Source organism: Tupaia chinensis, unplaced genomic scaffold, assembly GCF_000334495.1.
Source record: "Tupaia chinensis unplaced genomic scaffold, TupChi_1.0 Scaffold000468_1, whole genome shotgun sequence".
NCBI classification, from domain to species: domain Eukaryota; kingdom Metazoa; phylum Chordata; class Mammalia; order Scandentia; family Tupaiidae; genus Tupaia; species Tupaia belangeri.
In genome coordinates, this window is record NW_006159977.1 from 1,708,550 (window position 1) to 1,768,640 (window position 60,091).

Here is a 60,091-nt window from a genome sequence, read left to right on the forward strand (position 1 = left end):
ACGCTCTTCAGAAGTCTCATTTCCCTGGTTTACTCTCTGAATCCAAAGGCTCTTTGAATCCCCACACCCTGTAGTGCTCCTTTAGCCATGCGATTGTTCCTGAGACTCCTTCCCCGGGCTTTGACTTAATGTACTCCAGTATGACATACTCCCAACAGCTGAGACATTGTTCATTGGTTTCTAGCCTGTAAACTGGGTTTCCAACATCACATTTCCAAAGCTAATGCTGGCCCATGTGGTGCCTCCTTTATAACCAAAATGATGCCCCTCCCCTGGGACAGTGGTACCCCAGCACCAGAGCACAGGGCTAGGTGAGCAAGATGTAGGTTGGATTCCAGCCCCTAAAGCACCCCCAGCTGGAGGCTTGCACAGACACAAGTTGTACAACTCAAGACAGGAGCCCTGTTTCCCTCCCTCTCCTGTGGCCCTCCACCCCTGCAGGGCAGAATCCATTCCCACCTGCAGCCCAGCCTTCATGGCTGCCTGACTCAGCACGCAGTGATGGGCCTGGCGTCTCCAGCTGCCTGGCTGACAACATCCGAGCCTGACCCTACCTCGGTGATCTGCGTCTGACACTTGGGCTACACACCTAGGCCTCTTTTCAGTTCCCTTGCTATTTTTCTTTTTAAGAGAGATTTTTGGTATAGGGTGCATGCACTCACTGGCAAGACAGAGAAACAGAAAAGTGAGAAGTCACCCCCCACAGGGGATAGCCACGCTGCAGTCCTTTCTCCTCCACTCTTCTCTTGGGATTTTGGGCACGCACGCACACGCATTCGGCATGAGTTTTAAGCTGCTGGGTCCAGGACTCAAACTGTGGTGGACTATGTGGGAGTCTAGCAATGTAATCATTACACCAACTGCTGGTCCGATTCCCTTGCTATTTTAACTGTCCTATAGTTTCCACCACCCATGCTAGAGCCTGGGACCCCTCTACCCATGGACAAAGTTCATGGTGACACCAGCCTTCTGCCCCCTGCCCTGGATTCTATGATGCCATGTTACCAACGTGGGAATTCCATCTCCTTCATCTTACAGGTAGACCTCCTGGACTGGAAACCTCTATGGCCATGACCCACTCGTGTGTGCTTTGTCCCCCAGGACAGAATACTTGCTTCTGGGTAATTTGCTTCAGCCCCGTCTGCTGAGCCTACTTCTACCGACCAGCCTGGTCCTCAAGTGCCACCTCGGAATTCTGGACCAGACGGTCCTGCTTAGTAGAGATGTAGATCCGTCTTCCAGGCCCTGTGTGTGCACATGAACAATAGCAGTTGATAATTGGAGGAGCAACTTGAAGCACTACAAATTCCATAACAAAGAAGCAAACCATGTGTTACTTATTAAGGCAGAAAGTAAAACGCTTATGAAGGTATCCGTTTTATATAAATGATCACTAATTTAATTAGGTTCTTGGCAAGAAATTTAGAACACCAATTTGTGAGGATAAACTACATTTGTAAGGGCAAACACGGATCACAGGTAGCCCTGGAGCTGAGGAACAGCTTTGATTTTTGGTAGAAGTTATGAGTCCACAGCTTTCTGATCAACTTTGAGCTCTCTGAAATCCCATATTTCTCCTCTGTGTCGAAGATCTCACCTTCCTGCTGTCTGGGCTTCCGCAGTTTCTTCTTCTTGAAGAAAGGATCGGTAAGGCGCTTTGGGATTTTTACTTTGCTAATATCAATTTTCGTGGAGGTGGCAATGACAAATTTCTTGTGTGTTCTACGCAGTGGAACTAGATTGAGAACCAGCAGTCCAGTTATAAGCAGCAAGTCACTGCTCAGCTGCTTCAGGAAAACCAGTTTCTTGCCTCTGTGACATCAGTGAGGATGATCAGAATGGTCCCAGGAGTGATGCTAGCTCGCAGCTTTCTCACAGGCTGACTGAAGGGTTTTTTTTTTTTTTTTTTTTGCCATGGCTCAACAGCTTTCCAGGCACATCTTCAGTAGAATAACACCTAAGCTTTTTTTTTTTTTTTTTTTTTTTTGGAGAGGTTTTTTTCACTATTGGGGTGTTGGTGTGCACTCGCCAGCCAGCCAGCCAGAGAGAGACATAGCGACAGAAAGTGAGAAATCACCCCCCCAGGGGGGATGGTCACGCCGCAATCCCTTCTCCTCCACTCTCCTCTCGGGATCTTGGGCACGCATGCACATGCACCCGGCATGAGTTTTAAGCCACCGGGTCCGGGACGCGAACCACGGTTGACTACGTGGGAATCCAGTGACATAGCCATTACGCTAACTGCTGGTCCCCACACCTAAGCATTTTGTGCAGCTTAACCACCGGGTATCACCATTCTTGTCCCCACCAGCTGGCTTTGTGACAGTCACAAGAAACTTCTCCTTTTTCTTTTCGATCCTGGATTTAGTGGCTGAGTGTTTCCTCTTGTACATGGCCTTCCTGGAGTACATGGCAGACCGGAAGTATCTGCCGATGCCCCAGACTAGGACCAGGTTTCGGCTGCAATGGGGCTTCCCCTTATTGGGCTTTTTAGCCTTGGGGTCACCCTTTTTAACCTTGCCACTGGCATCAGCCTTCTTGGCTTCAGGTTTCTTCTCCTTAGGATCCTGCTTTGCAGTTTTATCACCTGCCATCTTGTATAGTGGGAAAGAGCTTATGAAGGTATTTGAAAAGCTTATGGGAAAATGGAATTGAAGTGTAAGTTCATTTTGGTGCAAAGAAAAAAATCCTGGACCAGTAGGTGACATAAAGGTTAAGGTGGCTGGGTCTCACATGGCCAACTGCGTGGTTTAAGTCCTGGACCTTGCGGCTTGAAAATTACACCTGGCATGTATGTGCATGTGCCCAAAATTTCAAGAGGGGCACAGAGGAGAAGGGATTGTGGCATGGCCATCCCTCCTGGGGTGATGATTTCTCTCTTTCTCTCCAGCAAGTGCATGCACTCTATAGAAAATTATTTTTTTCAAATCCATGCATAGTTTTCTCATAACATGTATTTTCCATAAACATTTTTTTGGAGTTGTTTTTTTTTTTTTTTTTTTTTTTTTTTTTTTTTTCAGGGGGTGTTTTGCCAGAAAGACAGAGAGAGACAGAGAGACAGAAAGCAAGAAATAACCCCCAGGGGGGATGTCCACACCACAGTCCCTTCTCCTCTATTCTCCTCAGGATCTTGGGCAAGTACGCACACACGCCCGGTGTGAGTTTAAGCCACCAGGTCTAGGACTCAAACCAGGTCTAGTCGACTACATGGGAGTTCAGCGACATAGTCATTACGCTAACTGCTGGTCCCCATAAACATTTTTTTGAGAGAGTTCTGCTGTAAGGTACGTGCACTCCCTGAAGAGACAGAGAGAGACAGAAAGTAAGAAATTCCTCCCTCCCCCCAGGGAGCATGGCTATGCTGCAATCCCTTCTCCCCTATTCTCCTTTCAGGATTTGGGGCATGCATACACATGTGCCTGATGTGAGTTTTGATCCTCTGGGCCCGGGGACTCGAAGTACAGTCAGCCACGGGGTAGTCCAGCACCTTAACCATTATGCCATCTGCTGGCCCCCATAAACATTTTTTAATGCCAGAGGTCACATATTTGTACCAGAGAGAAAGAGGAGAGAAAGAGAAAAGAGAGAGAGAGAGAGAGAGAGAGAGCGCACTCCCCAACAAGGCCTGGTCACACCACCATCCTTTTCCTTCCCTTCCTCCATCCTGTCAGGATCCTGGGCACACATGTCTGCAATGTTGGTTTTCACAAATCCAGCTCCCTCTACACAGTGCTTAACCTCTATGCTCTGGGGCCAGCCCTCCATGAACTTTTTAAAGACCCCTCGTACAGTAGAGAGAATATCAGCCACGAACGTGGAAATAAAAAGATGTGTTTTGGTGAATTTAAGAATCATAATACTAATTCTGTCTAAAGTCCAAGGAGCCAAGGAGTGCGCCTCTTCACATCACCCAGATCAATCCACCCTAAGACCACAATCAGTTCTCAGTAAATACTCACCAAATGAATAAGAAATGATCTGAACTCTAACACAGTGTTCAGTTGAAAAAAGTTTTACTAGTTAATCTCTCTTACCATATGTGTGATAGAACCTTTTTTTAATCATTTAATAGCTTAAAATCTTTAATATATCAGATTAGAAGAAGATAATTAAAATTAACCCAATAAACATAACAAGTGGGTCTTTGGCTAGTGGTTAAGTGAACTGGGACCCATATGGCTGATTATGGTTCGAATCCTGGACCTGGCGGCTTAAAAAACATGCCAGGCGAGTGTGCATGCGTACCCCAAATCCTGAGAGGATGGAGAAAAGGAGGAGAAGGGATCGTAGTGTAACCACGCCCCACTGGGAAGTGTTTTCCCTCTCCCTCTCTGTCTCATTCTGGCAAGTGCACACATCCACTGGCAAATTTAAAAATGAAAATGTAGTAAGACTTAATGACACAAAATGATTAATCTCATAGATCTTCACAGTAAATGGAGTATGTGCCTGTGTTTAGAACACTAGAAGAATAATAATACATGGGTGAAAATATATTCTGCTTTTAGGGAATGTTAAAGGATTTTACAACCAGGATACACATACGACTACAAACTATAATACTTTACATTTGTCAGAATAATTGACAAATTACAAAATACTTGAACATATGGGATCATATTTGATCCATAAAAGAAGATAGAGGAATGTAGTTAACAGAAATTATGTGCATCATTCTTTTATATGAAAATATCTAGAGGCTTATGAAATATAACAGCTTGCAGAAGGATTTCGGGTCTCTCATTAATAATACCAGTTCAACCGATAGTGTAGAAAGAGATTGGAAAGATACACTCTACAGTAAAGAAAAATTGAAAGGAGGCATTTATAATGGCAACTTCCATTTACTGTGATAAAGACAGACATATTATTCAACCCAGGTCAGTTACAGAATACAATTTTAAAACCTAAGTAATGAGATACTGGAAGTGAGTGATGAGAGTCAAGCCTTGCAAGCCGAGTTTCAGCTCACTCAAGAATTATTACCATACTTGCCACTTACAGTGCACTGTATTGATTGGAGTAGTGCATTTCAGAGCAGCTAAGCTCTGGGAAGCCACCGCAGATATTGGGAAGAATTCAAAAGGCCTGACGGCAGCAAACCGGGGGAGGCAAATCCCACGCGTGCTCTCGGGCTGCCTACAGGTTCTGCTTATGACACAATGCTTCTCACTCCTGTTTCCTCACTTCCCAAGACTGTGGTCACTGCTGGAGAGGCTGATGAGTAACCCTGGAAACCTACATAATATTTCTATTTAAATAGAAAAATCCATGTTTTAAATAAGGTGATATATTTTTAATTTTTTATTAGGTTTTTGCCATAGGGTGAATATGTTCACTGGAGAGAGATAGAGAGATACAAAGAGAGGGGAAGTGATAAATCACCCCCAGGAGGGATGGCCATGCCACAATCCCTTCTCTTCCATTCTCCTCTTGGGATTTTTAGGCACACACGCACATGAGCCCGGCATGATTTTTAAGACACTGGGTTTGGGACTCAAGCCATGATCAGCCATGTGGAAATCCAGTGCCTTAACCACCACACCACCTTCTGGTCCCCATTTTTAACATTTATATATTTCCTTCCTTTTGGTCCCCCTTCTCACAAAAGTAATGCTTGTCCTTTGTTGGAAATTTTTCACACATTGTATTGGGTTGTCAGAAAAGTCATGACAGTGTTTTGCATAGAAAAACATAGAAAGATACATCATGACTTTTCCAGCAACCTAGTAGAAATAGGTAAGAATGTAGCATTTTCCTTATAAGGCAGTAAGTAGAAGAAATACAGTTTGAAAACGTGTCCTGTCTTCCCTCAAGGTAACCTCTGTTAATAACTCTGTATAAAGTCCAGTTGTTTCTCTCTGCCATGCACTTAATTAGGCAATAACCTTTACGAATCTATGCACTACATTCTTACTGCTATCTTACATCAAGCAATAGTGAGAATGATTTAACCAACATATGAACCTTATCATATGTAGAAAATAGTCCTGCCCATAGTTTAATCACAGAGACACAGAAGCTCCAAAGACGTGTTTTAAAAATCTGTAGGAGAAAAGCCGATCACTGAAACTAGCTAGAACGAGGGCTACCCAAATGTTGGGAGCTGTAATACTTGGAGGTTTCGAGCTGTCCACTTTTGAAATAGGCTCTACAGGGGCCAAAAAGTTTGAAGTAAGAATGTGGTCGGACACGTGGCTGGTACAGACTTTCGGGCTGACTAAAACAAACACCAAAATAGCAACAGCGTCGTCTCAGTTAAAGTTGCTTTCCCAGCAGTCTGCTTTGCTTGCTAGACTTGCTACTATGTTTTCCTAAAAGGGACTCACTCTTCCCTTGAACTGACAGTCCCGCCAGTATTGCATGAAGCACCAAAGCTCGGCCGCTTTCTAATTTCTGGTTTCCACACTTCGAAATGCTCTGTCTTGCTGTTTTAGAATGAAAGTCCCCGTCTTGCAAAGAGATCACGCTCTGAATGTTTGTGAGTTTCCTGTATGACATGTGCATCACGCCTTCCCATAGAAACAGGGCTGGTGGGATTTGGAAGTTTCTAGAGCAGGCCAGATGACTGGATAGCATCTGTGAAACCTGTGTTCACTGTAGATATATGAGACCTTGGATAATATTGTCTTTAAAAAATGTTTCGTTTTGCATTCTAACTCGGGCTGCCTGGAATGCAGTCGTAATCGCAGGGTCAGGGACACTCTGTCCTTGTGCTTTGCTCACATGCTTCCGAGGCTCTGGCTACCCTATCTCCCAGGAACTGGCACAGAGAGCTGCAAGGTGGGGGCCTGGGCTAGCGAGGAAAGCAATTGCAATCCCCACCGCAAACACACCTTGTCCAAGAAGCTCTCCCTCCTCTTGCTGTTGTGTATCTGGCAAAGATCCCCAAGATGCAAATTGCTCACCTGAAGCTAAAGAGTTTGCTTTGATTACCTTTACACCCTCTGTATATTGGGGAAATGAGTTTGGAAGTAGAAAGATGGAAAACCGTCCTCTACTTTGGGGATTTGGGAAGAAGCTGAGATGTGTGAGCACATCCAGCACACAGAGCAGACGAGGGCCTCAGGGCTTGCAGCTACCGCTGAGATGGAGGCAGGCTCTCGATAAAGGACCTGCCACGTCTAGTCTTAAAGGTTGTCAGCTGCCTTCTGTTTCTCATAGTAAATAGTAACATGGTTCTTAAAATCAAAACTTTCTGTGCTTTTTGGGGGGGAGGGCACAGCAAAAAAGGAAAGAGTAGAGAAGCCTGCATAGACTCTCTCTAAGCAGTCCTGGGAACACACCTCTCAGGTGTTAAAGTGGATGGGATGAATTTCAGGAGGTGCAAGCTGTAAGAATGAGGCGTGGAAAAGCTTGCTCTAGGTAGAATCAGCAGAGCTCCCATCACTTGGAAACTTATTAGACATGCATGTTCTCAGGCTCTGCCTGATCCCAAATTCTCGCCCAGGTAATTCCATCTACGAAGCTGAAGCGAGTAGACCACTGACACAGTAGCCAAGGAAGTACCTGCTTTTAAATCCTAGCTCTGCCACCTAACAGCTGCGTGGGCTTGAGCAAATTACTCTTTCTGAGTTCATGGAGAGGATTAAATGAGACAATGTGTTTGAAGCACTTCGTGCAATGCCAGTCATTCAGAAAGCACTCAATAAATGGTCTCTATTATGTCTAAGGGGAAGGAAAAGGATAAGTCTTTAAGACCTTCCACAAGTTAGTGCAGCATTTGCCAGCTTAAGGGGCCCTTTCAGACAGACTCTGGCACTGTGCTTCCAAGAAATCCAAGGGTCAGATATGTTGCACAGAGAGGAGGTCACATCTACACAGAAATTTGAACAGAGGAGTAGTTCTCTCTCCTGGCTGGTCATGAGAACACCCATGGAGTTTTTCAAATTCTGCTCTGCCCCAGACCAGTAGTTCTTTCTCCTGACTGGTCATGAGAACACCCGTGGAGTTTTTCAAATTCTGCTCTGCCCCAGACATACAGGGCCATAATCTCTGGTAGTAGACCTTAGGAATCTATAATTTTGGAAATCTTTGTAGGCGATGCTGCAAAACAGCTGGTGGAATAATAGGTGATACTAACTAGTGCTAACATTTATTATTTATTTGTGCCAGGCCCTATGCTAACGTCTTTGTACACCTTGTCTCATTAATTCTCACGGTAACCCTATGAGGTAAGCACTATCTACTTCCTTCTTTATTTTAGAAGTTTTTGCCTTAGGGCAAAGCCTTAGAGGGGGAGAAGACAGTGACAGGAAAAGTGAAAAATCACCCCTGGGGGGATGGCCACACCTCAGTCCCTTCTCTTCCATTCTCCTTCTGGCATCTTGGGCATCCAAGCACACATGAGTTTCAAGCCACTGGGTCCAGAACTCCACATAGTTGGCCATGTGGAAGTCCAGTCATGCAACCACTACACCATCTGCTGTTCCCCACCTGCTTTCTTTTACATATGAGAAAATTTGGGTATAGAAAGGCTAAATAACTCCCAGTTCACACAGCTGAGAAGTGTTTTAGGCAGTGAACTCAGGTTTAGACTGTTAACTGCATTTAACTGATGCATTCACATACTGTAAAGTTCGACTATCCTGTCTTACAAAAATAAAGTCTAACCTTTGCCTCTTTCGCTTCTGTACTAAAGCAGATGCTGCTGAAGTTGTGGAACCTAGGGTAATTCGTTAACACCTTGCAGAAAGCCCGGAGCTATTTGCAAACTAGTCTGGCAAGCTAGTTTAGCACCTTACAGGAAGCCTGGACCCTTGTATTGTAAAACTTCCCCCTTCTGCTAACCCCAGAAACCCAGATCAAATGCTCCTGCAAACCTGACCAAATGGCTACAACTGTAGTTTTTTTGTCTTGCCTGAGCAAGCAACTTCAGGGTCGCCATAAAATTACCCTCGATACCTCTTATCTTGCTTCCTCACTCTCTCCTCCCCTCACCCCACGGACTCGTGTCTATATAACCTGAATACTCCTTTGTTCGGGGCTTCACTCTTAGCCATGTCTTGTATGACTGAGAGTGGAGTCCTAGCGCGCTAGCAATAAAGCCTCTTGTATTTCACATCAAAAACCGACTTTTGTGGTTGATTGGGGTCGCCATTGCCGTAACACTCCCTGGACAAGGAGGTTCAGCGAGTTGCCGGCAAAAATCTTTCAGTACTCATTCACCTGACATGCACTTATTGTTCTTGACCAAATAATATGACAGAACTGAGGAATATAAAAATGAATATAGATCTCCATGCCAATTCTCAAGAAGTTCATGTCCTAATACTGTAGGACATGAGTTTTTTCTTAATACAGCTGTTGAGGAAAAAAAGAAAAAAGCAGACAGACTCATTTAAAAGTTGATGTCATGTGTCTCTACCTGAGAGGCCAGAGAGATTTTTTTTAAGTCTATTTCTTTGCCCAGCAAGTGGCATGATGGTTGGGGAGCCAGACTCCTACATGAATGGTGATCTGAATCCTGGACCTGGTGGCTTGCTTTCTCACTTTCCATCTCTCTCTCTCTCTGGTGAATGCCTGTGTCTTATGGCAAAATTTTAAATAATAAAACAAAAGTTTTTTGTCTTTATTTCTCCCAGGGCCAGCAGGTGGCGTGGTGGTTAAGGTGCTGGATTCTCATATAGCCAATTACAATTCAAATCCCAAACCTGGCAGCTTGAAAATCACTGGGTGCATGTGAATGCATGCCCAAAATTGCAAGAGGATAAAGGAGTGTGCTATGGTCACTGGAGGGAGAGATGGGTGGGTGATTTCTCACTTTCCCTCTGTCTCTCTGCAGGGAGCTCATGTACCCTATGGTGTGTGCAGGTGCGAAAACAGGCGCACACTCACCCACACCATTTCTTCCCTGACAGTTTCCCCCAACAGGGTCATCGCCTCAGATCATGCCTCAGATCATGGGCACTGGGGCCCCATGCTCGGGGAGACCTTGAGCTAAAGCCTTTCCATGTGGGCCCAGCTGCACTGTTGCTGCACTTCCTTCTAGCCGGTGAGATCTAAAAGGCTTCTCCTCTCAACAGCCATTTAGACTCCACCACTATGCACCCATCAGCGTCTGAGACTTTGAAGACCAGGCCTGTCAACTGCGAAGCTCAGTATGGCAGGCACCTGAAGGGGACCTCTGCTTGTCCCCTGGGTCGCACATCCACGCGGGACTCCTGTCAGCCATCTACTCGCTCTGTCACCACTGATCACCACCATGGAGCAAAGACAAAGTCTCTGTTAACAATGGTTACGGAATCCCCCAGAAACATGCAGAGGAAAGGTCGAGGCCTGCTTTTAGAATCAGACGATGTCAGCACCGGCCAAACCTTTGGATGTGCTCTAGACCTGACCAAGGAACCGTTCCAGCCTTGAACCCGGTGCACCGAGCTCCTGGCGCAGTCTGCGACCCTTCACTGCCTCCTAGAGTCAGCTCCGGCACGCCTTCAGATAGTCCCGCGACCGTCACCTTGCAGAATGAAAGTGATCCCGCGGCAGGCAGACGCCTTGTTGGACTCCGCCCCGGGATCGGGCTGCTTAAGCTGCGAGCTACCTCCCCTTCCTCCGGACTCGTCTTCAGGTGGCACAGAGTGAGGCAGCAGCGGAACCTTTCTTCGCTGTCTCGCTTTCTCTTCCAGCCGAGACCGCTGCATGACGGACGAAGAAGTGGGGACTCAGACATGGAAGCGGCAGGCCCTGGAAACGGGGAGGCAGCCTCTGGTCTCGAGGCTGCGAGATCCAGCGACGATCGGCTTTTTCTGGTTAAAGGTGTGTTGTAGTGACAAGGTGTGCTGAGGTGTCAGAGCGAGCTCACCGCGCTCCTGGCCTCCGCTGCAGCGGGCTCCCCCACACACTTCGCGCCTTGAGCCGGTAGCTTTTGCAACCCCTGATTTTAGCCTGTGGGGTCGGGTGGCCTGGGGCGAGTAAATCGTGGAGCAGAGTTGAGTTACCTCCCCCAAAACTGGATCGTGCGAGCTCTTCCCCGGGGAATGCGGTATTTCCTGATTCCCTCTGCGGTTTTTCTCGTGTCCAGCCTTTTCCAGTTGTCACTGCCTCTTTTTTCCTCCCCGGGGGAAACTTCATGCCGCTGCCCCGAGGGACAGAGGAAGGGCACTACAATTGTGCCCATTCTCTGCACTTAGGAACCATACCACAAAATGAACCCAGGAACCAGAGGTCGTGAGGTCTTGCAGGTTTCACCTTTGGTGTTTAGCTATGGTTTCTGGGGTTTCAAAAGTGATTCTGAATGTAACTTAAGTAGTATATGGAAATTACTTGTGTACCTCATTTTAACTTTAAGTTTGCTTTTTTGATTCCCTCCTCCACTCTCCACCCCCTACTCCCCAAACTCTTGGCAGGTGGAATTTTCCTTGGTACTGTTGCTGCTGCGGGAATGCTAGCTGGATTTGTTACAACATTGTCACTGGCCAAAAAGAAAAGTCCTGAATGGTTCAATAAGGTTTGTGACACTGAAATTCATTGGTAGCATTGTTATTGTTGACAATAAATATCAGGGTTTTTTTTTTTTTGCACTGGAAAAGGAAATGTTGATGGCCTTTCACTGCTTTAATAAGTAAACATATATGCACCTTGTGGATTCAAGAACTGTGCAAATTAATTGAAAGTCTTTATTGTCATTTAAAATTTTTTTAAATAATTATATGCTTTCTTTAAGCAAAATAAGACCCTGAAAGCTTATCTGGTACATGTCCTGTTTGCAACATGACTTTAAATCTAAAGCTAAGTAATTATGCGAATCAAACTCTGGACACAAGACTGATTGCAAGAGGCGTCTCTGTTTAGGGGAACCAGCAGTTAGCTTAATGGCTATGTCGCTGGACTCCCACGTGGTCGACCACGGTTTGTGTCCTGGACCCGGTGGCTTAAATCTCACGCCGGGCGCGTGTGCGTGCGTGCCCAGGATCCCGAGAGGAGAATGGAGGAGAAGGGATTGCGGCGTTACCATCCCCCCTGGGGGGTGATTTCTCGCTTTCTGTCTCTATGTCTCTGTCTGTCTGGCGAGCGCACGCGCCCTATAGCCTAAAAACCTCTCCAAAAAAAAAAAAAAGAGGCGTCTCTGTTTCAAAGATGCTAAAATGTTAAGATAGTGTGCATCTTAGTAGTGATGAAAAATAGATGTCCAGTCCTTGAACCCAGGGACCATGCATGCTTGTTCACTGCAGTAACACTAATTCCTTAGGAAAGTGCGTACACATGGTAGGTACTCAGTACATTTGGTTGAATGACTGTAACTTAAAGCAGGAAATCCTTACTCTCCAGGCAAGATTGAGCAGTTGCCCTCTGCTGTTGTGTACCTTATTTTCTCAGCAGATGAGAAGTTTTCTTCACGTTTACTTGTAGTTACTTGTTCTTATGTATTGTTCTGTCTGTGTCCTCCTGCCCTGTTTGTCTTATTCAGTACTTCATTTCTTCAACAAATGTTTCCTTGGGATCCGTTATACATGGCACTGAGCTAGCTAGGTGCAGGAAGTACAAAAATGAACAACACATCTGTCCTCCAGGAAGCTTAGCAGCTGGTGTGGCAGACATATTAAATATTCATGCAGAAAACTGTCTAATTACAATTTGATGTGTGCCATGGAGGAAAACTGTTATATAAAGAATCATAAGCTAGTTGAATTCTCTTTACACTAATATCTATCTTTAATAAACATCCTTAAACCTAATGGATACTGTAATGTCAAGGAACCACATTTAAAGTGCATTTGAGTCCCCTCGGAATTCTTAGAGGGCTTATATGGTGCTACTCAAACCCCTACTGTGGACCTTGCCAGTCATTTCTCCCATGTATTATATTAATGGAATATTTTTTCAGAGGAGAAATACATCTTTTGTTAAAATTCGACTTAACCAACCTGACTTTACCAAGTGGTGGTATAACAGTGGGGTTTGGGGTGATTTCTATGCCTAAGTTATGTTATGTTGTGGGTCATGGAACTTTAAGAGGCTGATGAAAGTTAGGGACTCTCAGGAGAAAACAGAAAGCATGTACACATACTCATAACTTTGCATTCAGTGTGTTCTGAGACTTGATCCTCACACGTGTCCTTGATCCAGCCGTGGTTTTCAAACTGTGGTCCACAGAACCCTTGGCGATCCTTGGGACCCTCTTGTGGGTCTGTAAAGCCAGAACCAATTAGTACTAAGATATTTGCACTGATGGCACAGAAACTGGAGAGGAAAACTGCTGGTGCCTTGGTATAATCAAGACAGTGGCACCAGACTATACGAATAGTCATTGTGTTCCTCATTACTGTGCACCTGTGGTTTAAAAAAAAAATTACATAAGAAATGTTCTTGTTGAAGCATTAAAATAATTTCTTTCTTTCTTTCTTTCTTTCTTTTTTTTGAGAAGTTTTTGCTACAGGGCATGTGTGCTTGCCAGAAAAACAGAGAGACAGAAAGTGAAAAATCACCCCCCCCACCCCCAGGGGTAATGGCCACGCTGCAATCCCCTCTTCCATTCTCCTCTTGGGATCTTGGGCACACATACACACACACACACACACACATGTGCCCGGAGTTAGTTTAAGCCACTGGGTCCGGGACTCGAACAGCAGTTGACTACATGGAAGTCCAGAGACATAGCCATTACGCCGACTGCTGGTCCCCTTAAAATCATTATTAAATCAAGTGAAAATTAGAAAATTTTTACCTACAGCTTGCCAACTGCTCAATACTTAACTGCTTTCTTTTTTTATTTAACCTTATTTATTTAATTTGACCAGAGAGGGACAGAGAGAGAGAGAGAGAAAGTGAGAAAGCAAGCCACCAAGTCCAGGAATTGAACCATGGTTGGCCATGTGGGAGTCCAGCACTCTTAATTACGTCCCACTTTATAGCAAAAACCTCTAAAAAAAAACCAAAAAACAAACAAAAAAGGCATCAGCAGTTAGTGTAATGGCTATGTTGGTGGACTCCCACATAGTCAACCGCGGTTCGCGTCCCGGACCTGGTGGCTTAAACTCACACCGGGCGCGTGTGCGTGCGTGCCCAAGATCTCGAGAGGAGAAGGGATTGCAGCGTGGCCATCCCTCCTGGGGGGTGATTTCTCACTTTCTATCTCTCTGTCTCTCTCTCTCTGTCTGGCGAGTGCACATGCCTTATAGCAAAAACCTCTAAGAAAAAACCCCAAAAAAAAAAAAAAAAACTACTGTCCCACCTGCCAGCCCCAATACTTAACTGCTTTCTGACAAGATTTTATAGTGATATTAAAGACATTTTTAAATATTGCTTAATACTATAACTTGGTAAACCAGTGGGATCTTCTGGATGATCGTCGTGCATAGAAATAAAGGTCCATTCAAAGTACAGAATGACTAATGGCCTTTAATATAACAAATTATATTTTTTGGAGAGGTTTTTTTTTTTTGCTATAGGGCGCTATATTTTTTTAATATAGAGGCAGATGTGAAAATCCAGCTTCCGTCAGCCCTGGGTGTGGTAGTTATGGCAGGCAGGTTCCTACATGACCAAATGTGTGGTTTGAGTCCTGGACCCATGCAGCTTGAAAAAGGCGCCAGGTGCATATGCATGTGTGCACGCCCCAAACCCCAAAAAGAACGGGGAGACAGAGGGGAAGTGATTGCAGTGTGACCATGCTTTCTTGCTTTCCATCTCTGTCTCTGGCGAGAACATGCACCCTCTGGCAAATTTTTTAAAAAAGAAAAGAAAATCCAGCTCCTTTTATTAAACTGGACATTTAAAAGATAAACAAATGTTAAACACGGTCTCTGCATTAGTTGTTTTAAGTTATTTTTCATGAAAATAGGTTTATATTCATCTATATTTACTACTTTGAAGTGAATTGATAAGTAAAATTTTAAAATTTCTTAGTTTTAATTTCTAACATTAAATATTGGTGTCACCCACATAACTGAAAATCTTTGGGGTCCAAGTATTAAAAGGATCCTGAAGCCAGAAAGTGTAAGAATCACTGTTCTGGGTGGCTATATATATTATGTGAGGTTCCGCCTTGCCTGGAGATCATTAGATTTAGAGCATTACTACTCATCCAGGTTCTTTTTGAGATAAATGAACTGTAGAACTTAAAGGTTCTAGAACATAGTTAATGAGTTAATGCTGAGGAAGCCCCTGTTTAGGATTATCACTCAGGCAGTGCACTTCAAAGTCACCACCTACAGGTCTTCTCTAACAGTAAAATCTAACATTCGGACCAGTCTGCGGTATGGGGGTTACAGCAATCTGATCCCACATGGCTGACCAAGCTGTTGAAACCCAGACTCAGTGACATAAGATCAGGCAGGGCATGTGTGTTGCATGCTCAAAATCCTGAAAGGAGGAAGCGATGGAAGAGACGGGGATTGTGGCATGACCATGCCCCGTGAAGGGTGCTTTCTCATATAACCCCCTCCCCCCATCTCCAGCAAATGCATGTACCTTGTAGCAAAAATTTTAAAAAAAGAGACCTAACATTGGAGTGTTTCCTATATGCTAGGTACTCTTCTAAGGGCTTTACTTACTTAACGTCATAGCCCTGTGAGGCATCGTTACTGCATGCTGTCCCCATTAAAGCAGGAAGCGAAGTCAGATGGATAAACAACTTGCCCAGTATGGTATTCTCTCCATCACTGATTATGTCTAGGGAATAAATTACACTGTTTTAGCAGTAGAGAGAGACTGAATATTCCTTATCCAGAATACTTGGAACCAGAAGTGTTTGGGTTTTTTTTTTTTTTTTCTTTTTTAGATTTCAAAATATTTACATATACATGGTGAGATATCTTTATGAGAAGGGACCCTTCGAAGTCTAAATACAAAATGCATTTATGTTTCACATATACCTTACACATGTAGTCTGGAGGTAATTTTACACAGTATTTTCATATTGCCCCATTTTGACTGTAGCCTGTCACAAGAATTTTTCAGTTGTGGTATCATGGCAACCCTTGAACATTTTTTGGATTTTGGAGAATTTGGGGCTTTGAATTAGGGATGTTAGGCCTTTATTATTATTTAAATAGACTTCTGTCTACTAGTCTGGGGATCTAGGTACTGTACTAATTATAATACAGATTAAACTTGCAGCCCAGAAAGACTAAAAGGATCAACTTTTCAGTTGGAGGCTGCTTTTATCTTCAGGAAGATAATCATCCTCTTAATGTCTTATTTTCATTGTCTTAGCTGACTCTCATGCTAGAAAACAGTAGAAAATGAGACTAGCAGTTGGCGTAATGGCTATGTCACTGGACTCCCATTTAATTGACGTGGTTCGAGTCCTGGACCTGGTAGCTTAACCTCACACTGGGCGTGCGTGCCCAAGATCCTGAGAGGAGAATGGAGGAGAAGGGATTGCGCCGTGGCCTCTCCCCCGGGGGTGTAATTTCTCGCTTTCTATCTCTCTGTCTCTCTCTCTTTCTGGCGAGCACACACACCCTATAGCAAAAAACCTCTCCAGAAAAAAAAGAAAAGAAAACAATAGAAAGTGCTGATTGAACATTCTTTTCTTTTCTAGAGGAAGGTGCAAAGTCAGGTGGCCTGAAAACCCATTCTTGAGCTGCTCTGACATATTTAAGTAGATGGGAATTTGTTCTTTAAGCTGGTACATTTTGCATTAGTATAACATTGACCTCATAAAATGATAGTGAAATTAAATGAAGTGCTCTGAGTACAGTTATGTGCTTTTAATATGTCCGCTTGGTTTAAACAATTGAAGAAAATACCAAGTCGACGTATACATACATATAAAGCTTATTTATCTAAAATAATTTAGCTTAGCTTAATATTATGGTATGGCAAAAATTCCTTAAATAACTGAGTTGCCTTAAGAGCCATTTATGTAATGAGTAGATTAAAAATACAAGTCATTCATCTTTCTGATAAAACCATAATATAAAAATTATGAAAATAAATTCTCAAAATAAAATTATAAAAATAAATTTTATTTGAAGCTATATTGCAAATGGCCCAGCCGCATGCAGTGGCGGTAGGAAGCCTGTGCAGTCAGGCCTGAACGGACCTGAACACTCCAGGAGTGCCTGTGTCATGCCTGCAGTTCAGGCTGGCTGAAAAGCTCGAGGAGGACTAGATATGATGGGATACTGTTACGTCCCTGTCTGTCTGTCTGTCTCTCAAAATGAACTTTATATATACATACATATATACACCTATACACACACACATATGGTGTAGCTTATAAAGCACAGCTATTTTTGTGATATAAATATATCAAATCATTATATTAGATAAGATTGTTCAATATAGGGACCAGCAGGTGGTGTAACGGTTACATCATCGAACTCCAATGTAGTTGACTGCAGTTCAAGTCCTGGACCTGGCAGCTTAAATTCAAGTCAGGCATGTGTGCATACATGCCCGAGATTCCAAGAGAAGAATGGAGGAGAAGGGATTGCAGTGTGTCCATCCCCCCTGGGGGGTGATTTCTCACTTTCTGACCCTCTGTTCCTCTCTGTCTTTCTGGTGAGCACATACACCCTATAGCAAAAACCTCTCTTTGAAAAAAAAGAAAAAGATTGTTCAATGTGAGAAATAACTAGATTGAACTTTGTTTTTAACTTGCAAAAGGGCACATATACCTGCTGGAGAGGAGGAGAGAGAGAGAAAGTGAGTAAGCATCCCTGATGGGGCATGGTTGCACTACAATCCCTTCTCCATTTCCCTCTCCTGCCAGGATTTTGGGCACGCACACACACATGCCTGGTGTGTTTCTCAAGCCAGCGGGTCCAGGACTCGAACCACATAATTGGCCATGTGAGATCCAACCACTTTAACTACCATGCCACAGACTGGCCCAAACATTTTTTTTTTTAATATGTTTCCTATGAAATTCATCTCAAGATCTATTTAAAATATAAACCTTATTTGTAGGTGTGTGGTTGACCCGACAAACTGAACAGTTTTCTCTTGATAGTTCTTGCATAAGCGAATAAGATTAATTCTTGTCATCTGCTTTCTCAAAGGTTACTGGTAAGTGTTAGCACATAAGGGGCACCATGTCTTCAGCTACAAGGTTTATAAATACAGAGTTTTCATTTAGACAATAATTTTTTGATTTATCTTGGAGATATTAAAGACCATAACTGCAATGCAGTTTGTTATATTCAACTTCCATATATGGGAGCCTTATTTTAAATAAAAAAAATGTGGTAGAGGGGAAATGTGTAACTTTTATTTCACATATATTTATTATATATGTGTGTGTGTGTGTGTGTGTGTGTGTGTGTGTGTGTGTATATATATATATATATATATAGTTAGGCTAACCTGTATGGCTATATCTAAAGTGTTTTTTTGTTTTGTTTTCAGGTTTTGTTTTTTTTTTTTTGAGAGGTCCCTTGCTATAGGGCACGTGCACTCACCAGACAGACAGAGAGAGACATAGAGACAGAAAGCGAGAAATCACCCCCCAGGGGGGATGGTCACACCGCAATCCCTTCTCCTCCATTCTCCTCTCGGGATCTTGGGCACGCACACACACATGCCCGGCATGAGTTTTAAGCCACCGGGTCTGGGACGCGAACCATGGTCGACTACGTGGGAGTCCAGTGACATAGCCATTACGCTAACTGCTGGTTCCTGGGAAGTTAATCTTTTTCAGCAGCAAGTCACAAGCATTCATTTTGGAAATGTTGAACAGGATAGATTATGCATGTCCTTCCCAGCAGAAAAAACTGTGACAGAATGTGAGACTAGACATTTTAAATTTTAATAAGAACAGATCAATTTTTATCTTTCAGTATCCATTAAAATTAATTTTTTGAAATATGTAGATAACTAATAATCATTTAATTTCACAATTAATTTATCAGACTGATAGTATACAAAGCTGACATGTACCTTTTTTTCTTTAAATCTAAAATCAAGGCAAGATTAAGATTTTATTGCAAATATTACTATACCATTATTATTTTCATGTAGTAATTTTTTTACTTGATTTAGTGAAGCTTATATGGACTCTCTCTCTCTCTCTCTCTCTCTCTATATATATATATATATATATATATATATATACATACATATGTATACATACACACACAATCTCCAGGGAAATAATGGATATTTTTTTTAAAAAAAGTTTTGCCATAGGGCATATGCACTTGCCAGAGAGAGACAGAGACAGAGAGAGGGAAAGTGAGAAATCATCCCCTTGACCAGGGGAAATGGCCACACTGCAATTCCTTCTCCTCCATGCTGGCCCAGGAAATAATGAATTTTTAATATATGTTTCTAAAATAAAATTTAGGAAAAGCATTTAAACTGACCCCAGCTTAATAATATTTAGTAAATCTGCTTTTGAATGAGAACTAAGACCAGTTAAAAGTGCATATATATATGGAATCTGTGGTTTCTAGTGAACTTCTCTGATATTATAGCAACATGAGAAAAGGAATAAACTAAGAGAGCATATTGGGATTGTTTTTTGAAACAAGGTCTTGCTACATTGCCCACACAGGCCTTGATCTTCTAATCTTCCTGCCTTCACCTCCCGAGTTTCTGAGATTACAGATGCATGCTATTAGATGCAGCTAGATAACAGTATACTACCTTTATCATAGAAAGTGGCTACAGAAAAATGCCTTGACATCTGGTTGGGTCTAAGATGTCTTAGTCTGTTATTGTGTTGCTTTAAAAAACAGACCCAAGACTGGGTGACTTATAGACATTGGAGGTTTATTTGACTCATGACTCTGGCAGAGGCTAAGATCAGCACAGCATGGCAGACTGAAGCAGAGAGGATGGTGGGTGGCTGCAGAGCAAGAAGGACCTGGGAGCAACCATCTTCCTTTGATAACAACCTGCCCTTGAGAACTAACTTTTTCCTGAGGACTGACGCCTTCTCCTAAGAGCTAGAACTCATTCATCTAGTGTGAGGCAGCATTAATCCGTAGTGGAAGCTGATGCCTCCATGATCTAGTCACTGCCCGCAAGGCCCCCCCTCTTAGAATTCTCACCACCTCCCAACGCCAGCACACGGAACCAAATCCTAGAGCATGGTCCTGGGGGACAAACGGTTATCCAAACCATAGCATAGTTTATCTACCAAAAGTGGAAGTCAGCAAATACTGAGTACCTACAAAGTCTGGTCGTGGGGCCAGTCACGGGGCTATAGACAAGCAAACCCTGCTATGTGTTACGAATAGCATTCACAGTTACACACCATATGTGCGTAAGAAAAACCCAAGAAATAGGTTGAGCAGTACAAAGGATATTCTACAAAAGAAAAGGACTTTAGTAAATGGGAATTTATTTCCAGATGGAAGACAAGATGTTATAAATGTGCTTTCTCTTATCAGATTAGCTAATTAGCTTAATGCCATTCTATTGAAAGTGCCAGTGGATGGGGAATAGGGAATTCTTGAGAGGATGCTCTAGAGTTTTTTTGGAAGAATGAACAGGCACAGTGCCTTGCATACTTCAGTGTTTGTCAGTCAGAAAAGTTGTGGCAACAGTTAGCCAATTATTAATGCTTGTTTTGGACCTTAGGTGGATCTTGGATTGGTCTGGTTTCCCAATATATTGCTTTCATAGAAAGCAATTAATTCCTAATACTCCCAGAATGTCTGTTGTTTCTGAAGAGATTATTTTAACCAGAACTTTCTGTCTCCATTCCAGGGAAGTATGGCCACGGCTGCCTTACCAGAGAGTGGGTCTTCCCTGGCCTTGCGAGCCTTGGGCTGGGGCTCCCTGTATGCGTGGTGCGGGGTTGGCGTGATCAGCTTTGCAGTCTGGAAAGCTTTAGGCGTTCACAGTGTAAGTAACCACAGTCTTGTGATTGGGATCTGGGCCTTTAGACTTTAGAGTAAGTCTAAATCTTCCTGATTTTCAAACTTCATAGTACAGTAACAGTCTAAATCTTCCTGATTTTCAAACTTCATATGGTTTGGTCACTGTGCTCGGGAAGTGACGATAGACTGTTACTAGATTCTTAGCGGTTTACTAGTAATGAGGCAGCTGCTTCTTATGCGTAAATCATAACTAAGTAATTTATATATTGTTGAGGTTGTAAAACTTCAGCTATAATTAAGAAATGACTTCATTTGGGACCAGCAGTTAGCATAATAGCTATGTTGCTGGACTCCCATGTAGTCACCTGCGGTTCGAGTCCCTGACCCAGTGGCTTAAACTCACACCAGGTGCATGTGTATGCGTGCCCAAGATCCTGAGAGGAGAATGGAAGAGAAGGGATTGCAGCATGGCCATCCCCCCTGGGGGGTGATTTCTCACATTCTGTCTGTCTCTGTCTTTCTGGCGAGTGCACGTGCCCTATAGCAAAATCTTTCAAAAAAAAAAAAGAAAAGAAAGAAATGACTAATTCATAGTTAATATTTGTTCATTGTGAATTGATATTAGCAACTTGTTCTATAAAATTATTCATTTGGAACAACTTCCTATGTTATTTGACATATATATTATATATATGACATAGATTTCATTTAAAATTTATTATTTAAATTATTAATGTGTTCTTTATACTATACATGCATGTGTGTATATATGCATATATATGCATCTATGTTGTGTGTATGTATGAGGATTCTTCAGAAAGTTCTTGGGAAATGCACATTATAAAAAAACTACACATAGATTTTGAATTTTTTTGTACCAAAATTGTACTTTAATTCCATTATTCCACAAACTTTTGAAACCCCCTTGTAGAGAAAGTGTGAGGACTGAAAAGCTGTATGATAAGAATGATTGGTGGGCCAGCCAGTGGTAGTAGCTAAGATGTCTGGATACATGGCCAGCAGAGAGGTTTGCGTCCCGAACCTAGCAGCTTGAAAAACACACCAGGCACATGTGCATACATGCATGCCCTAAATCCTGAGAGGAGAAATGAAGGAGAAGAGGTTGTGGCATGACCATCCCCCATGGAGGGTGCTTTCTCATTTTTCCTCTCTCTCTTTCTCTGTGTCTCTCTCCTGTGAGCATATGTGCCCTTTAGCAAAATTTTTAACAAAAAGAATGATTGACTTTTTTTTCCCTTCCAATTTTGCCAGAGGGTGTGTGCACTTGGGAGAGACAAAGAAAAGTGTGGAATGGAGAAAGCACATCCCAAGGGAATGGTCATGTTTCAATCCCTTCTCTGCCATTTTTCAATCCCTTCTCCATTTCTCCTTCCATTCTGGGTTTTGAGCACATACGCACACCTGCCCAGTGTGTTTCTCAGGCTGCCAAGTCTGGGATTTGACCTGCACAGTCAGCCATGTGGGATCCATCTACCTGAACCACCATGCCACAGCCTGGCCTGGCTTTTGTTTGTTTATTTTTCTAACAACTGGTAGGAAGTACTGTAGAATGTGTCTTTGTGACAGGTCAGAACTGATGGCAGTTCAGAATAGGAAAACAAAAGAAAAAGCTGTGGAGCTGATGAAAAAATGTCCTGGATATTTCAGAAGGGTTGTTGTGGATTGGATGTGGGAATGAGAGAGAAAGTAAAGTCAGCCATGTATCCAAGACTGGTAACTGAACACTGGAAGACAGAGCGGCTGATGTGTCAGGGGTGACATCAGGAGCTCCACCGGGGCCTTGGAAGTGGAGATGGAGACTCCAGCAAGCAGTTAAGTGTACGAGTTAAGAATTCAGGAGAGAGGAGCAAGGTGAAGATAGAGAGCCGAGACTCACCGGTATAGGGATAATATTAAAAGCCATGAGACCAGATCAGCTCACTAAGGCAATGAGGATGGAGAGGAAGGAGAAATGGTCTGAGGAAGGTGCTCGGGACCACTCCTAAGACTGGGAGGTTGGAGAACTGGAGATGATAACCAAGGATAATCAGGAGAAACCAGCAAGGTCACTCACAGCAGACAAAGAACACTTTCAAGAGGGGTGACTGTGGATGCTGTGAGAACTGACAAAGGGTAAAGACTATAATGCCCTGAGCTTAGCAATATGGTGGTCAGGGTGGCCTAAGCCAGAGTGAAGTAGATTCCAAAGAGAACAGAGAAGAATTGGAAGCAATAGATTTAGGCAAGTCTTGAGTTTTTCTGTAAAGTGAAAGAAAAAAATGGGGTTATAGCTAGGAGAAAGAGTGAGATGGAAGGAGTTTGCTTGTTTAAGTTGGAAACTAACTGCATGTGTATGCCCGTGGGAGTAATTCCATAGCGCCTCCATGCTCTCACGTTTATTTTCAAAGCAACTTCGCTGGCTAGTCATCATTTGAACAGGGAATTAGGGATTACTCGGAAAAGATGAAAACCCAAAACGGAAGATTTTTGGTCATTTTTGCTCTTATCTCAGTTTCGCCTATGACTAGTAAAAAGCTCTTCTTCCATTTCAGGCATCGTACGAGACATTTAGACTTAGCACATTATTTAATCTTCACAATTACTATAAAGCAGATTACTGTCCCTCATTTTCTAAGTGTGGAAATTGGGCCTCAGAGAAGTTAAGTCGTTTGTTCAAGATGAGCTTGTAGCTGTCTGAGTGAAATCGTGAATCCAGATCTGAGTCCCAACTTTGCCTCCCGTAGATAAGATGGGAGATAAAGGAGTAGGGGGAAGGTTCAGGGTGAGAAAAGGAAGGGTAGTGACTTCAGTTCTGACCGTGCCCTTGTCCACACAGTTCTTGATCACTTGGCAAGTTCTCCTGGGGATCTTCAGTGTGGGCTTCATGTCCCGACATGATTGGGGACGTCAGTCTGGGGCAGGACTGGCTGTTCCCTTCTTGTTCAGAGGAGATGACCTGTTAAGCTGTCACTTTTAGGAGAAAAATGCTTTGGATATGGTGGTAAATGAAACACAGGATTCATGTCTTAATATAATGGAGAGTATTTGAAAACTGGGAGGAAAAATGGTTGAAATACATGAATGAATTATAGGTATATTGGTGAATTTTTCATTTTACCTTCCGATATGTTTCTTAAATATTTATTACTTTAACAGTAGTGGTGCTTTGTAAAATACCTTTACTAGATTTTATTTTTATTGTTTTTTAAAAATAATTACTTATTTAATTTTACTTATTTATTGTTATTCTTTTTTTTTTTTTTTTTAATTGTTATTCTTCAATTTGACCACAGAGAGATAGAGAGGAACAGATTGAGAAAGCAGGTCGCCAGGTCCAGGTCGGCCATGTGGGAGTCCAACACCCTTAGCCACCGCACCACCTGCCAGTCCCAATTTCTAGTAATTTTTACTGAAAATAAAGTACGGCTATGTGGGAGTTCACAGAACTTTCATGAAAACACATCAGATCTCCTTGGGGGATATTCAGATACATAGTAATAAAGTTATTAAGTCTCTAGTTTCTGTAAAAATGAGTCAATTAGCATTTTGCACTGACCATGTGGAGCTGACAGGTGATGTTTAGTAATGCAGATCATAAACCGAGTAAGATATTTGAAAATATGAATCATCTTTGATTTAGAAGTCATAATAATGAATCAATCCTAATTTTCATAGACCAACCAAATTAGGTTATTTAAATTGTATGCTTGAGAGTGTGAGCTTTATAGGCTAAACTGTGCTATTTTAGTTTCTAGAACATGTCTTCTTTGTTTTATGGCACTAATAAGAGGATTGTTGCCTATATAAAATATTTTGGAGAGGAAAAATGTTTTCTGATTGGCACTACTAACTATAAGAATACATAGAATCCTTTTATATTGCATCTTTATGTCTAACTAAAAAAAAAATAATGTAAATGCACTCTCTCCCTGTATGTGGGTCAGTAGGGTTATCCATTTGATCTCCACACCCAAAGTCACAGAACAGTGAACCCACTAAAACCTTCTTTTGAGTTTATTTCTCCCTTGAGTGAGAGAGACAGAGAAACAGGTACCCTAAACATGGTCTCCGCCCCATAGTTCACCCCCAGCCCTGAATCATGGGAGCACATGTGCCCGCACGTTCACACATGTTCAAGGAGGTCTCTAAATGCAAACCCAGTGCTTTCCCATGTGGGTCAGCCCTGCAGAGCGTTTCACTGCTGCTGTGCTACTCTCTGCCTTCTTGAGGGCACGTTTTCAAGGCAGTAGATTTTATGACTTCATTGGTTTGTACCTTTCCAAGTCACTTGCGGGCCTGCCCTGAGCCAGCACTGTGCTCCGACAGGGCTCCCTGGCCGTTACGGGGGCCTCACCTGTTGACTTTCCAAGCAAATTCTTACGTTATGGCTCTGAAGCATGCAAAGGGTGATACACTTGGTTCAGCTCTGCATTTAGAGAGGCTCAGTGATAATCATGGGTTGAACTTTTATCATTTTGTACTGCCTGTTGTTGGGGAATGCCATCTTTCCACACCTGAGAAAAACGGTCTTCGTCAGAAACTGTTGAAGAGGCCCAGGCCAAACAGTTGAGATGATCACTCTAGATTTTGGTTCCAGGCAATCAAAATCAACTCCATTGTCAAATGATTGTTGCTGGCTACCCTGGAGTTATATTAAAAATGTCTATAAATCCAGTTCAAAAGAAGGGTGCCATCTAATGGCTGGCCTCCCTCCAGTAGCTTGACGGAGAGAGCCTCCGTGTCCTGTGGTAATCCACAGCTCCATCTGCTGGCCTAAAGGGGAACATGCTAAAATCACCTCAAGTGAAACTTCTGTTTCTTAAAAATACCTTGGTTTCATTCTGAGTACTCACTGTTAGTTTGGAATTTTATTTCACATAGGGCAAATATAATCTGTTGAATATAAGTATGGATATGCATTTCGTATGATGGCATAGCATTTAATGGGGATTCCAACAAGGAGGGCTAGAGGAAACTCTCTTTAGCAGACCTAAGCAGGTAAGTTTGCCCCGCTTTGAAGATGGGCCCTTCCTGCCTTGGGTAGAAGTTGGTCCAAATTCAGCATCCGTCCTGCAGCCCTAATCAGCCTTCAGGCTAGCAAGCACAGCTTGATTGCCCAGTATAGCTTCATCAGTTACTCTCAGTTATGGTATTTTGTTTATCATTTGATTGTGATTGAGGTAATGTTAATTTTACCACAGTAACTTAATCGTAGGGAAAAAAGATGAACATTTCCTATGGGCTCACAGTCCCTGGACATTGTTGAGGCCAGGTGAGTGCACATCAGCCAATATGAACAGATTATTTATCAGGGCAAGGAGTTTTAAGTTTTGATAATAGTTGAGATAAACACTCTAGAGAGTTCTAGTGGTACTAACTGGTAACTCCCTAATTATTGAAAAAAATAAGTTATATTGTTTATAGTTATTTATATGTTAAGAGCAAAGACTATTTTTTTTTACCTTTATTATAGGTATTGATACTTGAAGGATTTCTAGAGAGATTTGGGTTAGCTTTGTCTAGACTATCTTGTCTTCCCCCAGCCACGCCCTAATAGGAAAATACCAGGTGTGTACACCATTCCCCATTGACAGGGTTGGAACTTTGTAGAAGGGAGCATGGGCATGTCTGGGAGCCCGTGCTTGGCATCTCTCTGTGAGGAGGCTGTCATCTCAAAAGACTAGCAGAGTCACTCCTGCTGCCCTTGAACAGGATGTGTGAATTGCATCCGTGATGCCTGGTGGAATCGAATTTACAGATGATCACAGCTGTTGACCTCCCAGAAGCTCAAACCTCAGTCGCCATGAACCAAAGTGTCTTTAATTATTGTAGGTAACTTGAATTTTAAAAATAGATTTAATTTTTTAAAGAGATATTTGCTATAAGGCATATTCACTTGCCAGAGAGACAGGGAGAGACAGAGAGCCAGAAAGTTAGAAATCACTCCTCCGGGGGGATGGCTGTGCTATCCCTTCTCCTAAATTCTCCTTTCAGGATCTTGAACACACATGCACACGTGCCCTGAATGAGTTTCAAGCCACTGGGTTAGGAACTCGAACCACGGTCGACCATGTGGGAGTCCAGCAACGTTACCATTACACCATCTGCTGGTCCCAGTAGATTTACATTTGAAAAATGATGTATAAATCGAATTTCTTAATTGGTCTGTTTTTACCGTTTACCACAGGATAAGAGGTATTTGCTTTATGTATGTGTGTATAATTATTTTTAAGAAAAATATATTTGGGATCTATTTTAAAAAAAAAGAAAAATGGCTTTGTTTTTTATAAAAGTATATGCTTGTTTTTGTTTTGTTTTATTTTTAAATGAGCATAGGAAGTATAAAAAGAAACAAAAATTAGGCCAGCAGGTGGTATGGCAGGTAAGGCACAGGATTCCACGTGGCTGACTACACGGTTTGAGTCCCAGACCTGGCAGCCTGAAAAATACACTTGGTGCGCATGCATGTGTGTGTGCCCAAAATCAAAACTTACAAAGAAATCTGAGGGGGCCAGCAGGTGGCATGATAAGTAAGGTATTGGACTCCCACATGGCCTACCACAGTTCAAGTCCCAGATCCGGTGGCCTGAAAATCACAGTGGGTACATGTGCATGCATGCCCCAAATCCTGAGAGGAGAATGGAGGAGAAGGGATTATAGTGTGGCCAACCCCGCAGGGGGTTATTTCTCAGTTTCCCTTTCTCTGTCTCTCTAGTGAGTGCACGTGCCCTATGGTAAAAACCAAAAAAGCGATGGGGCCAGCAGGTGGCGTGGTGATTAAGGACACTGGACTTCCATATGGTTGACTGAGGTTCGATCTGGCCATTGTTTTCTCACTTTGTCTCTCTCGTTCTTGCTCTGTCCCTCTCTGGTCAAATTAAAATAAATAAATGAATAAAGTTAAATAAAATAATGATTTTAAAAAAAAGAGGGACAAAACAAAGCAAAAAACCAATCTGAGTCTCTTGGCAAATTGCTTAATGACGACTTCTGTGTGATCTGCAGGGAAGCGTGAAAAGCAGCTGTACCCATCCCTTCTGCCGTCTTGCCTAGTCTTATTTCCGTACTTCTAAAGACCTCTACCAGCCCTCGCAGCAGCGAGCTCAGTTCCGTGTTCCTGTGTCAGCGCATGCTTCCTCTTCCTGGCACTCCACGCTGTCAGGCTGTCCAGGCCTTCAGACAGCTTAGGGTTGAGACGGATTCTCATTCGATCATTTTCAGTGAGTTTGAAGTAGCTGGCACCAGTTAGTGGTTTGAGTTCTCAGGTGGCAAGAATGCTCTGTAGCCCTCGTTTCCCACCCCCTGGCAGCTCTGATTGGCTGAATATTGAGGCGGGAGGGACACTAATGTAATGTAAATGTGAAAGAACAGTTTGGTGACAGGCCAAATCACAAGGGCTTACTCAGTTTAAAATGGGAGGTGATGGGACCAGCAGTTGGCATAATGGCTATGTTGCTGGACTCCCATGTAGTCGACTGCGGTTTGAGTCCCGGACCTGGTGGCTTAAACTCATGCCAGGCACATACTGAGAGGAGACTGGAGGAGAAGGGAGTGCAGCGTGGCCATTCCCCCTGGGGGGTGATTCCTCGCTTTCTGTCTTTCTGGTAAGTGCACGTGCCCTACAGCAAAAACCTCTCAAAAAAAAAAAAAATGAGGTGATAACCAGTGTACACATTTGTTTAGGCTTCAGAGTGGGAAGAGAAACAGCTGTTTTTAGCTTTTCTTTATTTAAGTTTCTTTATAGGGTGTGTGTTCTCACCAGAGAAAGAGACAAAGTGAAACATCATCCCCAGGGGGCATTGCCACGCCATTTTCCTCTAGTCCCCTCTTGGGATTTTGGGCACACGACACACATGCTTGGCATGTTTCTCACACCGCCAGGGCCGAGACCCGAACTGCGCTGTTGGCCACACAGGATCCAGAACTGAGACTACACCCCGCTGGCCTCTCTTCTGGCACATTTTTATAGTACCTGCTTAAGAGCCCGCCCGTTTCCTTTTATGAGTAAAATAGGGGCCCTGCGCATTTTATAAAGTGGGAACTTGTAACCATTACTAGGAAAGGTAAGCTCCACTCTGAAAGGCTTTTGTTCAGTGGCCTGACCCAAATCTGGCTTGGTCTCTCAAGAAGGTTCCCAGCCTTATTCTGCAGGAGGACAAGGACCCTTGATTTCACTTGGGTTTTCTTGTCTTTTCTCTTTTCCTTTTCTTTTTTTTGTCCTTATTTCTTAGACTGGGCTCAGAACACTGGGCTCACATAAGCAGCTCTTGCTAATAGCATGGCGGACTGAAGACCCCATAGCAAATGCATTCCCCTTCAGCTTTATTTTAAATAAATAAATAAATCTGTTACCAGATGAGATGTTACAGACATCTAAAATTCTGAGAAACAATATTATTTGTATGTTGACAGATTTATACATATAATTATTAATTTTCTTGTATGTCAGAAAATGACATGTTCTCTTAAACTGAATTTTCCTACTGAAATATTTTAACTTTTTTTTTTTTTTTTTTTGCTAGAGGGCATGCACACTCACTAGAGAGAGAGACAGAAGGGGAGAGAGAGACGGGAAGTGAGAGGGCTCCCTAGAGAGCATGGTCATGCTGCAATCCCTGCTCCATTTGTCCCTCCTTTTGGGATTTGGGGCACACCTGCACATGCATTCCCTCTGGGTCTAGAACTCAAACTGCTCAGTCGGCCATGTGGGATACAGCTCACTTAACCACCAGGTCACGGGCTGGCTCAATATTTCTAACAATTTTTAAAAGCAATCTCTTTAAAAATATATGTTACATATTTTTCTTATATGTAAATTATACAGACCATAATTTGTAACTTTTTCTTGATGACTCAGATCAGTTATTATTTGCTTCTGTGCTAACAGACTCTAGACTTTCATTAAAACATGCTTATTCTTTCTGCAATATTTCTTGATCCTAGTTTGGCTCTTATTTGTCACTTCTTAAAAATTACTTAATTTTATTATTATTATCATTTAATTTGACCAGAGAGAGACAGAAAGTGAGAAAGCAAGCCATCAGGTCCAGGATTTGAACTGGTTGGCCATGTGGGAGTCCAGTGCCACCCGCCACCCCTATTTGTTACTTTTGACTATCTCGTCTTCCTATAAAGTGCTGCTGCTTCATTCTACACACAGTTATGCTACAGATTCCTTCTTTTGCCCCCAGTTGTGGTTCATCACAGGTCCCAGCCACTTTGGTGGCTTCACCCACGCCCTGAGCTGCAGGCGCAGGGGCCCTCTTGACCAGACACTGATGCCTGGTCGTCCCGCAGGTGTCGTGTCATTTACTCCCAGCCTGCCACCTGCTCCTGAGTCACTTCCGTGAGTGGATGCTGCATGCACGCTGTTGCCTGGAGAGAAAAGCCTGCTCACCATTCATGACCACTCTGGTCTCTAACCAGGCACCAGCTCTCACTTCTCTGCTGCCTCCACGGCCACTGTCAGGGCACCTTTTAGCCCCGAGGAGACAGACAGCATTCTTTGTTCTCCTGCCTCCCACTCTGGCCCTCTGCTGTCCTTCCCTGATGCTGTCGTGGCTCTGGCCTTCCTCCTCCCTGAGCTGCCCCTGCGTCTGTTCCGGGCACAGGTCTTTCCCTCCTTTTGTCTGTGTGAAATGTCCTTGCAGCTACCAAAGACTGCCCTGCCATTTAGGCATGAGGCCCTGCTCCTTATCACCTACCCAGGGGAGGCCCCGCTCCTGTCCTCCTCGAGCCCGTGCTGATGGTCACCTCCTCCCGAGGTGTATGGACACGCTCTAGGTCTCCTGCCTCTGGAAATTCTCTGGTGGTAGTCCTTGTCCTCTTGTGGCTGCCAGCCCATTTATCTGCTCCTGTTGGTGGAAAACACTTCCAGAAGTGTCTGTGGCCGCTGTCTCCACGTCCTCTCCCAGCCTCTCCCCAGTACTGCGCTGGAACCGCTGCTGTCGAGGTCGCTGGTGCCCTCCTTGTTGCCAGGGCCAGTCTAACCTCCGTCCTCTGCTGCCTGGCCCCCCAGCACCATCTGGCCCACCCAGACACCCTCTTCCAGAGATGCTGTCGTGTGGCCACGGAGACACTTCCTCCTCACCACCAGTTTTCCTGTCTGCTCTGCTGGTCCTGCCATGGGCCAGACTCTAATGGCGGAGCGTCCCGTGGCTTCTTGCTTAGACTCTCTGCTCTCCCTCTGCCCTCAGCCCCTGGGTTTTCTCACTGGCCCCTGATTTCTAAAGCAGTGTGGACAGGGTGATACTGTGCAGGTGTATGGCTCGAGCCTCGACCTCAGGCTTGCCTCTCAGCTGCAGCTGTACCTCTTCACGTGTGTCGTTCAGGGGTGTGAGGTGGCCTGTGTCCTAACGGAACCCGGGTTCCTCCCCTCCTGTCCCTCTTGCTTTCTTAGTCTTCCCCCTTTCGGCACCCTCGTTCCCACCCCAGTCCAACCAAAGACGCAGCAGGAACCCTCTTGTTTCCTTCATCCCCTTCGCCGCCTCCATGGGTAGGTCGTGCTGTACGAGGTCTGGCTTCCTTTGTCTCGCCCCACCTCTGCTCCCCTCTGCCTGCCCTGTCGGAGGAGCTTCCTGTCTAGTCTCATCCTGGCCTAGAGTTTGTCTCCACACAGCGGCCAGAGACGTTTTTAATGTTAAGTCAAATCATGTCACTCCTTTATTTTAAACCCTTCAGCAGCTCTCCATTGGAGGAGGTTTACCTGATAGACCACCCCCTGGCCCCAAACTCATCCTGAGCCACCACATCACCCACCCCCTTTCCCCCTGCCCACCACACCCCAGCCCTGCCAGCCTCCTTGTTCCTTCAGCATGCAACGAGGCTGGCTTTTTCCTGCTGAGGGCCTATGTTCTAGCCCTGCCAAGAGACCCCCTCCACAGGACCTTGCCCAGTTGGTGCTTTGTCATCATCAAGGCTTTCTTTCTTTCTTTTTTAATGTTTATTTCTTTTGTGAGCAAGAGACAGAAGAGACAGAGAGATAGACACCCCCAGGGTCTTCACCCCACAGTCTATCCCCAGCCAGTCCCACATCATGGGCCTACATGCCCTGTGTACTCAGGGAGGTGTGCAGACAGAAATCCAGAACCTTCCTGCCTGGTCAACCTGGCAGAATGTCCCACTTACCACTGCACCACTGTGAGACGTCCCCCCAACCCCGTAGCCTGTGACTCATTGGTTCTCCATGGAGGCCGAGGATATGTGGCAGACACCTGAGGTTGTCAAACCAGGCAGGTGGTACTGGCACCTAGTGGGCAGAGGTCAGGGTGCACTCAGCATCTTGTGTAGGGCAGGCACCCACGAAGAACCGACCAGCCCAGGTTGTTGGGGTGCTGGGATCGAGGGCCTGGCTGCGTCTCTCCTGAGCCCTGTGTTGCCCTTAGCTCTGGCCTAGCCGGAAGGCCCGCCTTTCCCAGCCTGAGCCTTCTTGCTAATGCCTGCCAGACAGCCCTTCCTCCCCTCCCACTCCCCACGGTTACCTCTTTGCAGCCTTGGAGCAGGTTAGTTTTGACCGTTACAAAACAGAAGTAATTATTTGGGCGGTTTTGAGTTTATAAACATAAGTTTCTACATCAAATTGGAATTAACTTCCACACACAGACATATAGTTATGTCTTTTCTTGGAAGAACGAGCTGTGTTTTCTGAAGACGACGGCGTGACTTCTGTTCATCCAGTCACGGGGAACAAACGGAGCATATTGATAAAAAGCACCGATGCACTCAGGCTCCATACCCATCACATTCAGCTTTCTCAGTTTTTAGATTGTATTTAGGATTTTACAATACATACTAATGACTTCATTTATTAGTTTTTCACATTTTTTGTCACATTAAAATATTTCCTTTTTTCCTCTTAGTGTTTAATAATACAAGTGGCTCTTTTACATTGAATCAAAAATGATGTACATGATCCTTTAAAAACCATGCAGCTTGGATAATTCATTTAGAAGAGACATAGGGAGAGTGCTTGCCGATTCATTTTGTAATATTTTAATACCATAACTAGGAAGCTGGTCTCTGTTGCTTTTTGAATTGGCATTCTACTTGCATACTCCTCGGAAAACCAAACCCCTGGCCCTGCTTTCGTGTCCTTCCCCGTATTTCAACAAAAGAAGGTATGTCCGTGCTCTAGAATTTGTAAAGACTCCCATGTGAGGATTACAAAGTTATATAAATTGCAGTATCTTTGAGCAATAGGATTACTTTGCTCAAAGCCCGGTAATTTGTTTTAAAACTACAATTTGCATTTTATGATTTTCAAATCACAAAGAAGACTTTTAAAATAATTGTGCTTAAATAATTCTCCCTTGCATGCTGGTGAGTTTATAGCCTACTTCGGATCAGCTTAGAATATTAATTAACACTGCCTTCATCACATCCCCTTTTCCCCTCAAATCAGGGTTTTCGTGTGCTGATTACTTTTTTAAAAAGCTTTACAAAGAGCAAAACATTTTAAATAACTTTTAAGGATAAAAATATTCTCTCTGCCATTGCATATTTGTACCACAGTGCTTCTAGCACTGTAGTTTTCTGTTTCGTTTTTTATTTTTATTTTTATTTTTTGCTCCTGTTTTTGTTTTTGTTTTGTGGTCTATTTTGATTTGGTAAGGTAGGTCTTGACTTTGAACATAGCTAGGAAACCTTTGTAACTTATCCAAGGCTTTCTTTGAAATGTATGCAATCAACCTTGCTAAGAAACCCCAAACAAGCACTAAGCACTTTACTGACCTCTGTTGTCAGAGCTCTACACCAGCCAGTGCTCTGTCCAGCTTCTCCATCTCTTCTAACTTTGAGCCCCGTCTCTGGCCTTACTTGATTCTGCAGTTCCTCGTTCTTTTCTACTACAAACATTTACTGAGTTGCTGTTCCTGTGCCTGCTGTGTTCTGCGGGGCTGGGAGAAATGAAAGGTGGTCTCTCTGCTGCCACAGGGCTGGCTCACATGGGAAGATTCTGGTCTGTGTCCAGAGACCTCCTTGATTTTGCCAGGTGCACATGTGCCCAAGATCCTGGGCTGGCAGAAGCTGGGGGTGGATGGCAGGTGCACACCCTGCTGTGGGTGCCTGTCTCTGTGTCTGTCTCTGCCTCTGGCTTATGGGAGAAATAAACTGTAAGAAAATCAAAATAAAAGGTGATCCTTCCCGGAATGACACAGTCGGAAGTATTTTACTGTGAGCGTGTGTGACAAATCCCATCGTGGAGAGAGGCACAAAGGACAGCGCTGACGTGGGGCTTGGACGCGTCAGTCCTGTGGGGGCTGACGAAGATGCTTGAGCAGATGGAACGTAGAAATAGCCACCCAGCAGGACGAGCAGGGCAGGAGCCAGTGAGAGTCGGGTGGAAGGGACGGAATGACCCAGTTGCCACCAGACTTGGTCCAGAGACTCGCTGGTCATCTTCATTTCCTGCTTCCTCCTTCCTAAGTGCTGTAACTGAAAGTATTAAGGTAAATCCTGCCATCGGTTATAACGCCATACTGCATGTTGATGAGATGGTTTGAGTTAGGTTTTCAGTTCAGAAGGAATAATGAGCCGCCTAAGATAGCAAGCCATTAGGGAGCTGTCTGGCTATATTTGGCTTCCTCGTCTTTGAGAAGACCTCAATCTGCTCTGGAGGTCACGTACATCTCTTCGTGTTTTTTAGTGCTCTCCTTACTGAATAGGAAGCTGCTTCATCTGGGGTATTTTTACTTGGGAGAATTGTTGGTTTGTTTTCACCCTAAAAATTGAATTAGTTGTGTCTAAGGGGGAAAACTGAAGAGGCCTCTGTCACAGAGATTGCTTTTCTGAAGAGGTTCAAACTCTAGAAAATTACTACAGAAAGAAGCCTTCCCCCTAAGAGTCTTTATGTCCTTGGATTTCATGCTCAAGGACACTTAGGTTGGAAGACAACTTGACTGGTCAAAGGACTCTACAGGAAGAGGGTGGGAGCAGGCATTAGGTTAAAACATTGCAATTTAAAACTAGGACGAGAGAAACAACAGCTATGAAAAACTGATCCTAGTAAAACATTTTAAAATGACCACCAGTGTGAAGATCATTCATGTGTCTGGTGCCTTCTGTGTGGCTCTGTCCCATCCAGATGGAGTGTCTGGTCCTTACTTGCATAGAAAGTGAGTCAGCGCGCCAGTAAGCTCCCCCATAAGGAAACGGGAGTGCTGAGAAATCTTCAGATGGCTGCACTTCTGTGAGTAAGTGAGAGAAAGAGCCATTATTTTACCAGAGCTTTTGTAGCTTACTGGATTTATGCACTTCCTCCATGTAAAGTTTACGCCTCCTCAGAAACCTGAAGGGAAGCAAGTTCCTGAGACTGCCGGGAGAAATGCGGTGGGTTAGTGGTACTGAAGCCTGCTCTACTAGCGAACTGTCATTTGATCTCACTACTTTTCAATTGTCTGACTTGTGCATTGGTTAAAACTTGCCATTTTAGGGACACTTAAGCAATATCTTCATTTCGATGAAGGACTGCATCTCATCTTTCTTTTTGAGAGGTCTTTTGTAATCAGGCCTCACAACCACAGGTTTTGCTTTGGCATGAGGAATCAGCACCCTCTCCCGGAGCTTTTAGTGGCAGAGAAGTGACAGTCGGCCCCTAGCTGTGGTCAGGCTGACTCCGGTGCTGGACTGGCTAAAGGCAGTGGAATCCTGGCCTGATAGGCGGCCCTCCAGCAGGACACGCCAGAAAACAGGAGCCCACGTCCTGCGATGCAGGCGGCTACTGGGACACACAGTGTTCCTCCCGGCGGGTTACAGCTCCGAAGGCTTAACCTTATTTTCATCGAGAGAGAAAAAACTTTAATAGAAAGTTTTACTTGGCATACATACTAAAATTAGAAAACTAATTCCAGGGATCTGGGTTGGCCTGTTATAGCTATGAAACATTAAAGAGAAAAGAGAATACATGTTTGTAAAACCAACTCCAGGATTCACTTGCTTGGAAAGAAGCTCTTTTACTGCCTTCGCAGAGGACTCCAAGGCCATTGCAGCCCCATGACTGGGGGCGGGTCTGCGCAGCCGCAGTAGGGGATGCGGGGGCGGGGCCTGGGCCAGGCCACGCAGCCGCAGTAGTGGCCCGTAGGCACGTTAGTCCATGGTCAACGTCCGCTCTCAGGGTCGCTCTCAGACAGTTCGATGGGCTTGCCTGACCCTCTCCATTCTCTTCCTCTTCCTCGTCAGTGAATGGCCATGAGCTGGGCAGTGGGAGTCTTGCGAGCCAGCCAGAGGGTGGGATCAGATTTCTTGCGCCCAAGGATGGCCGTGTGTCCCCATCAGGCGGCACGTACCCCACTCCGAGGGGCCTGGCTCTTCACCCCAGTCTCCAAGATGGCGACTGTGAAGAATGAGCTTATCAAGCATTTCACCTCGGAGGAGCCCGTTCATCACAACAAGATCTCCATTATAGGAGCGGGATCGGTCGGCATGGCCTGTGCTGTGAGCATATTGTTAAAGGGCTTGAGTGATGAACTCGCCTTGGTGGATGTTGACGAAGGCAAACTGAAGGGTGAGACGATGGATCTTCAGCACGGCAGCCCTTTCATGAAAATGCCGAATATTGTTTGCAGCAAAGATTACCTTGTCACTGCAAACTCCAACCTAGTCATTATCACAGCAGGTGCGCGCCAAGAAAAAGGAGAAACGCGCCTTAATTTAGTCCAGCGAAATGTGGCCATCTTTAAGTTAATGATTTCTGGCATTATCCAGTATAGCCCCCGCTGCAAACTGATTGTTGTTTCCAACCCAGTGGATATCTTAACCTATGTAGCCTGGAAGTTGAGTGCTTTCCCCAAAAACCGTGTTATAGGAAGTGGCTGTAATCTGGATACTGCTCGTTTCCGGTTCTTGATTGGGCAGAAGCTTGGTATCCACGCTGAAAGCTGCCATGGGTGGGTCCTTGGAGAGCATGGAGATTCAAGTGTTCCTGTATGGAGTGGGGTTAACATTGCTGGCATCCCTCTGCAGGATCTGAACTCGGACATAGGAACTGATAAAGATCCTGAGCGCTGGAATCATCTCCACAAAGAAGTGATCGCTAGTGCTTATGAGATTATTAAAATGAAAGGTTATACTAACTGGGCCATTGGCCTGTCTGTAGCTGATTTAACAGAAAGCATTCTGAAGGATCTTAGGAGAACACATCCGGTCTCCACCATAATCAAGGGCCTCTATGGGATAAATGAGGAAGTATTCCTCAGTGTTCCTTGTGTCCTGGGAGAGAATGGTATTACAGATCTTATAAAGATAAAGCTGGCTCCTGAAGAGGAGGCTCGTCTGAAAAAGAGTGCAAAAACACTGTGGGAAATTCAGAAGGAGCTCAAGCTTTAAAGTTGTTTATAGGTACCATTCCAAAGTTACTGAAGAGTGGATGTGGGATTGTATATATGAACTTGAATAAGCTGGAATTTTTAAAAGTTGCCAACAGGAAGTGTTCTTGGTGCCGCTGACATACAAGTATTAATACTCGCCTCATACATATGTATATATGCGGTTGCTATTTGGTCTAAAAAGAAGTAGATAGAGGTGTTTATTGTGTTCTAGAAATTCTGATATTTTTTCATTAGATACATGCTAAGTTATTCTGGCTGGCTTTATGTTTGTTTGTTTATATACCATGTTTTTGAAAGTTGTAACTTCCTCTACAACGTAAAAATAAAAATATGTCCCTCAGAAGTCCTTTTTGTACTGGCTTCATCTGGAGGCCGCTTTCATTAGCCTGGAATGGCCTGTCTGCTAGGCCATTATAAAAAGCTGTCATATAGGCCAGCTGGTGGCAAAGGCATCTGCATCCCACATGGCCAACTGTATGATTCAAGTCCCAGACCCAGCGGCTTAAAAAACACACTGGGTGTGTGTACATGCCCAAAATTCCAAAAGGAATGGAGGAGAAGGGATTGCAATGTGGTCATCCCCCGAGGGGGTGCTTTCTCACTTTCTCTTCATCTCTCTCTGGCAAGTCCATGTGCCACATAGTAATGGGGGCTGCAGCCACATGTAAGGTCATCTTGTGCACGCGCACACTATTGAAGCAGGATCGTTAGGTTAAGGTATAAAAATATCAGTGACCAAAGTGGCTGTATGAAATGTTCTTTGCAGCAGAGACTTGTAGACAGAGGTCTGACAGAGCTGTACAGTTAACGTCATTTATTTGACAAGGGAAAGAAGCATTCCTAAATTTGAAGTTACTAAAAGTAAAGCCTGATTGAGCGAAATCACTTCAGAGCTGCCACTGAGAACCTGACCTGTTAGCACATTAAATCACGAAGCCCTGAGACATTGTTCTTACTGGCTAGTCGTAGCAGCAGAATGGGCTGTAAAAGGCTCCCGGGTCATCTGTGGTTCAGTTTACTTCACATTCACATAAAACCTGTGCTTTTGAGTTGTGCCCAATTGTTCATCACTGTCGTAAAAATTGGCCATTTTAATGAGTACGTCAGGGGTTGTATTTCTCAGAAAGTTACGCATTTGCTTTTTACTCCTAATCAGTTGACTTCCCTAAGAATCCTGTCATCCAGTGAGGGTTTAGGAGAGAGTACTGGTGCTTGTCTGACCTCCACCTAAATGATAGTGCTGGTAAACTAGGAAACCGGAAGTGAGGTTTGAATTCACTTCAGCCTCCCTAATGTAACAGACAAATGCAACTGAACGTTCAAATAATATAGTATGTTCACTCTTCGTCCATGCGGATATCAACAGGCCTAGTCAAAGGTGAAAGACAGCAGCATTTGCTCTCTAAACTAAGCCAGTCCTGCTTAGTAGAATTTTATCAACTTAGGACTGTTCTGGTTGTAGGAAGCAGTGTCTCATACTGGGACCAACTGATGTGCTGAGCTCCCTGGAAGTGGGAAAGGTGTTGTTTGCATTGTTGTTGTTGTAAGAGAATTTTAGAGCTCAGCTATACAGAATTCCTGTTCCCTTTTATCTAACCTCTTGAGTTTTTATTCCAATGTGTTTTATCCAGATGTAGTATACTATGGTAGGGCATCGGCGGCGCATACCTTATATCTGTTTTATAATTCTTGTCACTAGGTCAGCCACGATAGCTTATGCTGCAGTAAAAACAATCTCCAAATCTGTGACTTAAATGAACAAGGTTTCTCACCCGTGTAAAGTCCGCTATGGGTTTAAGCAGCTCTCTGTGAAAGGTATCTTCATGTGCTGGCTCAGTATCCCAGGTTGCTTTGCTTGCGAGGCACTACCATGGCAAACGTGTTTCCATGCTTGTTATGGAAAGGAAAGAGAGGCCTAGAGAATTGAACCCCTGCAATTAGGTGCTCAGCCTAGAAGGAACACACATTTCTTTTGCTCACATTTCATTAGCCAGTACTAGTCACTTGGTCGCCTAATTTCAAGGAGGAGCTGAAGTATCTTTCACACCATTCCAAATAAAATGGTCGCCATTGGCCAGCCTTGGTGGTGCATTGGTAACGAAACGCTCCATGATGCCGAAGCCACATGAGAGAGTCCCAGGTTTGTGACCTGAGGTCTCCCTGTGCGTGCAGGGATGGATGTGTACGTGCCTGTAGTTCCGGTGGACCGGGGGTGGGGCGGATCGCAGGATGGAGACAGGGTTGCAGGTGCCATCTGTCTCCCAGTCTTTCTTTCTGTGTCTGTCTCTATAGAAGAAATATTTTAAACTAGTAATGGTCGCCATTGTGAGAGATATTTACTGCATTGTTTTAAAGTCATTTAGTGAAAGCTGGTACAAGTTATAGAGGTACTTTGTCTTTTTAGGTCACAGAACCAGAGTGATTGTGGGTAAAATCCTGGACATCAGGCAAGCGGTTGAACTTACGAGCCATGTCACCAGGGACGAGTTAACCTCTCTCACCTGTGGCTTCTCATAAATAGAGTGGAGGTCATAAGCTCTTCCACAGAGGATGGTGAAGATTAAATAATAGCAATGCTTTGCCTAGTGCCTGACATGTAAGTGATCCCAAGTGGCAGATATTATTCCTGTTCAAGTAACACTTTTACAACCTAACTCTACTTTTTAGCTCTTAGTATCAGTATTACACGTTCTTACCGTATTTTATGAAGAAGCTAAATTACTAGGCTTTTGAAAATTACCAAGATGTTACAACTACTGACATATCCAAAGGCTTTTCCGTTAGTAGATCCTGTAAAGCTTGTGTCATTGTCACTCCAGCACTAAGGGTGGCAACAGTCCTGCACCGACAATGAAGAAGTAGATGCTAAATGAGCTAGTCAGTGGCCAAAGCATTTCAATATTCAGAATTTTTTAATTCCATCAAGTGCCTATGTATTAGAATTGACGCTGTAAAAATTTTCTGAAACTAATTACATGGGGAGGGGGAGGCATAACATAAAACTTTTAAGCTTTTAGCACACTGTCAGAGCAAAGGTGCACCAAGACCTTGCGTACACATCTAGGCAGGGCACAGAGTAAGCACATCGGCTGTGCAACCAGCCCTGGGCTTACCAGCTGTGAAACCGAGTGCATTGCTTCATGTTGCTAAGCTTCTATCACTATCTTTAAAAGGGGGGGTGCCATTGGGACCAGCAGTTAGTGTAATGGCTATGTCGCTGGACTCCCACGTAGCCAACCGCGGTTCGCGTCCCAGACCCGGTGGCTTAAAACTCACACCGAGTGCGTGTGCATGCATGCCCAAGATCCCGAGAGTAGTACGGAGGAAAAGGGATTACGGCGTGGCCCTCTCCCCGGGGGGTGATATCTTGCTTTCTGTCTCTCTGTCTCTGTCTGGTGAGCACATACGCCCTATAGAAAAACCTCTCCAAAAAAAAAAGGGAGGGTCCCATTGTTTTGAGGGTTAAAAGGTAACTATGGCTGACACACAGAACTCTTAAGTGGCACTCCTAGCATACTGGCTAGATGCCCCTTCAGTAAGCTACTGAAATAGGAATTCGAGCACTCTTACTACAGGCATGATCTTGATTCTGTTCCAATATCTAAAAAGTCAATTGTACAGTCTTAGACTGTCCCTATTTGTGACAAACATCTGTAATACATTGCCCAGTAGTCATGACAATCCATTTGAGCACTGCTACCTTAGGCAGGGGCACTTTTTGATATTACAACTCAGCCCTGTTGGACACCAAACATTGGAATTGAAGGACAGTTGAGTCAGCCCTGTAGCCTAGTGGTTAAGGAAGTCAAATCCCACATGGCTGACCGTGATTTGAATCCCAGCTCCCTGTGGCCTGAAAAACATGCCAGGGCCAGCTCATGACCTAGTAGTTAAGGAAACTGGATCCCACATGGCCGACAGCAAGGTTTGAGTTTCATACCCATGCCCGAAATCCCAACAAGATAGAGAAATGGAGGAGGGATAGTGGTATGACCACTCTTCTTTAGAGGATGCTTTCTCCCCTCTCTATCTTTGGCAAAACTAAAAAAAAAAAAAAAAAAAAAAAAAAAAAATCATGGCAGGCGTGTGCACATGTGCATGTGTGACAAGATGGACAAATGGAGGAGAAAGGACTGTGGCGGGACCACGTTGTTAGGTGTGCCTTCTCTGTCACTCTGTCTCTGTCTCTCTGACAACTGCACACACCCTCTGACAGTTCAAAAAATAGAAAGGACAGTAGACCCATTGCACTAGGAAGTACCACTCACGCCCGAGGCCTGTGGAGAGCATCCCCACGAGTCGAGTAGGGCACAGCCTGCGTGTGTGGGAAGCCCTGTGATCACAATAGAGACGGAGAGGAGAGAGAACTGCGGGGAAGAGATCCTAGAGTTTGGCAAGGTTTCACCGTGAAAATGAGCTGCTACTTGAAGACTCTAGTGCCCAGCATGGCCCAGCTTCACCATAGTACTGGGTAGAGGGACAGGTCTGTGACACTAGCTGTGATCATCACCATGGAATTGAGCCTTCACCTTATAACCGAGTTAGCGTGACCGTACTCAATCCCTGAATCTCCTCAAGTGCATCCTTGGCTGGTCTGTTGGCCTGTGTGTGGTGCACCACTGCTGAGGCCGGTAGCTTTTGCAACCTACATGCCAGAAACTGATGTAAGTGAAAGAATGGGAAGGTTTTTGCTTATTATCCATGCAATAAAAGTAGTACAAGTTTAAAACTTTCTGTGGAGCCCCATTGTCTAAAGCAACTTGAGACTCTTCATAATTTAAATGTAGACCCTGGGTTTCTGTTTCCGGCTGTGAAGTTAGAAGGAATAAACGGTGTTTTCTGTGTCACTTTCCCCAGTTCCTTGCCTGTCTCTGCCTACTGGGCTATTTTTCCTACTCACATAGAACCCTAGGAACAAGAGAATAATACAATAGTTGGAAAATGGAAGAAAAGACAAAAATCAGACCAAGAGGAGGAAACGGGGACACGAGCCTGCTGAAGTAGAGCAGCCACCTGCCCTCCTAGCCTGGCCTGTGCGTTTCCCAGCCCCACCTTTCCTGGAGACTAGCCAAGTTCCCTCTCACTGGAAGGAGAATGGCGAGCGACTCTGCTCCTGTCTCGGCTCTCTGACACCCCAGCTCGTGCCCCTGTCCTTAGGCTGTGATGTAGCAGATGTTCAGCTGGAAAGCTGGAGGGAAGGACCTGGAACGCGCATTGCAAACCTGGCCTGGGAGAGACCTTTACACTAGGAAGGTCTGTGCAAAGTTCTCAGTGCAGCTTCTGTTGGTGTTTAGATAAGGCAGTTCTGTCCGTGGGCCATCCTGGGCAGCTAGCATCTTTGCCTTAATTGTCAGATGCAAATAGAAGTCCCCCAAGGTTATGGCAACCAGAAAACCCTCCACAGTTTCAGTCTCTCCCAGGGGTGCAGAACTGCCTCTACTTGAGAGTCTCTCATGAGACGTTCTTCGGGGACCAGCAGTTGGCGTAATGGCTATTTCTCTAGACTCCCATGTAGTTGACCGCAGTTTGAGTCCCAAACTGTTGAGACTCGGTGGCTTAAACTCATGCCGGGTACATGCATGCCCAAGATCCCAAGAGGAGAATGGAGGAGAGGGATTGCGGCGTGGCCATCCCCGCTGGGGGGTGATTTCTCGCTTTCTGCCTCTCTGTTTTCTCTCTTTCTGGTGAGCACAGGCACCTTATAGTAAAAACCTCTCAAAAAAAAATAATTAAAAAAGAAAAAAAGAAGTCCTTTACAGCACAACCTGGAGAGCCACAGAAAAGGGAGTGGGGAGAGACGTGTCCCGTGGGATGTGTCTGGGACCAGGACATTGTGGTGGTCGGCATAGAGCTATAGACGACCGTGACGGGTGGCCTTACTTACCTCCCAGTGTCAGAGTATTTAAACCACAACGATACATGACTACGAAGTTGGGGTTTTAACAGATGCACCACAGTGTTCATGTCCCTATGAGCTTTGTTCTTGGAGTGCAACACACTCATTTCGATAGTGCTGTAGCGACGACAGCTAAGCGGTGTAAACACTGTCACGGCCAGGCTTTGCACGCGTTGCCTCCCGATGCTCGCGCTGTCAGCAGGTACTTACTCCCGCCATTCTCCGCACGTGGGAACTGGACTTAGACGGGAAGCAGCTCTCCCAAGTGTGGAGCTCGGGTTTGAACAGAGCTCTGTGGTGCTGACAGCAGTGCTGTGATGACTAATGGCCTGGCAAGTCCCACACTAGGTGCACCCCCCCCACCCCAAATTTGCCAACACGGAGAAGGTTTAGCCTCAAATCGAAATAAATAAGCATCAACATAAAATACATCGGCCTACTTTCAGATGACCACTCTAAGAAACGACTCGCGTGTCCTGGATGAGTCCAGGTTTGTCACTAGCCCAGTCACGGAGCTCTGTGTCCTGGGAAGATGGCTGGGATATGGCTGATGACAAAGACTCTAACGCAGTGCTGTGGTGTTGCCTAGGCCACGTGGATTACAAAGAAGGACTGAGTGTGTAGCTAGTAGTCTGATGTGAAGACCACCAAGCTCCTCGTGAGTGTGCCCTTCCCTCTGGGGACGTCACCGGAGTACACCAGGGTGGGCTGCCACGGGAGCGACACTGCCTTAGCCCTCTCAGCTCTCGGATTCCACATCTGTCAGCATGGTCACGTGGGAACATTCTAGCTTATCTGTCACTCATTCATTGATTCATTCTTTATTAGACCTCTTCTAAGTTTTTTTCTCTACCCTTCCCTCTGGCTCTAAAATTTTAACTTCAGATGACCTAAGTATGGTTCGGTTGGTTCCAGGACTGCCTCACAGATACCAAAACCCATGGATGCTCAAGTTTCTTACATAAAAGGTAGAGTAATTGCATACAGCAATGCACGTCTTCCTACGTTCTTTAAATCATCTCTAGATTACTTCTAAAACGTAAGACAAGGTGAGTGCTTTGTAAATAGGGGTTATACTGTACTGATCAGGGAGTAATGACAGAAACAAACTGTGCATGTCCAGTATAGATGCAGCCAATTATTAAAAATATTTTCAATCTGGGGGCCAACAGGTAGCATAGTGGTTGGCCAACCGCAGTTCAAATCCCGGATCCAGAGGCTTGAAACTCATGCTGGGCATGTGTGCATGTGTGCCCAAAATTCAGAAAGGAAAATGGAGGAGAAAGGATTGCAGCCTGCATCCTCCCTGTGTGGGATGATTTCTCACTTTCTCTCTGTGTCTCCAGCAAGTGCACACACCCTATAGCAAAAATCTCTTATATATATGTGTATATATGTGTGTGTGTGTATGTGTGTGTGTATATATTCATTCATGAGGAGTGAAGGTTTTTGGGGGGGTAGTTGTTTTGTTTTTTAGATTTTTGCTATAGAGAGTATGTACGCACCAGAGAGGAAAAAAAGAGAAAATGAGAAATCATCTCCAATCCCCACGGTGCAGATGGCCATGTCGCAACCCCTTCTCTTCCATTCTCGTCTTGGGATTTGGGGCATGCACATGTGTCTGGCATTTTTTCCAAGCTGCCGTGTCCAGGACTTGAACCTTCAAGTCGGCCATGTGGGATCCTAGCCACCATGCCACCTGCTGGTCCCAAGGAGTGAAGTTATCCAGATAACGAATTCATACACAGAAGTGGTCCGTTTTCTTTCTTTTCGAGGTGGCTTGAACACAGTCCTTCCCTTTCACCTGTACCCATGAGCAATGAAGTGCCACCCTGTCAGCAAAGGCATATCTCTAGGCGTTTTGGTTCTTTGTTCTTTCTTTTAACATTTGATAACTGATTTCTTTTCTTCTTCTAGATGAAAGATCTTCGAAGTAAAATGCAATCGATATTTCCGGCAATTCCCAGGAACTCCGAGGCAGCTGTCGAGTGGGAGGAAGCACTGAAACCCAAATGAGATGTGCGCGGAGGATTGCAGAGCGATCACGCAGGAGGGCGGTTCGGACCCCGCGACTGCAGAGGGACTGGGGCTGGTTTTCCTGAGCATGTGCTCAGATCGGGAGGGAGCCCACAGGACGGGCAGCCCGCAGCATCTTCACTGGCTGACAGTCTGTGTGGGGTGTCAGGGGGTGAAGTTTCCCCAACATTAAGAGGACTATTTAAAAATCGTAATGACAGGGATAACTTTCCTGCGTGGAGGAGATCCTGGAGGAAATGCTCCTATTTGTGACTATCCAGTGGAAACAAGTTTTGTACCTGAACAGAAAACCTTAATGAGGGACCAGCAGGTGGCGTGGTGGTTAAGGCGCTGGACCCTCCCATGTGGCCAACCACGGTTCGAGTCCTGAACCTGGTAGCTTGCTTTCTCACTTTCCCTCTCTCTTTCTCTCTCTCCCTCTGTGTCTCTCTCTGGTCAAATTAAAATAAATGAATGAATAAATAAAATGAAATAATTCTTTTTTTTAAAAAAAAGAAAAGCTTAATGAAAGTATGATAGGAAATCTTAATAAACAGACCCCTAACAGCAGGAGTACCTGCTAAATGCAGTGGCTAAATGATGAGCTTCAAAGGCCTTCCTCGTCAGAATTTGGAAGACTTGTTTCTATTAGGCCTGAAAGTGGCCGGGGAGCAGGTTATACTCCAACACAGGGTCAGGGTCGCTAGTGGCTTAGACCTCTCTGGAGGTCCCTGTAAGCTGCTGTGGTCAAATCTCAGTCACACTTACCCCCCTCCTGTCCTCCCTGATCTCTTACAGAGAACAGGCGGAGAATAGCGTCTACATCGTTTTTTTACTGGAGATTAAAATGTGTTAAAGAAGAGAGATACTCGAGTATGCCAGCACTTCCAGAGAAATAACCTCTGGCTGAAGATCAGTTATACAATTTCTTTATAATTGCTTAGGTTCTAATTAGTCAGCAATCAGATTTAATAAAGTACATTTGCAAATTGTTATAATGAAACCTTTTAGTTGTAAGAGAAAATTTTAAATGAAATGTCAAGTGCATAATGTAGCATTTTTCTCTAGATCACATGACCCTGTTAAAATTGCTGTATTGTTAATTAAACAGGTGTAATCCGTGTCTGGGATTCACATGTAACCTGTTAAAAATTCAAGACTAAGAGGAAAGGATTGTGAAATTTATCACGGTATATGAAACAGCAAAACTCCTCACCCATCTTTCATTTTTAACTAAATCTCTGCTAAGAAAAAAATTCTAGCCTTTAAATGAAACAGGAAAGACAGGAGTCAAACCTAACGGGTGTTGTCCACAGTACAAGCCTCTGTTCCCCTTAATAGAAGGCCCTGCCTGCAGCTTTACAGAGAGAATGCGGGGTTTTATTTTTAGATGGAGAACAGCTATTGATTTTTAAAAGATCTCCACTGGTAGGAGAAAATGAAAATTTTTAGCTTATCTGGAGTGGTAAAATGAGAAATCATTTGCTGTGCTTCTATTTAGTGGATTCCTGCCTTCTAAGCTTCTGGAAGGTAGCTCCCCCTCACAGGGACTCATGGATCACAGACAGCACCTGTCACAGGGCTGCCCCACCCCGGGCAAGTGCAGGCAGCCCTCAGGAGGGAGCCAGGCCGTGGTGGGTGTGCCCTGTTCTCACCGGCCATGAGAGAGGCTGAGGGAGTAAATGCTGAAGGAGTGAATGTCTGAACGCCTGCTTGTGCCTGAGGTTTCCAAAACCCTTCCCTTAATGAGTGACCGTTGTCCCGGCCTGAATGGCAGTGACCACGAGTCACCTGCTGAGGGAAGACCAGGGTTAGATTCCCCAGAGTCGGTACCAAGCCTGGGCTCTGGTTGTGCGTTAAAAGTGAAAATGAAGTAACAAAGATGGAAATTTAAAAAGGAAGCAAGCATAGGACTAAAATGGTGTTTTTCTACAGTGAGAACTCAGATATCAGATTTCGTCATTATTCCTTTTAAACCAGAGGCATATTGTTAAGTTGGTTAATGGAAAGGAAAAATGTTGAACGGATAATGTTATTCTTTATGTGAAGTGCCATCTGTGTGTTGAGTTCTGAATGTTCCTGGACACGGAAGAGAGGAAATGTTACGGAATTTCAGGTTTGCCTTCTTTGCTGTCTTTATCTTGGGGAGAGTATGACAAACATAATCACATCTATCTCCTGGAGCATAAAGAGTTTTAATCACCCTATTAACCAGGATGACATTTTTCACAGACTTAAAAAGGAATAGAACAGACATTATCTCCCCATAAGCAATCCATTTCATGGAGGCTGAGCGCTAGAAATGCTTTAAAGGGTGGATAACACAAGCCGTTCCCGTTTCCCGTCTAAGCCCACGTTAAGGAGGCTCTCAGGAAGGATGCCGCTTCCACGGGTGAGTGTTGAGCTTTACACTTAGAATCTCAGAGCCCCAAAGAGCTGTTAGAGAAAGCAATGAGAAAACATGGCCAGCAGAGGGGCAGCCTCTGAAAGTCCGGATTCTTTCAGAAAAAGCCTGTGTCTGAGTTCGCTTAACGGATACGAGATTACAGCTAGAGAGGAGGAATACATGCTAGAGATGAATGTCTAACGACAACTTATTATAACTTTCAACAAAGCTAGTGGAAATATTCTGAATGTTCTCAACACAAACAGTGAATGTTTCAGATGAGAGCTAGAATTACCCGGATTTGATCAGTGTACGTGTTACACATGTATTAAAATCCATACCAGGGCCTGCTCCATGGCACAGTGGTAATGTGACACGCAAGAGAAGTGGATACCACAGGGGGACGATGGTTCAGATCCCTGGCTGGGTCAGCCCGAAACATGTCAAGCACACACATGAGTGCCCAAGATCCTGCTAGCTGCTTCTCGTAGCTTCTTTTTAAGGTTTTTCCCCCCCTTCAGGGCACATGTAGACATTTGCTGAAGAGAGAGAGAGACAGTGAGAGGGAAAGTGAGAAATCACCCCTTAAGGGGGATAGCCATGCCTCACTCCCTCCCTCATTTTCCTCCTGAGATCTTAGGCGCACACACACTCCTGGTGTGATTTTCAAGCCACTGAGTCTGGGACTTGAAACTACGGTCAACCATGTGGAGTCCAGTAACCACTATGCCATCTGCTGGCCCTTATATGTCTTGAAGGGAAATAATGTAGCACAAATGGGAATACATCAACTAGGTAAAATACAGTATCAGAGTACTGCTTTGGTTAAATATCGCATGAAAGTACTTTATTCGAGTTTCTCATGTTCATGCGAGGTGTTTCCCTTTCTGCCAAAAGTCCAGTGATACAGCAAGTGCGGGGGTCTTTATTGGTGGCACCGGGATTGTTATCAAAGGCTGTGAACTCGGGGCACGGCCAGGAGAACAGCGAGTAGCTTGCAGGCAGTGATGGGAGGCTCAGGTGCGCGGCTGGCAGTAACTCTGTCACTGGCAGATAACTCAGCCCTGGAGGACAGCAGAGTCTCAGTGACCGAGACGCACGCACAGTGTCAGCTTTTCTGCTCAGGTAGTAGCGAAGTGATTTAGGACTTTAATGTATATTCTGTAAGCCGGATCGGGTCCCTGGCCTCATTACCATTTGATGAGGCATGATCATTTACTTAAAAGAGAAGTAAAAAATAGTCAAGAGTATAAAAATGTAAGTAAAGATATAAGGGTCAAGGACATTTTTTTAAGAATTATTTTTATTTTATATTTATTTTTATTGTATTATTTTTAAATTTAACTGGAAAGAGGGAAAAATGAAAAAACTAGATCCAGGATTCAAACCATAGTCGGCCATGTGAGAGTCCAGCGCCTTACCCACCACACCACCTAAAAGGTATCCTTCATGAGCTCTCCTAAGCAGCTCAGTGAGGGAAAGTGAGAAGGCTGGCACATTCGGAACACGTATCGCTCATCTGAAAATGCTCCCAAAATTCATCTTCCTACCGCCCATGCCATTCCAGGCTTAGAGTGGTTTTCCAAGGCAGTAGCCTGACAGGTGACACTTCGTGTGGGGGACACAGCCACGAGGCCCCAGGCCTCGGACTCCAGCTCCCCATCATGTGTGCACTGCCGTAGGAGAAGAAGCTGGCAAACAGTCCCGCTGCGCCCTGGCAGCCCCTATGGAGCTGTGCCCACCCGCACGTCTGCCCTTTGCTCTGCCACACTGGGGGATGGGAATGTGGTTTTATTTTAGGGCTACTGGTTGTTTTCTCCCACTGTCCCTGCTGTCAGGTCTGGATCCCTCTGTTGCCTCTGAGCAAACCCCCGTCTGGAAATGTGGGAGGGGACAGTCACCAAGGGGTCACTGCAGCGCCACATCAGCCATACCCTTCCACCTCCTTTCAGTCCACACTGGCCATAGGGACTCAGAGCCTTACTTTAGTTGGGACAGCAGCCACAAAGCTATGAAACTCTAATAGGAGCTCTCGTAGGCGCTAAAGACTTGCCGAGAGAGATGACCACATGAGGAAGCCCTTCGCTCTCAGCTTGTGGGGCTGCCTCTGATTTTCTTTCCAGACAAATGACCACAGCAGAAAAACTGGATAAAACTCTTTCAAGCCTGCCAGCTCCAGGTACACTCTCGAGTTGGAGGTAAGACAGCACTTCCACCTGCCACGGCATGGCAATGACTGTTCACCAAATCAACTTGCACCCCAGTTTCCTCTGGGTCTTCCCAGATATCTCACATATAAACATGGCCCCCTAGGAATTGTCAAAATTTAACATCTCTGAGTTGGGAGTGTAGTCCATATTCTTCACAGGAGACATAGCTTTAACTGCTCGGTAAGTGTCACCAAATTAGCAGGGAGTGACGGGCTGGGTTAAAAATACAGGGCCAGGACCAGCACTTGGCGTAATGGCTATGTCGCTGGACTCCCACGCACCCGACTGTGGTTCAAGTCCTGCACCTGGTGACTTAAACTCATGCCAGGCACATGTGCATGTGTGCCCAAGATCCCGAGAGGAGCATGGAGGAGAAGGGATTGCAGCGTGGCCATCCCCCCTGGGCTGGGTGATTTCTCCGCTTTCTGTCTCTCTGTCTCTTTCTGTCTTTCTGGGGAGTGCACATGCCCTATAGAAAAACCTCAAACACACACACACACGGCCTCCTAGTGGGGCCAGCAGTTGGTGTGGTAGTTAAGACACTGACATGGGTGACCTTAATTTATGTCCCAGACCTGGTGGTTTGGCAGTCATGCTGGGTGCATGTGTGTGGTTGCGTGGCCATCTCCTCTGGGGGGTGATTTCTCACTTTCCCTTTCTCTCTGGCAAACACAAGTGCCCTATGGCCAAAACCTTAAAAACAAAACAAAAGAGGTCTGGTGAGACCTTAGAGCACAGAGAATGAAGAACAAAGCAGGAAGCAGGATTTGACAAAATACACTACCAGAGGGCAGCCTTCAGATGAGAAGCGGGGTGCTCGCCCGTCTCTGGCTGCATACCCCAAACCCTCCACTAGGCTGGAACTCTGCAAAGGGACTCCAGAGCAGGGGTGAACTTCAGGGGGACTATGACTGCTCCAGGCTGGAGGGGTAGCAGCTCCCCTCCTGGGAGGCATGCTGGCCCTGGGGTCTAAGACTATCAGCCCTCCCTAATCAAAGGCCGCATGTCAGCGCCAGGCAGACCATGGGCTGTGTCTCACTGAAAGGATCGAATGACCAGCACAGCCAAGCTCTGATAGAGGGTTTGATTCAAGCGGAAATACTTGCTCAGGGCTAGCGAAGGTCACACTTGGGGTGGGGAAGAGTGAAGGGCCCAAGATAGCATTAGTTCTCAGAGTGAATCAGTCTGGCTCACTCACATGCAGGGAACCTCAGGAAACCAGGCAGGAAGAGAGGAAGGAGAAAGAAAGGAGAGGAAAGGGGGAGGGGAGGCAGGAACCCACTGTCCAGGCAGCTGAGAGGTACAGCCAGGTCCTGTGAAAGTGGCATCTGTCTTCTCACCCTGCTCACCACATGCACCTCAGCTGCCAAGCTCAAGAACTCTGTGGGTTTCCACTCCCCGGTCTGTGGCCAGGGAGCCACCGATGTAAGGCCACCGGCCAGATCCCAGTGCATTCCCTCCCTCGGACACAGAGCAGGAGGAAGCAGATGAAGATCCATGCAAACGCACGACGCAGAGCGACCGTGTCTCCAATCAAGGAGAAGGTGGCGGTCTCTCTGGGCAAGGCCTGGGTGGGTGCAATGGTGGAACGTTCTCCTTGGGAGCTGAAGACCTTGGAGAAATCCCCATGCTTCACATGACCTCAGAACCCTGTCTTCCCACATACCCTGTCTACAATGCCGTCCAGAACTTGGGCTCCTTCCTCATCCCCAGGGGTGTCGAGTCTTATTTTGTAGCCAGAGAGCCCAAGTTGAAGTTTGCTGAGAGTACCTCGAATTAGTTAGGACACACAGGACTTCCTTGGGCCAGGGTTACCTGGTCACAGAGTTGTCATCAAAGAAACTAGACAGATACCAGCCTGCGTCCACCTCCCCATCAACCTCACATGCCCTAGAACAGCCAAGGAGTCGGCCTAATTGGCCCCATTTGTGCCTTTGACGTAAGCTTCGCATTCCGTCTGACCTTCCCCCAGTCACTAAATCACTTGGAGCTGAATGCCATCACACATCAATTCCCAGCATGACAAGCCCTCGGGTCAGCTGGTTTTCCCGGGTTGTGTCTGCCAGGAGGTGGCAGGAGTTAGAGAAGTCGGGGCCGCCAGGTTAATCTCTCTCTCCCAGCCTCAGCTGTGTGGCCACACTCCGTGCCCGGGCACTGAGCACCGAAATTTAAAACACTCAAATACATGGCAGGCTGGGAGCCTTGCAACCCTGAGCCACCGTGACCGGGCAATGGACGTCTGAATCACCTGCTCATAAAACTGCTCAGGGGTCCACGGGCCTCGCCATGCCAGGGCCTGGAGCTGGGAGCCAGGGCCACGGGGTCCAGGGGGACACCAGTGCTGGGCAATGACAGGCAGGCCCAAGGGAGACGGAGCCATCTCTCAGGCAGCGGCGGCCCGGCAGGAACAAGGTGCAAGCCCAAGAGCTCAGGTGTGTCCTCGGGACGTGAGCAGCTTAGCCTGCCCCAGGAAACAGTCCTAAAACCGTCCGCGGGGCTTCCCGAGCACACGGGCTAAACCTGAGCTCCCTCGCGGCCGAAAGCGGCACTGCCCATGACGGCTGCCCTGGGCTGCCACGCCCTCCTGCGTTGCCCTCGTCTGATGCCTCGGCTGCCAGAAAGCACCCCACTTGATCTGGGTCGCAGCCTCGGGACTCGGCCAGACTTCCTCTGTCTCCTTGTACAGTCCTTGTCCTCTGCCTGCCCGCCGGGACAGCAGGACCGGAGCCACTTCAGTCCGAAGGGAGGGACACCACCGCTCCAGGCGCTGCGCCTGTGCAGAGCTGGCACCCTCCCTGCAGGTGGCCCTTGGCTTTCTGAGGACTTCCCAGGGTTCTCTAATGTCCTACGCCCCCTCTTCCAGAACCTTCTTCACATATCCTCCCAGAACCTGCCCCAGCTCTGCCAAGGGGAGACTCCGAGGCGAATAAGCAGCCTATCAGCGGGTTGAAGTAGCCCGGCTCCGTTCCCCTCCGAACAACGCAGGTTGATCAGTGATTCTGCAAACACGGTGCGCGAGTCTGTGCGGTGGGGCCATGCCCCCTCGTGCCGGCTGACAGCCTGCCACCGCGTTTCCACGGGAGAAGTGGTCACCGAGTGAGTCCCCAGCAGACGGCCTGCTCCTCAAAACCCTGAGGGGCCCAGGGGTTCTGCCCAGCACCCTTTCCTGGGCTCGGCGCGTTCTTCCCAGACCTGGAAGCACCATCTCCCAAGCCTCGTTCTTTCACAGCAGTTAACACCTGTCTGCTCACACCGGCGCTCCAGGGAACATTTCCGCTAAAGCTCATTTCCCACACGCCCGCCATTATAGACATTTTAAGAAAATTCTTTAACCAGGCAGTCGGCCCTGAGGGCAGTTCCCAGGCTGTGGCTGAGGGAGGATCTCAGTCCTTCCACCTGCAGCTCGTCCCCCACCTGGCCCCACCACCCAGGCCTCCCCAGCCTCCCAATCTTAACCCCCACTACCGCACTGCCGCCCAAAGCCAGGATGACTCTGGGCAGGTGACCAACTGCCAGCCCACTGTCCTCATCTCAGAGCTCTCTGTCACCATCTTGCCGGAGCGGGAGACGATGCCAGAGCCCGAGCAGCACCCACTCGGGAGAAGCCCTCCGGCCTGCGCTGCCGCTGTGGGTTTGCTCAGTCAGCTGGCACTGGGTAGAAGCCATGGCACCTCCCACAGCCTCTCCCACTTACCGCATTGGGTGGGGTCCTCCTGGAGCTGACACCGGCTTCCCAGTGCTCGGGCCTCTGGACCTGCCCACCTTCACTTGTCAGCAGCAAACAGGAGCCCCCATGGGCCTGGGCTTCAGAGGACGCACCTGCCGGCGAGGTGCCTGGACAGGGCCGTCCCTACCGCCATTCTGGTGCACACCTGAGCTCTCGAGGACTGCTGGGCATCTGGTGGAGACGGCAACAGTGTGGATGCCCCTATTCACACCAGCAGGGAGTGCCCAGGTCTGTCTCCCAGACCTTGGATCCAATCAGAATCACCGGGAGCTTGTTAAGACCCAGATTATTGGCCCCAGCCTGGAGCTTCCAATTCAGAGGCCTGTGCATTTCTCACGAGGTCCGGGGGTGCTGCTGTGCTGGTTTGGGAACCAGTCTGAGAACCACCTGTCGTTTCTATCTCTGATGAGGGTGCTTGTGAAAGTGTGCCGCCAGGACGCTCCTTGGCCCCTGGCACACTGCCACCATGCGGACCTCCGGGCCTCCGTGACGAGCCGCAGTAGCACTCCCCAGTTCCCACACCTTCAAAGCCACCGTGCACACTAAACAAAGCGCCTTGGCCGGTGGCCACCTCCAATGCCAACTGCTCAGCTCCTCTGCAGCTGGGGGGATCCTCTCCCTCATCCAGCCAGTGTTGAGTGGGTGCTCCCCGACTTGTGGACCTTGGAGCGTTCTGGAACATGGGCAGAGGGACGGGGGACAGGTGACTGAGATCCCACAGCAGCCTCAGGGAGTCCCATGGAAATGGAGTAAGTGTCCTGCAGGTCTCAGACCACAGACAGTGTCCAACACAGCAGGGAGGCGGGCAGGCCCCGTGGGGTGTTAGCCCACCATGACTCTCGTGTGACTGATGGCTGGGGACGGGAGGGAATAGGACTGACAGGAGGCCTCCTCCACTGATCTGCTCTGAAAGGAACTTCAGAGACAAGGTGACAGAACAGCAGGCAGCACCAAGAGCAGTTGGAAGCCCAGGGAGCAGAGACCAGGCAGCCCCGGGCAGGACGGGTCCCTCTGGTCTGGGTTCCTGTTGGCCGTCTGAAGTCGGAGCCTCAGGTCAGGTCAGTCTGTTGAAGGCCTTGACTGGCAGACTGAGAGGTGTGGGGTTTGCCTATGAGCAATGGGGAGACGGGGCCTCAGCCCCCTGAGCTGTGGCCTATGAGACTGGCATTCTTTCCAGTCATTCGCTCATTCACTTAAAACACAGCTTAGTGCCCGGCTGGTGCTGGTGAGGACGGGGCAGCCATTAGACAACCCTGCTTTAAGAACGCCCAGAACCGAGCAGGGAGAGGGAAGGGCGCGTGGGCGTCTGTGGGGAAAGGACAGGAAGGACAGGAGGCCCTGGTGGACTCTAGGGAGGCCACTGAGTGGCTGGGGACAGGGGGGCATGTGCCATGGCCTACACTGCAGTAGGTCTCGTTGGCTCCTCATCTATATACAGCATTCCTCACAATGAAGGGAGTCGATCGCTTTCCTTTGAGCAATTATCCTGATTTCTGTTTTCCTTCAAATACGCCCTCCTGGTTTCTCACCTGACCGTTCCTCGAACTGACCTCCCACGACTCAGCACTTGGTCAGATTGCTCTGGTCAGAGGTCTTTCTTCATTTCAAAATGGCTAGGGCCCTGCTGAGCCTCGAGCTGGCCTGCTTCCATGTCACAGCTGATTCAAACTGCTGGGTTGTCGGAAACGTCATGATGCATTGTTGCATAGAAAAACATAGAATACAGCACGACTTTGCCGACCACCCAATACTAGCCCTGAGCCCCTTTGCCCAGGAAGCAGACCACGTGGGAAAGCCAGTATTGGCCCCAAATTTCTGTGTTGGCTGGGCCCGGGGCAAGAGTATGGAGGAGGCCCAGGGCCAAAAGCCACACAACGCACCGGCTGCAGACAATGAAGACATTGGTGATCTGACCTGCACCTCCATGCTCGGTAAACACAGCTTCCCAGCAGCGTGGGAGGCCAGGCTCAGAGAATGCTCAGACTTCTCGGAGGCTGTGGGACTCGGCGGCAGGGAGAGGGGGCCTGCCCCAGCCCCAGGGCTCCCTCTCCTCCTCAGCCCCAGCTCCATCCTGCACTGTAAGGGCCTTGCTTGTGCATGTGTGTGGACACCAGGCTACAGTCCCGGTGCCTCGTGCACCCCACGGTGAACTCCTCCTTGGGTTCAAAGGTATGAGCACCTGCCGGGCTGGCTGCTCTGGGGAGAACGGAACACCATGGGGTAGGGCATATCTGGACAAGCAGGGCCCAGGCCTTCTCCTAAGGTAATTCTCCTGTTGTCTTAGCAGGGCCAGGCAGGTGAGAAGTGATTAGGCGTCAGGGCAGGGCTCCCATGATTAATCCACATAAACCCACCCAAGGGGAGGAGACAGACAGACACACTGCCCTGCTCAAGATCCTACTCTCAAGCCAGTAGGTGGCATGGTGGTGAAGGCGACTGGATCCCACATGGCTGCTAACGCAGTTTGAGTCCTGGACCCAGCAGCTTGAAAAACACTGTGGGCGCATGTGCATGCCTGCCTAAAACCCCAGAAAGAGATAGAGAAGAATTTGTGGCGTGGCAAGTCCCCTGGGAGCTGATTTCTCACTTTTCCTCTCTCTCTCTGTCTCTCTTTCCAGAGAGCACATGCACCCAATAACAAAACAAACAAAAATCCTGCCCAACCCCACATTCTCCACCAACAGGAAGATCCTCACCAGAGGCAGACCCTGGCCCTTCGGCCCCCCAGCAGGGAGCTGAATAAACTTCGATTTCTACAAATGACCCAGACCCGGCAGTTCTGTTATCAGCACCGAGAGCCTGCGCTGTCCGCGGTGTCATTTTCTCTCCTCAGACAATGACAAGAGTGCAGACCCTCGTGTTTCCGCCACCAGAAAGCTCTAAACTAAATGTCATCTTGAGTCCCAGCGACGCTCTAGCTTCTGCGCTCCTCCTCCTGCGTGCGTTTTCAGCGTTCTCTTCCCACTTTAGCAACTTTACTGTGCACGTGTCTTTTATTAGAAGCTATATCCGATCTCTCCTGGAAGCTGACTGCTGAAATCTCCCCACTGTAGCTTTCTTATTTCAGGAGTCATCTGAAGTCCTGACTTGGCATTCGTGACCAATTCAACACAAAGTACCTCGTGTGCCAACACGTTTCTGAAGTCCTCGTTTCCGTGAAAGGCTCGGTTGCTGTACTCCGGGACTGAAAACTGAACACGTTCAAGGGCAGGCGGTTTGGAAACACTTCCCTCCAGCAGTGGCTGTGGGCTACCCTCCACGCTCGTCTCAATGAAGCATTGTTCGCAGTGTGGGGACGCTTGCTAGCTAGCTGGGAACAGACAGAGCGGGCACGGGACAGCACAAAGTCACTTCTGGTGGGAGAACGGGTCCTGGGAACTCATGCGAATCTCAGAAATAGATTCGGATCGGGAACCAGCAGTTAGCATAATGGCTATGTCGCTGGACTCCCACGTAGTTGACCGTGGTTCGCATCCCGGACCCTGTGGCTTAAAGCTCATGCTGGGCGCATGCGCGTGTGTGCCCAAGATCCCGAGAGGAGAATGGAGGAGAAGGGATTGCGGCATGACCATCTCCCCTGGGGGGTGATTTCTTGCTTTCTGTCTCTATGTCTCTCTCTGTCTGTCTGGCGAGCGCATCCGCCCTATAGCAAAAAACCTCTCCAAAAAAAAAGAAAAAAGAAATAGATTCAGATGTCATTCCTTTTTTTTAACTGCCACGAGGGGGACCAGAGGCAGAAGGACATCCTGACAGGCTGGGGGGAGAGGAGAGGCTCCCCATCATTGCTGTGACTCTGAAGGGAGTTCCGCTTCTGCCTTCCAGACACCCCCGAGCTGCCCAGGGTCAAGGCAGGGGGCCTCTCACCCAAGGCTGGGAAGACAACACGAGGGGAGCCTGACAGATGCCTGGTGTCAGGCCCCCATTGTCTGAAATCCTACCCCATGAAATCAGACAAGGGACTCACAGAGTCTGTGGGAAATGGAATTAAAGTACGAGTTTATTTGGGAACAAATGAAATTGAAAGCCATACACGGTTTTTCATAAGACACATTTGCCTTGAACCTTTGGAATACTCTTTGCACTTTACCATTTGCTGCTAGAGGTATTTAGTTGTAACAATTTGATCCTGTTCAGAAGAAGCGGCGCGCACACAAACACACACACACACACACACACACACACACACACACACTGCCCCCATCTGTCCGGCTCCCTTAGCCCCCCACGAGGGTCCCTGTACCACCCAGAAGGGGAGCTCCATTCTGACGGGAAGGCCTCAACTCCATGTCTTGGTCAGCCCTGTTTCTGACCCACTGGGTCCCAGGGTCTCTTTCCCCATTCCTGTCCTCTCTGGACACCCTCTGCTTTGTTCCTCCAGCAATGGTCACAGTGTCACCACGGTTGTGTCTCCTCTAGAAGATGCTTCTTGGTTCTGCAGGGCCCCGGAGATTCTGGCTGGGTCATCCTTCCCCAAGGCTACCCAGGCTCATCCGGGGGACCCAGACCTCCTCCTCTCCTGACCCACGTGAGCAAAGCACCTGCCACTTGCAGGCACCAGGTCCTCACTGCAGGTCACATTTTGAGAGATGAAGAGCCCTCTTAAAAAGTGACGAAATTAAGTTTATAAAGCGATGGCGACAGTCATAGCTGCAGAAAGGCTGGCGGGTGGCATTGTTTTCTATATGAAGAGGCCACCAAAACCGCTTCTGTATGTTCTCACTATTCTCACACGGGCTTCGCCGGGGCCAGGTCTGCAGGGACCTCCACACCCTCCTTACACTGTCCTCGCCACGCCCCATCCCTGTCCACAGTGGGCATGGCTTACCCTTCCACCAGAAAAAGAAATGGCCTTGTTCATTTGTTTATTTCAGAATAAGAAGTCCTCGGGAACCAGCAGTTAGCGTAATGGCTATGTTGCTGGACTCCCACGTAGTCGACCATGGTTCGCATCCCAGACCTGGTGGCTTAAAACTCACGCCGGGTGCATGTGCATGCGTGCCCAAGATCCTGAGAGGAGAATGGAGGAGAAGGGATTGCGGCGTGACCATCCCCCCTGGGGCGTGATTTCTCGCTTTCTGTCTCTCTGTCTCTCTCTCTGTCTGGCGAGTGCACGCGCCGTATAGCGAAAATATCTCCAAAAAAACAAAACGAAACAAAAGAATAAGAAGTCTTTGCCAACAGTACATTGGTGGATCTAAAGCAGAAGCAGAACCAAGTTCCAGTCCCTCGCTGGAGGAGTAGACAGGCCTGAGTCCTCCCACAACACAGCCTGAAGGAGCTGGTTAAGACCTTCCTACCTTCGGGACCAGCAGTTAGCATAATGGCTATGTCGCTTGACTCCATGTAGTTGACTGTGGTTTGAGTCCCAGACCCGGTGGCTTAAACTCATGCTGGGCATGTGTGCATGCGTGCCCAAGATCCCGAGAGGAGAATGGAGAAGAAAGGATTGCGGCGTGGCCATCCCCCCTGGGTGGTGATTTCTCACTTTCTGTCTCTCTGTCTGTCTCTGTCTGTCTGGTGAGCGCACACGCCCGATAGCAAAAAAAAAAATAAAAAAACCTCTCAAAAAAAAAAAAAAAAAACCTTCCTACCTTCTCTTCGCCTTTGGAGAGAAGCCCAAAGTTCCTCCTGGGGGCTTTCCCTGCCTGCGCCCTTCAGGTGCCTTCAGAACTTCCTTCTAAGAGGAGAAGAGACTCACGTGGAGACAGAGACAGAGGTTGGAGTAGGCGGTGGACAAGCCGTGGGTGGCCGGCAGCAGAGAAGACAGCATGGATTTCGGACTTCCAGCCCCAGAATCATGAGTTCTCCAGTTTATTTATTTATTTATTAAGCTGGCTTTTCTTTCTTTCTGTTTTGTTTTTTTTTGGAGAGGTTTTTCTTTTGCTATAAGGGCGCATGCGCTCACCAGACAGACAAGAGAGAGACAGAGAGACAGAAAGCGAGAAATCACTCCCTGGGGGGATCGCCATGCTGCAATTCCTTCTCCTCCATTCTCCTCTGGAGATCTTGGGCACGCATGCACATGCGCCAGGTGTAAGTTTAAGTCACCGGGTCCAGGACTCGAACTGTTTGACTACATGGGAGTCCAGTGACATCGCCATTATACCAACTGCTGGTCCCAAGCTGTTTTATTTTTTGAGAGTCACTCCCAACAGGCTCTCCGTGCAGAAACACTGAATCCACCCCCAGCTCCAGCCCGCCAGGCTCACAGCACTGCCACGTGCCGCGCAAGCACTGCCCCACCCTCCAGCCCCCAAATCTCTGCTGCTTGGCTGCGCCTCACTCCTGCAGTGGGCTCTGTGCCTCTGTTCAGGCCGAACTGAACCAAGCTCAGTCTCCTGTAGTCACCTCCTCCAGGAAGTCTGTCTGCTGTCCCACGCTCCTGGGCCTCTGACGGCCTTGCCTGAGTGCCTGCAGGAGCGGATCCTCCTCTGGCTTCTAGGCCTCCACCCCTGCACTCGGCATTTTGCGCACAGTCGACACCGGACTAATGTCCCCCACTCGCGGTTCGGCAGTTAGGATACCCTACGAGGGCCCAAGTCCAGGCCCAGGCCCAGCCCCACCCAGCCCCAGCGTTCTCCTTGTACTCAGGCTCTCCTCCAGAACACCTCACGGCTTCCCCGCACCGCCCGCCGCGCTGTCGTTCGCGCTTCGCCCGGCAGAGGGCGGCCGAGACGCGGCGCGGTCTAGGCCAGCGGACGGCGGACGACAGGCACGCGAGCTACCGGGAAGCCCGAGCGCAGAGCGCCCGGCGACCCGACAGGTGGCGCTGTCGGAGCCGAGTCCGTTCGGCAGCGTCTCCCCGCGCCCCCCGCTGGCT

General features: G+C 46.7%; 2 protein-coding genes across 2 annotated transcripts; both read left to right on the forward strand.

Annotated features, from left to right (window-relative positions):
• Positions 1 to 10,612: 10,612 nt before the first annotated feature.
• TMEM242 (transmembrane protein 242) lies at positions 10,613 to 45,348 on the forward strand. The gene is made up of 4 exons (XM_006155793.3): positions 10,613 to 10,755; positions 11,346 to 11,446; positions 20,602 to 20,739; positions 44,850 to 45,348. Exons 1-4 carry the CDS (start codon positions 10,668 to 10,670, stop codon positions 44,946 to 44,948), a joined length of 426 nt encoding a protein of 141 aa, XP_006155855.1. The 5' UTR covers positions 10,613 to 10,667; the 3' UTR covers positions 44,949 to 45,348.
• Positions 35,781 to 37,379, forward strand: LDHAL6B (lactate dehydrogenase A like 6B). The gene has a single exon (XM_006155792.3). The coding sequence runs from the start codon at positions 35,892 to 35,894 to the stop codon at positions 37,032 to 37,034; it is 1,143 nt and encodes a 380-aa protein (XP_006155854.1). The 5' UTR covers positions 35,781 to 35,891; the 3' UTR covers positions 37,035 to 37,379.
• Positions 45,349 to 60,091: the final 14,743 nt, after the last annotated feature.

Bases quoted from the DNA above. Each gene is read 5' to 3' on its own strand.
- TMEM242 (XM_006155793.3), top strand. From the start codon at position 10,668: ATGGAAGCGGCAGGCCCTGGAAACGGGGAGGCAGCCTCTGGTCTCGAG. The intron at 11,447-20,601 runs GTTTGTGACACT...TCTCCATTCCAG, and splicing joins GTCCTGAATGGTTCAATAAG to GGAAGTATGGCCACGGCTGC. The intron at 20,740-44,849 runs GTAAGTAACCAC...TTCTTCTTCTAG, and splicing joins AAGCTTTAGGCGTTCACAGT to ATGAAAGATCTTCGAAGTAA.
- LDHAL6B (XM_006155792.3), top strand. From the start codon at position 35,892: ATGGCCATGAGCTGGGCAGTGGGAGTCTTGCGAGCCAGCCAGAGGGTG.